Here is a 70,665-nt window from a genome sequence, read left to right as displayed (position 1 = left end):
GCATTTGTGTTTAGTGAGTCCGCCAGATCAGAGACAGTAGGGATCACCAGGGATGTTCTCTTGATAAGTGTGAATTAGACAATTTTCCTGTCCTGCTAAGCATTCAAAATGTAACGAGTACATTTGGGTGTCTGGGAAAATGTAAGAAGTAAAAAGTACATTATTTTCTTTAGGAATGTAGTGGAGTAAAAGTAAAAGTTGTCAAAAAATATAAATAGTAAAGTACAGATACCCCCCAAAATTACTTAAGTAGTACATTAAAGTATTTTTACATAAGTACTTTACACCACTGCAATCATGTGCAATGAGATAGCTGCAGTTTATGGGATTAAGATGATCAAGTAAAAAGGTGGCCATTCACTGACCAATCGAATCACTTGATTGACTGTCCCCTAAAAATAGAACCAAATAGAAACACAGACTTCCTGCAGACTAGTGGTAATGGAGGATTCCGATGGCTGTAGCCTGGGCAACAGGGCGGCCTAGAACAAAAGCCCAATCTGACCCCCCATCACATCCTCTTCCCTCAGCACCATCTGCTGCTGCTGCTGCTCCTGGGGCGTCGTCAGCTCATTGTGCAGAGGGAGGGGGGCATTAGTGTTGAAAAGACACTTGAGAAGAGCCATGTGGCTGGAACAGAGCCTTTATAAAACGGGTTGAGACGGGGGCAACCGGGGTTGTTTGAGGAGGTACAGATAATGAAATATTGTGACACAGGGCAATTAAAGCAGCCTCTGCTGCCCACCTTTGCACATTAGACACTGCACATATCAGAGCAGCTGTGAAGTGCAGAGATAGAGCGATCGAGAGAGCACCAGCCCTTTTGGGATGCACAGCTGCAGAGCACATGCTTTCATATCAGTGCATGAACCTCATGGGGGTATTACTACTAACATTGCATTAGGCTTCAATCTCTCTCTTCGTGCAGATAAGTGAATAAAGCGTCCTACTACTCCTATTACGGGGGGGGGGGGGGGGGGGTGAGTCCTGGCTTGTGCCAGGCACAGTGCTCTCCTCTTTCTCCTCCTCCTCCTCCTCCCTTCCTCCTCCTCTCCTCTGTCTCATTATGCGGGGCAGCAGGGGGAGTCAGTGTTTGTGGGCCAGTTGCCGGGTAGATTTAGGGGGGTTGGTTGTAGGTTTTGGGGGTTTGGTTGGGTCTGCAGGCGCTTGCTGTCTGACGGGGAACAATATCGCCGGCTGCACACCGCCATACACGCTGCACTGCACTGCACTAATTAAACAAACCATTCTTGGGGGCTGATCTGATGGAAGCGTTTGGCAGCTCAGTGCAGGGCCGCAGATCTGGAGGTCAGATAGGACTGCTACTGAGGGGGGAGGAGATGGAGAGGGGGGTATTCAGAGATAGAGTGTCAGAGTTGGGGCATGAGGGCTGGGGCAGCTGTTGAATAGTACATACAGGCACAATGCTTAAGAATGACATGAAGCATACTGGCCCAGAATGACATTGGAGTTTGTTTCCAAAAGCACAAAAGCCCCAGAAAGTTCTGAATTTCCAATGAATGGTGGCTATTCACAAACTGTGTGTTCCAAGAGCAAAAGAGCACAGTGAAAAGCTGGATACATTTCTTCTTTGTTTTGTTCGGCTGTGACATGTGTATGGAATAAGATTGCTTTTTGTTATTCTCTGTCATCTTTAGGTGAAATAATTGCCACAAAATCAATGGTCCACATAACAACCAATGGTAGTTCCTCTATCACACACCACCACTCTAGTAAAAAAGTAGAACCCTGGATCTGAGTGGATTTTAAACAGCCATAAGAGACATTAACAACACCACTATCCTCCATCCACTGCCTCTAAAGCTACCACATGCAATATGCACCCACAGGACTGATTAGAGGCAGTCCTCAGTGCACAACACCTATAAATACACACCTTGAAAATAGAAGTTAGAATCAGGTGCAAACTCAAAGTAACCAAAGAAAACTCTCTCTTAATCCTGCTACAACATGCAATTGGAAGTCGGTGTGCATGATGTGCACAATGGTCATAAACACTATAGGGGCATTTGATCAATGTGTATAGGTGTGCCTAATTACCATACAAGGGAGTAATTACGTCATTCAACCAAATCTCAACTCTTAAGTGACTGAGGACATAAAGTGACAATTAATCATCAATGTATTATTGATCAATCAATCTGGTTACTTGCCAACTGATTAGTGACAGACACAACAATTGTTCTCCTGTACTGCTGTGTGATAAGGCACCGGCTCATTCTCTGTATGTTGTGGGTATGTGTGGAAGAGAGGTATGTTAGGGCTAGCTGATATGGGAGTCAATTCAGTTGAACCTTCATAATATCACAGAATGGTTTGGGGTGCTGTAAAAACACACTACAATCCGCTGTCTTGTAGTCGTAGTATATATTTTTTAATTGATGTCGTTCTGTTCTTGCCTATTACTGTTCTGTATTATGTCATGTTTCACGTTTTGTGTTGACCCCAGGAAGAGTAGCTGCTGCTTTCGCAACAGCTAATGGGGATCCTAATAAAATAGCAATAAAAAAAGAAATACCAAGATAGACCTCTCACAGGTAAATGCTTCCAGTGGTCAGAATAGATATGGACCTGCAAAGGGCAGTAGTTTGTAAACAAAGACACTGCATAAACATGGATATAACAGGCCATGATGATAGGTCAATTCGGATAGAACACAGTACATCAGGCCTATGGGATGTACAAGTGTTGGGTAGTGGTAAGAGCACCAAACACTGTGCAAGTGCCAACGGTTATTTAAGAATTATTGTTGGGAGCTGAGTTGATTTAGTTTTTAGTATGGAGAGCACATTCAAGATCCAAAATTAAATTTGCGCTCAACATTTTATTGATCATTTCATCATACATGTCATTTATAAAGTGAAATCTTTAGAAAATAACAAATATATTCTCTCATTTATCTTCTTTCTTAGTTTGACAATCAGGAATTCAATAGTAAAACATTTCATTGAACAATAAATCTTTTTTTTTTTTTATGTAATCAGGAGTTCAACATTGTAGCATTTTCGATAATAAATGCTCATATTGAATGTCTAAAGTAAAACCTTCAGAGCATTACAGTACATTTCTTGTTTCCTTTCTTTTTTGAGTTTTTGTCATATTCAAATCATCTAAAGTGAAACCTTCAGAGAATTAAGACAATTCTGGAAAGTTGGAAGTATATCGCTGAATGTAACGGTTGTTATTGCCGCTCAGCAAGAAGACATTTTTAAAAAGTCAGTTTTTAAGAATGCTTCTTCTTGGCACCGCTTCTTCTCCTACTGCGCGTGCTTCAACGTGCGACGTTCGCTCTGTGGAACACAGGATGCAGAACTCGCTCCTCCTTTCTCTCCAAACCTCATCCGCACAAAGAATGAGGGCCGTTTTGTCGCTCTTGTGGCATACCTGACCTCATTCACATAAAGAATGGAAGTCATCTTGGCATGGACGGGACAAGAGACGACGAAATCACGGGGGCCCATTCGGGCCGGCCACGCGATGCCTGGATCAGAATCCTCCTCAGGAGTATCCAGGGATGAGAAACAGTGTCATCCTGTGAAAGGATGAATATTTCCTTATGGGATGAAGGTTTACAGCATCTCAAGAGAGGAGATCAGCGTTTAGGGAGGGTGATCTCTGGAACCCAGTCGTTCAGACCGCGGCTCTCCTCACAGAACAGGTGCAGCTTCTCCAAAGCAGGGTCCTCCCAAGAACCATCAGCTGAGTTCTGTTGACAAACAAGAGGGGAAAGAAACATTAGTCACATGGACACAATTAATGGTTTATTAAAGAGTTCAATAAAGTAGGTTTGAGTTGAATTAGTACATACCGTGATGAGACAGCAGTGGGCATCTTCAAGCTGGCCAGCCTTGTCACCAACAATCTCGGCCAGGCGCTGCATGTCATTCACTCTGACAATGCTGATGTCGTTGTCAAAACAGTAAGACTGGATGAGGGTGAAGTGGATCTGGAGAGCAATATTACACTCCCACTCCTCATCGGTTGCCAGGACACAGAAAGACACACTGTCTGGGTCACTGTTGAGATAAAAAAATAAAAAAAATTCATTAGTCAATATTATCATACAATAACACAGTGACAATCTACACAATCTACATATTTAAACAAAAAAAATCTAAATAAGGTACAAATTCAGTACATAAAATACTTACTCATTCATTATTTTGGCACTTTCATAGACACCAACAGTGAGGCAATCCTCACACTGGGCAGACTTGAGAGCTTCCTTCAGAGATTTGCCAATAGTTTCCATTGTAGAGCCTAGTTCGAGGAAATGCTGATAAGGTTTCAACAGAAGTGTGTTTGTGCTAGTTGTAAGAAACAGCTAGTATTTATAGGGAGGACGTGGCACACGCGCGTTTAGTGATTGGCTGCTGGGAGACAATGCACATGCGACCCCTAGCAGGCTCGTGCCTATAGACAAAATTTCAGAAGAAAGGACAGGGCAGTTTCGGTTAGATTGAATGGATGCAAATGCAGAACTCCCTGACTTTAATGAATGAATTAATTCCGATTTGTGCAGGGTCTGTTTGAATGATGAGCTTATTAGCCTACTATAATATCCATAATTACCACCCATATCCAAGTGGCACATTTAAGCCTTCCAAACTACATAAAGATATCGCTATACTATCGAAATCTGGTCAACTTTTCTGGTGCACACTTCATGATTTAAATAGAGTAAACGCATGATATATCAAGTAGATTTAGCATACATTTAGCATACACCTTTATGTATTAAGAAATATTTCTGGAAAAACTCAGTATTATTGTGTTACTTCAATATCCAGATAACTCACAACTTGTAGGCCTATACAATTTAGCTGATTAGGCAAGTATTGGAGAACAGAATTGGCGCAAAGTTCCTATTTGCAAACGATAATGGCACGCGCCGCTGTTTTGCATTTGTAAAACCATGGCGGACTTCAGGCGCGTGGCATCTGGAGATGCCTGTATCTCTCTCCATAGCAACAAGATCCCATCTGTCCGTGGGGGTGGGGGAAGGTGAAGGGGTCAACAAAGAAAACTTCTGCTGCACGATACAAGCAGAGATAAATCGGCACGTGCAGTGCATAATGGCCAATGACTGCCACAGATTTTGCGCATAGCCAACATAAAACGTGTGTCTGTAAATAAGAAATTGTAATAGAGGGCATTAATAGCCTTGACTGGTAAAACGAACAGAGGCAAGCGCAATAGTTTGGACATGACAATATTGTGGAAGTCTCGCAGCTTTTCCTATGTTATTTGATTGCATAATATACCCAAAGTATCCTACACTGTGACCGCACTGTTTCAACTTGCAAGTTGCAAACCCAACTTCATCGTGCATGACCCATTTTATTATTAGGCTGTGAACCAACACGATTGCTACTACTAAATTAATAGAACGTTGCTAATCGAAAGTAGTCTAGTTGAAGTTATCTGGTTGTTTGGCTAATTTGCATATGCACAAAGAACTTTTGAGCCGGGGGTCAATGTGCAGTAGGCTATGTCATTCGCCAGAGCGAGCTATGGCTTGAGCCAGAAACACCTGTCACGCGCTGCTGGGGAGGGGGCCCCGTCTGGCAGATGTGCTTCTTCATGAACAATGCGTCCTATATCGACTTGCACGCGCCTGCCCTGTTGCCAAGCTAGGCTAGGTTGAGCCTTCCAAAAATAGCATAGTCTTTGAGCTGCTATCGGATGAATCAATCCAAGGAACCCTATCTGTTAACTTTGTAAACTGTTGTGCATTAGGCTAATTTACTGTATAAAAAACGATGGGTTGTTGTTGCCTGCAACATGGGCCATTTAAACCTCTCAACTAATGATTGCCTAACAATAAACCAATGATAATTAACTATTCTAATTGCTCTAATCATTTCGTTTGTTATGTTGTGTAGCAAAATAACATGATTTAATCAAAACAGCATATTTATTTATTGGGTGTGTTTATGCCTAAAACATTTCTGAATGATTCATTCTTGGGCTGCAACTCATGCGCGTGGCCTATATTAAAGATAAGACTACGCCTATCAAAGATTCATAGTCGTGAGTTTTGACCATACGCTCGCTTTATTTACATTTAAATTGGATAAAAACTCAGACAACAGACTTTTTCTTCCAGCGAATGTAAAGACTTGCGGACAATAGGAGCGGCGCGCCACCGGGTGGGAGAGGGGGGGGGGGGGGGGGGGGGGGAGCTCTGCCGGGATGAGGGGGTGTCCTCATAGCAATAGTCCACCATCTGCCGCTCTGCTATCCACCAAACAATGGAGCTGAATCAATCACCGCGAACCTGTTATCTCGACCCTCTAATTACGCATGCAGCAGTTCTATTCTAGATTATTTTATGCACCTTAAATGCCACCTAAGTGGATACAATTTGGCCAAACTGCGTAATATTCGAATTTGTGTGTAGGCTATTAGGCTTTACCCTGCAAATATAACTTGGCCTTAATGGTTAACCGTGCCAGCTGCTCAACTTTTATAATTAATTGTATGGTAAAGCATGGCTATAATCTTCATTGGTCCATGTGGCAAAAGTAAATAAATAAATGTTCGGACAGCTGATAGCGATCACGTGGTCAGTATATTGTGCGGCATGCACGGTCTCCTGGCACGCGCTGTTAATTTACATTTGTATTGAGAGGGTGATAATAGGAGTTTCTGCGAGCACAACAGGGGCCGTTTTTGGTCAGGCTCTACAGATGGCCATGCTCCACCTGCCCTCTAATAACGGGGAGATGGTTGCCCTTCTGTGCACTTTACTTTCACTATATTATTGTTTGTGTTTGGACATACTTTCACCTAAAACTGAAACATACAGAATCTTAATCAGAGACCATTTGGGCACTTTTAAGCACTTTACAAAGTTTTATTATCTTTCGATTTTTTGTTTCAGTAGGTTTATAGACTGATTTGATAAATTATCAAATGCATCTCCGAAAGCATATTTTGAGGCTATTGGCATTAATTAGCGTGTCATGTGAAACAATCAAAACTCAAGCAAAATATGACAGCCAAAATCTCAATTTATTGAGTTCAAACTTGGAGAGAACATTATCTAAATCCATCTGAAATAAATATTTTAAAAAATGTTTTCGGTCGGAGCATGCCCGGCACAGAAAAAGACGTGCCATTATGCCTCCTATCAATCTGCCACGAGCGGTGAGACAATACAATTAGCATACTATTGCGCCATTCAGGTCAACCAATCAGGGCGCTGCGTATTCACAGGCGCCACTAGCCAAAAGGTATAAAAGCGCAGCACAGTCTCTTCAAAATCACTAATCTTTTCGGATTTACTCTCCGGCTACACTAACTCCCACTCAGGAAGTTTTGGAATATTCTGCATCATCATGACTCTTGAGGAAGTTCTGATCCAGAAGCCCGTTGAACGTGCCCAGTGCACCGGCAAAGCGCTGGAGGAAGTTCTGCTCTCCGCTAAAGACAACAACTGCCTGACTGTCGGTGTCTATGAGTCTGCTAAAGTTATGAATGTGTAAGTATGAGTTTCTTGAAATGCATATGTAAACTTCTATCTATGTTTGCTTATTTTGAAGTCATTTTGCATGTACTTATGGTTCTTCTTTGTTTTCTTTGCAGTGACCCAGACAATGTGTGTTTCTGTGTCCTGGCAACCGATGAGGAGTGGGAGTGTGACATTGCTCTCCAGATCCACTTCACCCTCATCCAGTCTTACTGTTTTGACAACGACATCAGCATCGTCAGGGTGAACAACATGCAGCGACTGGCCAAAATTGTCCGTGACAAGACTGGCCAGCTTGAAGATGCCCACTGCTGTCTTATCATGGTGTGTACTATTTCAACCCAAGCTGACTTTATTAAAACATGCAATAATATATCATGGTTTTAACTGTTCATTGTGTCCATGTGACTAATGTTTCTTTCCCCTCTTGTTTGTCAACAGAACTCAGCTGATGGTTCTTGGGAGGACCCTGCTTTGGAGAAGCTGCACCTGTTCTGTGAGGAGAGCCGCGGTCTGAACGACTGGGTTCCAGAGATCACCCTCCCTAAACGCTGATCTCCTCTCTTGAGATGCTGTAAACCTTCATCCCATAAGGAAATATTCATCCTTTCACAGGATGACACTGTTTCTCATCCCTGGATACTCCTGAGGAGGATTCTGATCCAGGCATCGCGTGGCCGGCCCGAATGGGCCCCCGTGATTTCGTCGTCTCTTGTCCCGTCCATGCCAAGATGACTTCCATTCTTTATGTGAATGAGGTCAGGTATGCCACAAGAGCGACAAAACGGCCCTCATTCTTTGTGCGGATGAGGTTTGGAGAGAAAGGAGGAGCGAGTTCTGCATCCTGCATTCCACAGAGCGAACGTCGCACGTTGAAGCACGCGCAGTAGGAGAAGAAGCGGTGCCAAGAAGAAGCATTCTTAAAAACTGACTTTTTAAAAATGTCTTCTTGCTGAGCGGCAATAACAACCATTACATTCAGCGACATGTTTCCCACTTTCCAGAATTGTCTTAATTCTCTAAAGGTTTAACTTTAGAAATGTAATAATGACAAAAAATGAACATAAAAAATATAATAAATATTACACTTATAATGCTCTAAAGGTTTCACTTTAGAATGTTTTGCCTAACTTTTCAAAAATATTTATTTTTACTTATGTTATCTATTTTTATACATGTTTATGCTTGATAACATTTCGCTGTTAAACATTAAAAGGGGAAAAATGAATAATTATTTAAATGTTTCTAAAAAACGAATACCCTAATAAATTGAATGAATGTCATCATGTGTTTTCACTCTCCTTATTAAGTTTGGAGAGTAGCCTAGGCCTACTAAAATGGGGAGGTTATTGGGTTGACAAAAAAAATGTGCTCAGCAGGCGCTTAAGGGTGTCAACTGCTCGCTGTTGTCCCACCAGTAAAAGTCTGTTCTGTCCCTTCCTCCCTTCTTGGCTGATCTGCATGTGTATGGGGGCGCACAATAGCAGAATGCGCTCTGTTGTCACATCCAGCAGTCCACACAGAGGGATTATTGTCTGACCGGCAGATGTCTGTGTAGCCACGCTGTGCCATCTGCCGCTTTTTGCAGGTGAGGCCAGACGGGAGGAGTTGAGGGTGTTTTGGGTGCCTAAGGGTCCGAAGTAGACTGGTTTGGGGAGAAGGGTGCAACTGTAGCCCACAATTCGGGGCATTCCTGCCTCTGCAGCAACCCCTCTTTATACTTATATTAGGCGGGGGGCGACACCATGTGTTCGCTAGCTAGCAAGATAGCACACAGTGTCACTAATTAGCTAGCTAGTTAACAGTGTTACCCCAGCCTCCTGCCCGATGTGCTTGCGGGAGCCCCCGCCTGCTGTGTACCTGAGGAAACCATATCGGCAGGCGGGGGCTCCCGCAAGCACATCGGGCAGGAGGCGGGGGTGACACTGTGTGCTAGCAAGCTGGTTAGCACCCAATGTGGCTCCATCCTCCCACCTGCTGTATTAGCGGGAGTTGGGGCGACCGGTCAACAGTGTACTTTGCCCCGCCTTTCGGGCACCGCTTTCCCGCAGTTCTGTTAACAATGGTGAGGGCAGGTGTTCGGCAGGTGGGAGCGAAGGACAGTGTCTAAAGGCAAAAAAACTCATATACTTAGATTTCCCTTTTGACCCACATTCAAAAGTGTGTGTCTGTGTGGGGGGCTGCAGTTGCACACTATTGGGTTTGGGGGTTTAAACAGGGGGCTGACTATCATCTGGTGCTCTGCCAGCTGCTGTGGGCTATTGTTTACATGGTGTCTAGCAGGACACTGGTGAAACTTTTGTAAACACTTAATACAAAGAATAGCAGCCAAAAATTTGCTTTCATGAGGTTTATATTTGACCTCCACCTGCTTCAAATTAAAAAAAAACCTGGATGAATGTCAATTAAGTCTTTATTGCGCTTTATTTAGAGCATCAATAAGTCACAATGGTAAAAGTTCCATTTATTTGGTGGTCGAATATAATACAGAGACAATTACCTGCACAAAATCAGTCTTCTCTAAGGGCAAGAAAAATCACGAAGACAAACAAGCATACTGATTTCAGAGACTATCGATGTTTCATCAAACAACCAAGGAGTTGTCTAAAAGCAATGCTCTTTCAGCACATTCTTCATATTTCATGCGCTCTATTGTGCTATGAATAAAAGTATATAAGTATCACTTTTTTTTTTGTGGAATTTTGACCCCTTTTTCTCCCCAATTTCATGGTATCCAATTGTTTAGTAGCTGCTATCTTGTCTCATCGCTACAACTCCCGTACGGGCTCGGGAGACACGAAGGTTGAAAGTCATGCGTCCTCCGATACACAACCCAACCAAGCCGCACTGCTTCTTAACACAGCGTGCATCCAACCCGGAAGCCAGCCGCACCAATGTGTCTGGAAGCCAGCCGCACCAATGTGTCGGAGGAAACACCGTGCACCTGGCAACCTTGGTTAGCGCACACTGCGCCCGGCCCGCCACAGGAGTCGCTGGTGCGCGATGAGACAAGGATTTCCCTACCGGCCAAACCCTCCCTAACCCGGACGACGCTAGGCCAATTGTGCGTTGCCCCACGGACCTCCCGGTCGCGGCCGGTTACGACAGAGCCTGGGCGCGAACCCAGGGTCTCTGGTGGCACAGCTGGCGCTGCAGTACAGTGCCCTTAACCACTGCATCACCCGGGAGGTGAGTATCACTTCTATACTAAAAAGGGTGCTTCCTAAATTCATTTTGATGGGACTCATTATTTCATCAGGCACTTTTACACCTCTATTTCAGCTTCACAAAAGATTACCAATAACAATCTTACTTTGTTAGAGACATCATGACCAGCAGTCGAATGTTTCAGTATCTGTGTGTTACCACAACTGTTCATCTACAGAGGTTCCTGTGTTACATTCACACAAAACACATTTTCACTTTCATCCCAAAGTGCAATAAAACATTTGTAGCTGTATGACCCTGAGTGAATTTTCAATGGATTAAAGCAGGTTTACAAGGACCCACGTCCAGGCTGGTCACTTACTGAAGGACACATAACCTGGAGGAGTGCATCAGACTTCTGTAAGCTCGGAGGCCCTCTCTTTTAGGGTCCCGGACCAACCCTCCGACCACAGGCACAGTCTCAGCGCCACGCCTTTTCTGGGCACGGTGTAAGAGGATGCGGTAAAGTCCGGTGATGGGGCTGCGGCTGTCCTTGCCCTCATTGTTGCGTATGTGTTCCATGTTGACACCCAGCTCCTCCAGGGAGGCCCTGATCTCCTCCTCCTCATCATCCAGCTCCCCAGGCTCTGCATCCGCCAGGCGCAGAGGGTTGAGGGGGACCGGTGGCACCACAGTCCACGGGTACTCCACAGGAAGCAGCCAGTCACAGCCCAGCATCTGGTCCACCGCATAGCGTTCCGTTGGCACAGGCTTCAGGATGCCCCGAATCAGCCGCTGGCATGGGCCTGGCACCCAGGGCGGAAGGGTGTAGACCCCCTCTATAACAGTGAGCCTCAGCTTGCCCATGGTTTCGGCTCGGAAGGGCATGGTGCCAGTCACCATGAAGAAGAGCAGGACGCCCATGGCCCATACGTCCACTGGCGGCCCCACATAGCACTCGTCCCTGAAGAGTTCAGGCGCAGCATAGGGGGGAGAGCCACAAAAGGTGTCCAGGGTGTCACTGCAGTTGGTGACCCTGGTGCTGAATCCAAAGTCAGCCACCTTCACACAGCCATTACAGGTGTACAGTACATTCTCAGCCTTCAGGTCCCGGTGGATTATGTTTTTGTCGTGCTGCAAATAAAAACAATAAACATACTGTATGAAATAATTTGATGATTGAAATTGACAAAAATAATATCTTTATATCAAGAATCTCTGTATTGGACTGTAATAAGACCTGGGATCACATGGCTGATTCTACAGTAGATGTGTATTCAATTGAATGTTACGGACCATGTGTTTGATGGCGGATAGGATTTGTGCGAAGGTGATCTTGGCCTCGGCTTCTGACAGCTTGCCATCGGAGCAGATGTGTGTGTGGAGGTCCCCTCCACCGGCATACTCCAGCACCAGGTAGAGTCGGCTGTGTGACTCCACCACCTCGTACAGACGCACCACATTGGCATGCTGCAGGGCCTCCATGCAGGAGATCTCCCTGGAGAGCAGCCTCTGGGCCTGAACATCCAGTCGCATCTTATCCAGCACCTTGATGGCCACCTTGTCTGTGGGAGAGAAGGTGAAAGGTGTTGGATCACTTGAGACAGGTGTTTTTCTCAGTTCATTTTCAACATGCTTTACTGTGGTGGTTTCACAGTCACACTAATGAATTGCTATGCTGTTAGCATCATTGCATGGATGATGATACCAGCTGCACTGATTAATTATTGATGACATTTTGCACGGTCAGCAATGTGGCCCTTGCCTTTGGTGAGGGAGTGGAAGGCCATTTTGACGTGGGAGAAGGTTCCAGAGCCGATCTCACCTCGGACCTTGTAGAAGCCAATCCTACGGCCCACGATCAGCTCCTTGATGGTCTGCTCATCCTGACACATTTTGGTGGTGAGCTTCTCCAGAGGGCTGAGGCATGGTGGCGGGGTATCCTCCTCCTCATCCTGCCGACCTAACGAGCTGACTGACAGGCTATAGCGGCTGTGGAGAGTCTTCCTCCTGGTGGACACCTGGTACTGCCCCCCTGGCATCCTTACTACTGCTCAGGTCATGGCAGGTTATGGACTGTGGACAGGAAATAAATTCTAATTATATTATAAATAAATAAACTTTCCGAAGTTTAGCAGTAAAATACCAGAATATTGGTATCATTCAGGGATTTTATATAATCTATCAGACTTCTAGTGGCCCTTTTGGGTACTTCAGATTATCACGGATGTCTGTAATTATCTCTGGCCCTCTTTCTGGGATTATGACATGTAAAATACACTGAACAAAAATATAAACGCAACCATTTCAAAGTTTTTTACTGAGATACAGTTCATATAAGGAAGACAGTCAATTGAAATTAAGAAATTAGGCTCTAATCTATGGATTATCTGTTGGTCACAGATACCTTAAAAAAAGGTAGTGGCTTGGATCTGAAAACCAGTCTGTATCTGGAGTTACCACCATTTGCCTCATGCAGCATGACACATCTCCTTCGCATATAATTGATCAGGCTGTTGATTGTGGCCTGTGGAATGTCCCACTTCTCTTCAATGCCTGTGCAAAGTTGCTGGATATTGGCGGGAACTGGAACACGCTGTCGTACACGTCGATCCAGAGCATCCTAAACATGCTCAATGGGTGACGTCTGGTGAGTATGCAGGCCATGGAAGAACTGAGACATTTTCAGCCTTCAGGAATTGTGTACAGATCCTTACGACATGGGGCATGTATTATCATGCTGAAACATGAGTAGATTGCAGCTGATGAATGGCACAACAATGGGCCTCAGGATCTCATCACAATATCTCTGTGCATGAAAATTGCCATTGATAAAATGCAATTGTGTTCGTTGTCCGTAGCTTATGACTGCCCATACCATAACCCCACCGCCACCATGAACACTCTGTTCACAACATTGACGTCAGAAAAGTGCTTGCCCACACAACGCCATTCATGCTGTCTGCCATCTGCCCGGTACAGTTGAAACCGATATTCCTCTGTGAAGAGCACACTTCTCCAGTGTGCCAGTGGCCATGGAAAGTGAGCATTTGCCCAATGAAGTCGGTTACGATGTCGCACTGCAGTCGGTCAAGACCCTGAGGACGACGAGCTTCCCTGAGATGGTTTCTGACAGTTTGTGCAGAAATTCTTCAGATGTTCAAACCTACAGTTTCATCAGCTGTCCGGGTGGCTGGTCTCAGATGATCCCGCAGGTGAAGAAGCCGGATGTGGAGGCCCTGGGCTGGCGTGGTTACATGTGGTCTGCGTTTGTGAGGCCGGTTGGGCTTACTGCCAAATTCTCTTAAACAACATGGGAAGCGGCTTATGGTATAGAAATGAACATTCGATTCTCTTGTAACAGCTCTGGTAGACATTCCTGCAGACAGCATGACAATTGCACCCTCCGTCAAAACTTGAGACATCTTTGACATTGTGGTGTGTGACAAAACTGCACATTCTATTGTCCCCAGCACAAGTTGCACCTGTGTAATCAGCTTCTTGATATGCCACACCTGTCAGATGGATGGATTATCTTGGCAAAGGATAAATGCTCACTAACAGGGATGTAAACAAATTTGTGCACCACATACTATATGAGAGAAATCAGATTTTTGTGCATATGCTTTTTTCATTAAGTAGGCTATTTGCTCTTGAACCATATGGTCTATCTACTAAAAACTCAAGGACACAGATATGACAATTTTCTAATATATATATATATATATTAATACTTTTTTTTAAAGTACACTACCGGTCAAAGTTTTAGAACACCCACTCATTCAAAGGTTTTTTATTTATTTTTTACTATTTTCAACGTTATAGAATAATAGTGAAGACATCAGAACTATGAAATAACACATATGGGATCACATAGTAACCAAAGAAGTGTTAAACAAATGAAAATATATTTTACATTTGAGATTCTTCAAATAGCCACCCTTTGCCTTGATGACGGCTTTGCACACTCTTGGCATTCTCTTAACCAGATTAATGAGGTAGTCACCTGGAATGCATTTCAATTAACAGCTTCTTAAAAGTTAATTTGTGGAATTTCTTTCCTTCTTAATGCGTTTTAGGCAGTCAGTTGTGTTGTGACAAGGTAGGGGGGTATACAGCAGATAGCCCTATTTGGTAAAAGACCAAGTCCATATTATGGCAAGAACAGCTCAAATAAGCAAAGAGAAATGACAGTCCATCATTACATTAAAACATGATGGTCAGTCAATCTGGAGCATTTCAAGAACTTTGAAAGTTTCTTCAACTGTCCACTAAAGGACACCAATAATAAGAAGAGACTTGCTTTGGCCAAGAAACATGACCAATGGGCATTAGACTGGTGGAAATCTGTCCTTTGGTGTGGAGTCCAAATTGGAGATTTTTGGTTCCAACTGCCATGCCTTTGTGAGACGCAGAGTAGGTGAACGGATGATCTCTGCATGTGTGGTTCCCACTGTAAAGCATGGAGGAGGAGGTATTATGGTGTGGGGGTGCTTTGCTGGTGACACTGTCAGTGATTTATTTAGAATTCAAGGCACACTTAACCAGCAAGGCTATCACAGCATTCTGCAGCGATACACCATCCCATCTGGTTTGGGCTTAGTGGGGCTATCATTTGTTTTTCAACAGGACAATGACCCAACACACCTCCAGGCTGTGAAATGGCTATTTTACCAAGAAGGAGTGTGATGGAGTGCTGCATCAGATGACCTGGCCTCCACAATCCGACCTCGACCAAATTGAGATGGTTTGGGATGAGTCAGACCGCAGAGTGAAGGAATAGCAGCCAACAAGTGCTCAAGACTGTTGGAATAGCATTCCAGGTGAAGCTGGTTGAGAGAATGCCAAGAGTGTGCAAAACTGTCATCAAGGCAAAGGGTGGCTATTTGAAGAATCTCAAATATTTTTTTATTTGTTTAACACTTTTCTGGTTACTACATGATTCCATATTTGTTTTTCCATGGTTTTGATGTCTTCACTATTATTCTACAATGTAGAAAATAGTAAAAATAAAGAAAAACCCTTGAATGAGTGGGGGTTGTAAAACTTTTGACCGGTAGTGTATAAATGACCAAAGTTACGATAGATTGCCCTAGATTTTCTGTTAACTACCAAGATTCCGGTAACAGTGGTGAATTACTGGTAACTTTGCAACCCTAGCCAGGCCCTGTTGTTACATCATGTCCCAGTGATTATGCCTTGCATTTCACCTGGGAAGAAAACTCTTCAATTTGCTCAACTTGCCATTGGCTCAACCATGGCTCCTAAATATTTGGTCAAATTATACATTTTGTGTATGGTTTCTAAAAACAACGGTGGCTAAACTTACTCCTTTGGCTCAACTTAACCCACTCTCCCTTACTATTATATAATATTATAGTAGTTTTACAGGGCATCAAAATTAGATTTTTTTAGAAAGAAAGTTATTGTCAGTGTTTTGCAATGATTTATACAATAATACCAGCTTGAGAAGAGAGAACATCTTTTTGCATATCTCACCTTCAAGTTTGAAAGCTGTCACTCTGCTTTTATCCCATGTCAGACATTTTCATGACTCTCAGCACCTTCGGATACCCAAACAGCAGCTTCAGAAGTCATGGTACAATCCATCAAATCCTTTCTATGGAGCAAGCGGGAGATCTCCAATCCTCCTCAATGTCTTTTAAACTCTGAAATACAAATATCCAACTCCATTTAGCTTTTAGGTTCTGACTTCCACTGACGGTCTCAGAATATGTCTCTAGCTGTTCTCCCAGGTTTCCCCAGCTCTGATCTGTGCGCCTGGTAATGGTCCTGGAGAGCATCAGCCTATTCAAGTTGCAGAGTCAACGTAAAATTAACTCTCCTCACCTCTGACGGTGTCTCCTTCTATCCCCTCCCCTCGCAAATAAGGGATCAAGTTGGTGTCATGCACTCTAATCCCCAAGCTCTATTTAGATGTATCCCAATCTCCTCAAGTTGCTAATGTGAAAGGCTACAGAGCATGCAGAATAAGGGTAGATGGGATCATAACATGTACAGTATTCCCGGCCAACTCAGCTGTTTTGGGGCAGCAGGTACCCTAGTGTTTAGAGCATTGGGCCAGTAACCGAATGGTTGCTAGATCAAATCCCTGAACTGACAAGGTAAAAATGTGGCGTTCTGCCCCTGAACAAGGCAGTTAACCCACTGTTCCCCGGTAGGTTGTCATTGAAAATAAGAATTTGTTCTTAAAACTGACTTGCCTAGTTAAATAAAATAAAAAATATATATACAGCGCTGTGGAAAAGTATTTGCCCACTTTCTGATTTTCTCTATTTTTGATACTGAATGTTAGCAGATCTTCAACCAAACCCTAATATTAGATAAAGGGAACCTGAGTTTACAAATAACAAAAAAAATTGGATGCTTATGTTATTTATTTAATGAACAAAATTATGCAACACCCAATTCACCGGTGTGAAAAAAATATTGCCCCCATACACTCAATAACTGGTTTGGCACCTTTAGCAGCAATGACTGCAACCAAATGCTTCATGTAGTTGTTCGTTTAAAGTCCTGCCACCAAATCTGAATTTGGATTAGGTCTGGACTTTGACGAGGCCATTCCAAAACGTCCGATTTGTTGCTTTTTAACCAGACATAATTGTCACTTCCTGATCTGGTTCACCAGTTCTTGTGATTGTCTCCACACCCTCCAGGTGTCGCTTATTATCCCCAGTGTATATATCCATGTGTTTCCTGTCTCTCTGTGCCAGTTTGTGCCAGTTCTCTGTACCTGCCTTTGCCTACTCCCTTTGTTATAATAAATATCGTAGCTCTACCATCTGCCTCCTGTGTCTGCATTTGGGTCTCGCCTTGTGCCCTTATAATAATGGGATCCATCTCGTCCAAAAAGTTGACTCAAGTTTGCCAAAAAGCACCTTGATGATCATCAAGAGTCTTGGAATAATTTACTATGGACAGATGAGTCAAAAGTATAGACTGGAATATGTTCCGGGATTGTTCCCCATGGCATTGAGGAGTACATCACGTCAGTCATTGGCTTCATCAATAAGTACATATATGATATTGTCCCCACAGTGACCGTACGTAAATACCCCAACCAGAAGCCATGGATTGCAGGCAACATTCGCAATGAGTTAAAGGCTAGAGCTGCTGCTTTCAAGGAGCGGGACTCTAACCCGGAAGCTTATAAGGAATCCTGCTATGCCCTTCAATGAACCATCAAACAGGCAAAGCGTCAATGCAGGACTAAGATCGAATTGTACTATACTCGGATGTGGCAGGGCTTGCAAACCATTACAGACTACAAAGGAAAGCACAGCCGAGAGATGCCCAGTGATACGAGCCTACCAGACGAGCTAAACAACTTCTATGCTCGCTTCGAGGCATATAACACTCAAACATGCATGAGAGCATCAGCTGTTCCGGATGACTGTGTGATCACGCTCTCCGCAGCCGATGTGAGTAAGACCTTTAAACAGTTCAACATTCACAAGGTGGCAGGGCCAGATGGATTACCAGGACGTGTACTGCAAGCATACGCTGACCAACTGGCAAATGTCTTCATTGACATTTTCCACCTCTCCCTGACCGAGTCTGTAATACCAACATGTTTTAAGCAGACCACCATAGTCCCTGTGCCCAAGAACACTAAGGTAACCTGCCTAAATGACTAACAACCCGTAGCACTCACGTCTGTAGCCATGAAGTGCTTTGAAAGGCTGGTCATGACCCACATCAACATCATTATCCCAGAAACCCTAGATCCACTCCCATTTGCATACCGCCCTAACAGATCCACAGATGATGCAATCTCTGTGGCACTCCACACTGCCTTTTTCCACCTGGAGAAAAGGAACACCTATGTGAGAATGCTATTCACTGACTAAAGCTCAGCGTTCAACACCATAGTGCCCTTAAAACTCATCAATAAGCTGAGGACCCTGGGGCTAAACACCTCCCTCTGCAACTGGATCCTGGACTTCCTGAAGGGCCGCCTCCGGGTGGTAAGGGAAGGTAACAACACATCCGCCTCGATGATTCGTAACACAGGGGCCCCTCAGGGGTGCATGCTCAGTCCCCTCCTCAAACTTTCTGCCATCCAGGACCTCTAAACCAGGCTGTGTCAGAGGAAGGCCCTTAAAATTGTAAAATACTCCAGCCACCCTAGTCATAGACTGTTCTCTCTGCTACCACACGACAAGCGGTTCTGGATCGGCAAGTCTAGGTCCAAGAGGCTTCTAAACAGCTTCTACCCCCAAGCCATAAAACTCCTCAACAGCTAATCAAATGGCTACACAGACTATTTGTATTGCCCCCTCCTTCTACGCTGCTACTCTCTGTTATTATCTATGCATAGTCACTTTAATAACTCTAACTCTACCTATATGTACATATTACCTCAATTACCTTGACTAATCGTTGCACCCGCACATTGACTCTGTACTGTACCCCCTGTATATAGTCTCGCTATTGTTATTTTACTGCAGCTGTTTAATTACTTGTTCCTTCTATTTATCATTCAATTTTTTTAAACTGCATTGTTGGTTAGGGGCTTGTAAGTAAGCATTTCCCGGTAAGGTCAACATCTGTTGTATTCGGCGCGTGTGACTAATACAATTTGATTCGATTTTTGATTTGATTACACCTGGCAAAACCAAGCATTGCATTCCACAGTAAGAACCTTATACCATCGGTCAAGCATGGTGGTGGTAGTGTGATGGTTTGGGGATGCTTTGCTGCCTCAGGACCTGGATGACTTGCCTTAATAGAACGAACAATCAATTCTGCTCTGTATCAGATAATTCTACAGGAGAATGTCAGGCCATCAGTCTGTGAGCTGAAGCTGAAGTGCAGCAAGACAAAAGATCCAAAACACACAATCAAGTCTACATAAAAATGGTTAAAAGGTAACATATTTGAAGCTTTGGAATGTTCAGACCTAATTCCAATCGAGATGCTGTGGCAGGACTTGAAATTAGCAATTCGTGCTTGAAAATCCACAAATGTTGCTGAGTTAAAGCGGGTCTGCCTGGAAGAGTTGTCCAAAATTCCTCCACCGCGATGTGAGAGACTGAACAACAACTACAGGAAGCGTTTGGTTGGAGTCATTGCAGCTAATGGTGCCACAACCAGTTATTGAGTGTAAGGGGAATATGACTTTTCACACAGGGTGTTGCATAACTTTGTTTATGAAATGAATTAAATAAGTATGTCATTTTTGTGTTATTTGTTCACTCAGGTTCCCTTTATATAATATTAGGTTTTGGTTGAAGATCTGAAAACATTCAGTATCAAAATTACGCAAAAAGTAGAGAAAATATGAAAATGGCAAATACTTTTTCACAGCACTTTAAGTGCCCTGCATAGGGTTTTAGGAAGGTAAAGGAATGTGCATTTGTGGACCCTTTGGCCTTGACTGTAGAGCACACCTGTGCTATGCAACCAAAGGGCTTCCTGCCGTGCCACACAAGGTTGACCTGTTGATTGCAGTGGGCGACGGTGAGGACCAGACGTTGAGGATCAGACGTCATGTAACACTGTTACTCAATGTTCCCAGAGAGAGATTAGCTTGGCCTATTCCCTTCATAGACACAGCACACCACAGATAAAGAGATTACAGTAAATCTAACAACAACAAGTGGCTCAAATGCAGCCCCTCATTTTCAGGTGTACTGAACTTGCCCCTGTGCGAGAGAGAAATATAATGGGACTCCTACCAGCTGTTCGCAGTCTAGTGATAAGTAATTAAGTGACATCTATACTGTGTCTTCTGGTATACGTTTTATGTGCTAAATGGAAAACAACATGCTTGATGTTCATGGATTTAGCCATTTATTTATTTGACATAAAAGCAACAAGGTTCATAACAGTTCTACTACTTAACCCATCTCAATTTAACCACTACATACAGACAGGTAGATACAAACAGGTAGATGCTACCCAAGGTGCCCTACATGTTATTCAACTCTCTATGAGGGAGACGATTAAGTATTGTTTATGAACCAAATTAATGAGATCAATCAATACACAATCATTTACGTATTGCCTTGGCTAGGGGGGGGGGGGGGGGGGAACAGAGTCTTAATTCCTTGAATGTGGGAGTCTTTCTGGTATCTTACGTAAAGGAACAGTTAGCTTCCTTTCTCTCTCTGGGGATGACTGGTGCGGGGGGGGGGGGGGGGGGGGGGGGGGGGCAGACATCTATCTATTGGATTAAGGGCTTGAATAGACACAGGCTTTGTTTACCTGAGTAGAGGACCCGTGTTAAAACACACATGTCAGTTCCCCATACGTCACCAGAAAGGGCATAAGGTTGTAGGGTGTAGACAGCAGACTCCAGCAATGACAACACTCTTCTGCAGGAAATGACCATTATTTGATTAAAGGATTAGTTCTAAAATAAATGCATGAATTCGTGAGAATTGTTGTGATACTCTTAACCCTCATTCTCTGTGAAATTAAACTCAAATAACAAATGCACTTTCAAATATAGTTAGAAGACAATGATCTTTCATAACTGCCGTCATGAAAATGTTGTGATGGAACATTTTATGTTGGCTTTTCTATTTTATAAATTTCTTCTAATAACCATTTTCTGTGCTCATGCAAGTGACTGATTGAACGAATCCCCACTATCAGGGTCTGGAATTTGGCAGTACACCCAGAACCTTGTTAAGAAAAAGGGATATCTCAGTTTCAAGGTCTCAGCTTAGAGAGAAGAAGCCTTGTGTGTCACGTCCTGACCTTAGAGAGCCTTTTTTATTCTCTATTTGGTTACGTCACCTGGGTGTGACTTGGGTGGGCGTGACTTGGGTGGGCAAATCTATGTTTCTATTTCTTTGTTGGCCTAGTATGGTTTCCAGCTGTTTATCGTTGTCTCTGACTGGGGATCATACTTAGGCAGCCCTTTTTCCCACCTTAGATTGTGGGATCTTGTTTGTGTGTAGTTGATATTTTTTTTTTGTTGTATGCCTACCACGTTGCATCTTGGTCCAATCCATCTCTAAAAGATTGTGACATTGTGAGGTGTTGGTCTGTCACATGCATGACCCAGTCTTGTTCTGTCACATGAATAGTATTGTAAAAAAAAAGTATTGTGACAATGACACATTTCTTGTTGTTTTGGATTTGAAATGATACAATGACTATGAGGTTATAGTGCAGACTGCCAGCTTTAATTTCAGGGTATTTTCATCCATATCGGGCGAACCGTTTAGGAAATATAGCACTTTTTGTACATAGCCCCACCATTTTAAGGGATCAAAAGTATTGGGACAAATTCACTTATGTGTATTAAAGTAGTAAAAAGTGAAGTATTTAGTCCCATATTCCTAGCACGCAATGTATACATCAAGCTTGTGACCCAAGTTTGTTTTGGTTGTTTCAGATTATTTTGTGGCCAATTGAAATTAATAGTATATAATGTATTGTGTCATTTTGGAGTCACTTTTATTGTAAATAAGAATAGAATATGTTTCTAACACGTCTACATTAATGTGAATGCTACCATGATTACAGATAATCCGGAATGAATCGTGAATAATGATGGGTGAGAAAGTTACAGATGCACCAATATCATACCCCCAAAACATCCTAACCTCTCACCATTACAATAACAGGGGAGGTTTCTTTTCTTGGGGGGTATGATATTTATGCCTCTGTAACCTTTCCTTTAAAAAAAAAAGATGTTTTGGGGTAAATTCCTGAGCCCTGGGACTGCTGCTGGATCCTCTGTGTTGTACTTTGCACCCTGGTAAGTTTAGCACCAAACTGACAGCAGAAGAAACAGTGTTAGGATTGATCTGTCCATCAAACTCAGCCATGCATATCTTTACCTAGAGCAGCAAATCAAACCAGATGTACCTTTGCACTATCCTGCCAGTAAAAAAACGAAGTTAATTATTGTGAAAGCTAGCCTACCTACTATACAGTTGAAGTCGGAAGTTTACATACACTTAGGTTGGAGTCATTAAAACTTGTTTTTCAACCACTCCACAAATTTCTTGTTAACAAACTATAGTTTTGGCAAGTCAGTTAGGATCTCTACTTTGTGCATGACACAATAAATTTTTCCAACAATTGTTTACAGACAGATTATTTAACGTATAATCATAATTCCAGTGGGTCAGAAGTTTACATACACTAAGTTGACTGTGCCTTTAAACAGCTTGGAAAATTCCAGAAAATTATGTCATGGCTTTAGAAGCTTCTGATAGGAGGTGTAGCTGTGGATGTGTTTCAAGGCCTACCTTCAAACTCAGTGCCTCTTTGCTTGATTTTCATGGGAAAATCAAAAGAACTCAGACAAGACCTCAGAAAAAAAATTGTAGACCTCCACAAGTCTGGTTCATCCTTGGGAGCAATTTCCATGTTTATCTGTACAAACAATAGCAAGCAAGTATAAAAACCATGGGAACACGCAGCTGTCATACTGCTCAGGAAGGAGATGCGTTCTGTCTCCTAGAGATAAACGTACTTTGGTGCAAAAAGTGCAAATCAATCCCAGAACAACAGCAAAGGACCTTTTGAAGATGCTGGAGGAAACAGGTAGAAAAGTATCTATATCCACAGTAAAACGAGTCATATATCGACATAACCTGAAAGGCCGCTCAGCAAGGAAGAAGCCACTGCTCCAAAACCACCATAAAAAATCCAGACTACGGTTTGCAACTGCACATGGGGACAAAGATCGTACTTTTTGGAGAAATGTCCTCTGGTCTGATGAAACAAAAATAGAACTGTTTGGCCATAATGACCATCATTATTTTTGGAGGAAAAGGGGGGAGGCTTGCAACCCGAAGAACACCATCCCAACCGTGAAGTACGGGGGTGGCAGCATCATGTTGCGGGGGTGCTTTGCTGCAGGAGGGCCTGGTGCACTTCACAAAATAATGTTATGGCATCACGAGGAAGGAAAATTGCGTGGATATATTGAAGCAACATCTCAAGACATCAGTCAAGAAGTTAAAGCTTGGTCGTAAATGGGTCCTCCAAATGGACAATGACCCCAAGCATACTTCCAAAGTCGTGGCAAAATGGCGTAAGGACAACAAAGTCAATGTATTGGAGTTTCCATCACAAGGTCCTGACCTCAATCCTATAGAAAATCTGTTGGCAGAACTAAAAAAGCGTGTGCGAGCAAGGAGGCCTACAAACCTGACTCAGTTACACCAACTCTGACAGGAGGAATGGGACAAAATTCACCCAACTTATTGTGGGAAGCTTGTGGAAGGCTACCCGAAACATTTGACCCAAGTTAAACAATTTAATGACAATGCTACCAAATACTAATTGAGTGTATGTAAACCTCTGACCCACTGGGAATGTGATGAAAGAAATAAAAACTGAAATAAATCATTCTCTCTACTATTATTCTAACATTTCACATTCTTAAAATTATGTGGTGATCCTAACTAACCTAAGGCAGGGAATTTTTACTAGGATTAAATGTCAGGAACTGTGCAAACTGAGTTTAAATGTATTTGGCTAAGGTGTATGTAAACTTCTGACTTCAACTGTATGTGTCAGATGACTAAAATAGCAGTCATCTTTACATGTAGCAGATTTGCCTATTACTATCAAACCAGTTACAAATACAGGTATATTTGCTCCTCTGTCAATCAAAAATCTAATTTATTTAAATCAATCAAATGTATTAATTAAGCCTTTCTTACATCAGCCGATGTCACAAAGTGCTGTACAGAATCCCAGCATTAAATCCTAATCAGCAGGCATCCTAGGTGCAGAAGCTCGTTGGCTAGGAAAAACTCCCTAGAAAGGCCAGAACCTAGGAAGAAACCTAGAGAGGGACCAGGCTGTGAGTGGTGGCCAGTCCTCTTCTAGTTGTGCCAGGTGGAGATTACAACAGCACATGGCCAAGATGTTCAAATGTTCATAGATGACCACCAGGGTCAAATAATAATAATCACAGTGGTTGTAGAGGGTGCAACAGGTCAGCACCTCAGGAGTAACTGTCAGTTGGCTTTTCATAGCCGATCATTCAGAGTATCTCTACCGCTCCTGCTGTCTCCTGCTGTAGCCCCGGACAGGGCCAAACAGGCAGGATATAACCCCACCCACTTTGCCAAAGCACAGCCCCGACACCACTAGAGGGATATCTTCAACCACCATCTTACTATCCTGAGACAAGGCCGAGTATGGCCCGCGAAGATCTCCCCCACGGCACGAACCCAAGGAGGGGAGTCAACCCAGACAGGAAGATCACGTAAGTGACTCAACTCACTCAAGTGGCGCACCCCTCCTAGGGACGGCATGGAAGAGCACCAGTAAGCCAGTGACTTAGCCCCTGTAATAGGGATTGAGGCAGACAATCCCACTGGAGAGAGGGGAACCGGCCAGGCAGAGACAGAAAGGGCTGTTGGTTGCTCCAGTGCCTTTCCGTTCACCTTCACACTCCTGGGCCAGACTACACTCAATCATAGGACCTACTGAAGAGATGAGTCTTCAATAAAGACTTAAAGGTTGAGACCGAGTCTGCCTCTCTCACATGGATAGGCAGACAATTCCATAAAAATGTAGCTCTATAGGAGAAAGCCCTGCCTCCAGCTGTTTTCTCAGAAATTCTAGGGACAGTAAGGAGGCCTGAATCTTGTGACCGTAACGTACGTATGTACGGCAAAAACAAGTTAGACATTATTCCTTAGCTCTGTACTGCCAGTTTATATCCCACCGTTTGTATCTTCAATATTTCAAACTGCCTCTCTCCCTTCTGGTCCCTCTTTCTCTTCTCCTCCATATCGGAATACTTTCTGTTCTGCTCTGCATCTTTAGCCTCAACTGCACACAAAAAACACAATATAAGGCAAACAGGGGACTCTAAATATATATTTTGTTATATGTGTGGCATTTTGTTGTATGAAATTTGGGTTTTAGAGACGGAAAGCTACAGTCCAGTGATTCTCAATGTACCAGAGGCACCATTGACGCCAGTGTCTCTTTTATGAGGGAGTCCTGGATATACAATTTCATAAAATATATTTAAAAGATATATACAATATAAAACAAATAGAATACAACACATTTTGCACAGACAAACATAAATATCCACAAAACACAGTCAACTAAAACCAAAGAGCTGCAACTCTGGACTTGTTCACGTGCTGTATGCTTTGTCTGCTAGGATTGCTCTGCTACCTGCCAACTTTACGGTCTTTACTTTTTAATTGCCGTTTTATATTTACATTTTTTCCCCCTCGCTCAACTATTTTCATTCAACTTTGTCACCCTGGACGCTATATCTGGACATGGTTCTATAAGACCTGCCGAAACCAAGTAGTAACATCATGCCTTCTAATTGCAGTCGCTGTACTCATAATATACAGGAGAACGCAGTATGGTGAGGATAGCCATGCAGCAAGCCCAGCTTCAGATTCAATCATTAGACAAGGGTCATTTAAGTGTATGAAAGGATGAAACAGGGCCTGTGCCACAAATAAGTACATATAGTAATATAAATCCCCTGCCACAGTCCCCGCAGCCGGACAATTTTCTCATGGCTTCTGGAAGGAAATGCTGTAGGAATGCTCAACCGGTTTCACTCATTCAGCCTACAGAAACATTCAACCAGTTCTCCCCATTAAGTCAGAGGCCGAGCCTTCTCTGGTCTCTCCTCTACCCGTTACGTGGTCTGAGATGCCGAAGCATCCCACCATTAGCTCAGACAAATTGAAAACCCTAGTCATTGGCGACTCCATTACCCGCAGTATCAGACTTAAAAATAATCATCCAGCGATCATACACTGTTTACCAGGGGGTAGGGCTACAGACGTTGAGGCTAATCTGAAGATGGTGCTGGCTAAGGTTAAAAATAGCGAGTGTAGAGAGTAAAGGGATATTGTTATCCACGTCGGCACCAACAATGTTAGGATGAAACAATCAGAGATCACCTAGCGCAACATAACCTCAGCGTGTAAATCAGCTAGAAAGATGTCGGCATCGAGTAATTGTCTCTGTTTCCCTCCCAGTTACGGGGAGTGATGAGCTCTACAGCAAAGTCTCACAACTCAATCACTGGTTGAAAACGGTTTTCTGCCCCTCACAAAAGATAGAATTTGTAGATAATTAGCCCTCTTTCTGGGACTCACCCATAAACAGGACCAAGCCTGGCCTGTTGAGGAGTGACGGACTCCATCCTAGCTGGAGAGGTGCTCTCATCTTATCTATGAACATAGAACCCTGTCTAACTCCTCTAGCTCCACAATGAGATAGGGTGCAGGCCAGGCAGCAGGCTGTCAGCCAGCCTGCCATTTTAGTCATTAGCACAGTCAGTGTAGTCAGCTCAGCTATCCCCATTGAGACCGTGTCTGTGCCTCGATCTAGGTTGGGCAAAACTAAACATGGCGGTGTTTGCCTTAGCAATCTCACTGGAATAAAGACCTCCTCCATTCCTGTCATTATTGAAAGAGATTGTGATATCTCACATCTCAAAATAGGGCTACTTAATGTTAGATCCCTCATTTCCTAAGCAGTTATAGTCAATTAACTAATCACTGATCATAATGTTGATGTGATTGGTCTAACTGAAACATGGCTTAAGCCTGATTAATTTACTGTGTTAAATGAGGCCTCTAATCCTAGTTACACTAGTGACAATATCCCCCGCGCATCCTGCAAAGGCGGAGGTGTTGCTAACATTTACGATACCAAATTTCAATTTACCCCCCAAAAATGACTGTGTTTTCTTCTTCTCACTGAGTTCCCTGAATTCCTATCGGACCTTGTAGTCATGGCAGATAATATTACATTTTTGTGACTTTAATATTCACATGGAAAAACTCACTCCAAAAGGCTTTTGGAGCCATCATCGACTCAGTGGGTTTTGTCCAACATGTCTCCGGACCTACTCACTGCCACATACTCAGGACCTCGTTTTGTCCCGTGTAATAAATATTGTGGATCGTAATGTTTTTCCTCCTAATCCTGGACTATTGCACCACTATTTTAATGCATTTTCAATCGCAACAAATAATCTGCTCAGACCACAACCAAGGATCATCAAAAGCCGTGCTATAAATTCTAGGACAACCCAAAGATTCCTAGATGCCCTTCCAGACTCCCTCCACCTATCCAAGGTATGTCAGAGTACAACAATCGTTTAACCACCTAACTGAGGAACTTAATTTAACCTTGCGTAATACCCTAGATGCCGTCGCACCCCTAAAAACAAAAAACATTTGTCATAAGAAACTAGCTCCCTGGTATACAGAAAATACCCGAGCCCTGAAGCAAGCTTCCAGGAAATTGGAAAGGAAATGGCGCTACACGAAATTGGAAGTCTACCGACTAGCTTGGAAAGACAGTACCGTGCACTATCGAAGAGCCCTCACTGCTGCTCGATCATCCTATTTTTCTGAGGAGAATAAGAACAATCCAAAATGTCTTATTGATACTGTTGCAAAGCCAACTAAAAAGCAGCATTCCCCAAGAGGATGTCTTTCACTTCAGCAGTGATAAATACATGAACTTCCTTGATGAAAAGATCATGATCATTAGAAAGCAAATGACAGACTCCTCTTTAAATCAAGGGAGACACACAAGTTTTTAAATATTATATCTCTTGACACATTGATGAAATAGTCATGGCCTCTAAAGCTTCAAGCTACATACTGGACCCTATATCAACTAAACTACTGAAAGAGCTGCTTCCTGTGCTTGGCCCTCCTATGTTGAACATAATAAACAGCTCTCTATCCACTGGATGTGTTCCAAACTCACTAAAAGTGGCAGTAATAAAGCCTCTCTTGAAAAAGCCAAACCTTGACCCAGAAAATATAAAAAACTATTGGCCTATATCAAATCTCCCATTCCTCTCAACAACAAAAAAGGATGTTGTGCAGCGACTCACTGCCTTCCTGAAGACAAACAATGTATACGAAATGCTTCAGTCTGGTTTTAGACCCCATCATAGCACTGAGACTACACTCGTAAAGGTGGTAAATTACCTTTTAATGGTGTCAGACCAAGGCTCTGCATCTGTCCTCGTGCTCCTAGACCATAATGCTGCTTTTGATACCATCAATCACTACATTCTTTTGGCGACATTGGGACCCAAATTGGTCTACACGGACAAGTTATGGCCTGGTTTAGATCTTATCTGTCTGAAAAATATATCAGTTTGTCTCTGCAGATGGTTTGTCTTCTGACAATTAACAGTACATTTCGGTGTTCCCCAAGGTTCCGTTTTAGGACCTCTATTGTTTTCACTATAAATTTGACCTCTGGTGATGTCATACAGAAACATAATGTTAACTTTCACCGCCGACGATACACAGCTGTACATTTTGATGAAACATGGTGAAGCTCCAAAATTGTCCTCACTGGAAGCCTGTGTTTCAGACATAAGGAAGTGGATGGCGGCAAATGTTTTACTTTTAAACTTGGACAAAACAGAAATGCTAGTTCTAGGTCCCAAGAAACAAAGAGATCTTCTGTTGGATCTGACAATTAATCTTGATGGTTGTACAGTTGTCTCAAATAAAACTGTGAAGGACGTTTGTGTCACGTTCTGACCATAGTTCTTTTGTGTTTTCTTTGTTTTAGTGTTGGTCAGGACGTGAGCTGAGTGGGCATTCTATGTTGTATGTCTAGTTTGTCTATTTCTATGTTTGGCCTGATATGGTTCTCAATCAGAGGCAGGTGTTAGTCATTGTCTCTGATTGGGAACCATATTTAGGTAGCCTGTTTTGTGTTGGGTTTTGTGGGTGGTTGTCTTATGTCTATGCACCAGATAGGACTGTTATGGTTGTGGTGCAGTTGTTATTTTGTAGGTTTCACGTTTATTGTCCTTATTAAACATTTTGAACACTAACCACGCTGCATTTTGGTCCTCCTCTCCTTCAACGGAAGAAAACCGTTACACTCTGCGTTACTCTGGACCCTGATCTCTCTGTTGACGAACATGTTAAGACCGTTTCAGGTACATTTTTTTTCCAACTACATAACATTGAAAAAAATCTGAAACCTTCTGTCCAAAAATGAAACAGAAAAATGTATCCTTGCTTTTGTCACTTAGATTAGGCTACCGCAACGCTCTAGATTCCGGCTATCTGGATAAAGCACTAAATAAACTTCAGTTTATAAACTTCACAGCTGCAAGAATCTTGACTAAAAACCCCAAAAAATCTATCATATTACTCCAGTGCTAGCCTCTCTACACTGGCTTCCTGCGTTTTATCTATTTATTATTTCACCTTTACTTAACCAGGTAGGCCAGTTGAGAACAAGTTCTCATTTACAACTGCGACCTGGCCAAGATAAAGCAAAGCAGTGTGACAAAAACAACAGAGTTACACATAAAAAACGTACAGTCAATAACACAATAGAAACATCTATGTACAGTGTGTGCAAATGTAGAAGATAAGGGAGTTAAGGCGATAAATAGGCCATAGAGGCAAAGTAATTACAATTTAGCATTCACACTGGAGTGATAGATATGCAGCTGATAATGTGCAAGTAGAGATAATGGATGCATGGAGGAATGGGCCAAAATACCAGCCACAGTGTGTGAAAACCTTGTGAAGACTTACAGAAAACGTTTGACCTCTGTCATTGCCAACAAAGGGTATATAACAAAGTATTGAGAAACTTTTGTTATTGACCAAATACTTACTTTCCACCATAATTTGCAAGTAAATTCATTAAAAATCCTACAATGTGATTTTCTGGATTTTTTTTTCTCATTTTGAAGTGTACCTATGATGAAAATTACAGGCCTCTCTTCTAAGTGGGAGAACTTGCACAATTGGTGGCTGACTAAATACTTTTTTTGCCCCACTGTATATGCTTAATGTGAGTCTGGAAGGAGAGGTTACAGTCTAACCAGACACCTAGGTAGTTGTCCACATATTCTAGTTCAGAACCGTCCAGAGTAGTGATGCTAGTCGGAACGAGCGGATGCGGGCAGTCATTTGAGAAACCAAGGCTATTGAGTCTGCCGATAAAAATGTGGTGATTGACATTGTAGAAAGCCTTCGCCAGGTCGATGAAGACGGTTGCACAGTACTGTCTTTTATCGATGACGGTTATGATATTGTTTAGAACCTTGAGAGTGGCTGAGGTGCACCCATGACCAGCTCGGAAACCAGATTGCATCGTGGAGAAGGTACGGTGGGATTCAAAATGGTCGGTGATCTGTTAACTTGGCTTTCAAAGATTTTAGAAAGGCAGGGCAGGATGGATATAGGTCTATAACAGTTTGGGTCTAGAGTGTCACCCCTTTTGAAGAGGGTCACCACGGCAGCTTTCCAATCTTTGGGGATCTCAGCCGATATGAAAGATGTTGAATAGGCTAGTAGTAGGGGTTGCAACAATTTCGGTGGATAATTTTAGAAAGAGAGGGTCCAGATTGTCTAGCCCAGCTGATTTGTAGGGATTCAGATTTTGCAGGTCTTTCATAATATCAGCTGTCTATAATTGGGTGAAGGAGAAGTGGGGGGGGGCTTGGGCAAGTTGCTGCAGGGGGTGCAGAGCTGTTGGCCGTGTTGGGGGTAGCCAGGTGGAAAGCATGGCCAGCCATAGAAAAATGCTTATTGAAAAATCAGTTGTGACTGTGTTTCCTAGCCTCAGTGCAGTGGGGAGGGGGTGCACTTAGGTCGATTAGAAAGGCCTGCTCACTGAAGTGTTTTAGGGAGCATTTGACAGTGATGAGGGGTGGTCGTTTGACCACGGACCCATTACGGATGCAGGCGACGAGGCACTGACCGCTGAGATCCTGGTTGAAGACATCAGAGGTGTATTTAGAGGGTAGGCTGGTCAGGACGATATCTAAGAGGGTACCCATGGTTACAACCAATTAGGGTTGTACCTGATAGGTTCCTGTAAAGGCTAGGGCTGATTTCAAGATTTTACTGCTAACCTACAAAGCATTACATGGGCTTGCTCCTTGCTCCAAAACAGCTTATCTATCTTTCCAATTTGGTCCTGCCGTACATACCTACACGTACGCAATGATGAAACACTTGCTTCAGCGTATCAAGGTGTGTTGAGTATAAATTGAATCAGGGGTGGTTGCACTAAGCTGGGATACAAACATGAAACACTGCAGCTCTCCATGAGCAGGAATGAGGATCACTATCAGTCACTCAGTGTGTTTGTGTAATATGTGCTTATGTTTGCTCTGTGAGTGCTTTCCACCTCTCTCCTGTGCTGCTATCACAATCTCGAGCTCCCTCTGGTGTCTCTGTCCCACAGCAACAATCTCTGCCACCAGCCTCTGAACCTCAGCCTCCCGCTCCTGACCACACCCGGCCACAAGGGGGAAGCAGTGGCAACACATTTTGTTTCTCTGTTTTGTCATGTCAATTTTAAATCCAAACTATTTAATTATGCAAGAATATAATTGTTTGATTCAGTTAATTTAAGCCTTCTGCCCTCACCTCTACTGTCCTCTCACGCTGCTTTTTTCACATCTGACACTATCCTACAGAAGATAATTCAAAGCTGAAAAGCAGAGTGTTACCATTTAATTTTATTCCAACCTTTTCAAGACAGCTTAGAATTAGACAATAGATGAAGTACTGTATCTAACAGATGAGACTATTCCCTCAGCTCACACTGCTGCTGTAGTCCCCTCAATTCTAGACCTCGCTCTGCAGGACATATTCAGGTGAACTGATGTTACATTACAGTACCACCAGAGGGAGACACAGACTGTAAATATAGTTTTTAAACTAGTTTTTAAAATAGCGTTTATCATTGAGGCCTATTTACCTTACTTTGAGAAGGACAGCTCCAATACAAGTTCATGTTTGATTGGAACTGGACTTTGGTAAAAGTACTAATGTAAATACCAACATTCCTAGTATTGGTCACTTTGTTGACTATTCACACCAGACCAAAGAGCTAATTCAATTCACGGGGCTTTATTGGCATGGGAAACATATGTTAACATTGCCAAAGCAGGTGAAGTAGATAATAAACAAAAGTTAAATAAACTATAAAAATGAATAGTAAACATTACACTCACAGAAGTTCCAAAAGAATAAAGACATTTCAAATGTCATATTATGTATATATACAGTGTTGTAACAAGGTGCAAATGGTTAAATAAATAAACATAAATATGTGTTGTATTTACAATGGTGTTTGTTCTTCACTGGTTGCCCTTTTCTTGTGGCAACAGGTCACAAATTTTGCTGCTGTGATGGCACACGGTGGCATTTCACCCAGTAGATATGGGAGTTTTTCAAAATTGGGTTTGTTTTCAAATTCTTTGTGGATCTGTGTCATTTGAGGGAAATATGTGTCTCTAATATGGTCATACATTTGCAGGAGGTTAGGAAGTGCAGCTCAGTTTCCACCATTTTGTGGGCAGTGTGCACACAGCCTGTCTTCTCTTGAGAGCCAGGGCTGCCTACGGTGGCCTATCTCAATAGCAAGGCTATGCTCACTGAGTCTGTACATAGTCAAAGCTTTCCTTAAGTTTGGTCAGGTATTCTGCCACTGTGTACTCTCTGTTTAGGGTCAAATAACATTCTAGTTTGCTGTTTTTGATAATTCTTTCCAATGTTTTCCTATGATTTGGTTGTGTCTAATTGTGTTGCTGTCCTGGGGCTTCTGTGGGGTCTGTTCGTGTTTGTGAACAGAGCCCCAGGACCAGTAAGTGATGGCTTTGTTGTGGAAGGTTTAGGAATCACTTTCTTTTAAGTGGTTGTATAATTTAATGGCTCTTTTCTGGATTTTGATAATTAGAGGGTATCGGCCTAATTCTGTTCTGCATGCATTATTTGGTGTTTTACGTTGTACACTGGGGATATTGTTGCAGAATTCTGCATGCAGTCTCAATTTGGTGTTTGTCCCATTTTGTGAATTCTTGGTTGGTGAGCGGACCCCAGACCTCACAATGAAAAAAGGGCAATGGGTTCTATAACTGATTCAAGTATTTTTTAGCCAGATCCTTATTGGTATGTCAAATTGTATGTTCCTTTTGATGGCATAGATGGCCCTTCTTTCCTTGTCTCTCAGATTGATTGTTCGCAGCTTTGTGGAAGGTACTTGTGGCGCTGATCTTTTAGCCGAGGTATGTATAGTTTTTTGTGTGCTCTAGGGCAACGGCGTCTAGATGTCATTTGTATTTGTGGTCCTGGCGACTGGACCTTTTTTTGGAACACCATTATTTTGGTCTTACTGAGATTTACTGTCAGGGCCCAGATCTGGCAGAATCTGTGCAGAAGATCTAGGTGCTGCTGTAGGCCCTAATTGGTTGGTGATAGAAGCACCAGATCATCAGCAAACAGTAGACTTCAGATTCTAGTAGGGGGCTGCAGACTGTTCTAGAGCCCTCGCCAATTAGTTGATATATATGTTGAAGAGGGTGTGGCTTAAGCTGCATCCCTGTCTCATCCCACAGCCCTGTGAAAAGAATATTAACCGCAGACTTGTTTGTGGACATGGATTTTATAATGTCGTATGTTTTTCCCCCAACACCACTTTCCATCAATTTGTATAGCAGACCCGCATGCCAAATTGAGTTGAAGGCTTTTTTGAAATCAACAAAGCATGAGAAGACTTTGCCCTTGTTTTGGTTTGTTTGTTTGTCAATTAGGGTGTGCAGGTGAATGAGGTCTGTCATTCATGTTCATCTGCTCATGACTGGTCTCTCTCCCTCTATCACTAAAGATAACACAATCCTGATGGGTGGCTACTTTAAAATTCATTTAAATTCTACGGATCTTAGATTCATTTGACGCTGTGAAATCAAATGGAGCCTAGTCCAATGGCTACAACTCAAAGCATTAGTACTACATGAAATTAATGGAATCAGTACAGTTTTAATGTGACATATGTTTATTTATAACATTATAGCTGTACAGTGAAGAACCATTACCATTTCCAGTTCCCCAGAAGGATCATCTGACACTCATTTGATAGTCCCCTTTTTGTAAGCGTACATCATGGTAAGCAGAAAAAATATATACTTTTTTATAAAACACATTTGTGTATATATGGAAAAACAACAATGACCTACTCTTATAGACTGGTTGAGAAGCCACAGTCAATCGGCAGAACACAGATGGTGTATTCCCACTTGTTTACCAAATGTTTCCCTTTTGACAATATTCCGATCTGTAAATACTTTTCAGTTGTAAGAACCAATAATTGGGATTATTGTAAACATTATCAACACCACTAAGTTAACTATATGTATCTTGTGCTGGCAATTAAAGTAACTTATAGATAATGTTCTTCAAAAATATTAGTAATATGTTAAGATATTTCATACAGCCAGCTCCTATGAGAGACCATAATCCCTTCTTGTCCTTCTATATCCTTTGTTTTCTCAGTTAAGGTGTTAGCAGACAGGTGTGGCACATCAGTTCAGACCTTGAAGAACAAACCCCTCTCCTGACCTCCCCATCCTTCTTACCAAACCTCAAAATGTCTGTAGCGGTCATGTTGGGAGAAGGAAGGATAAGAGGTGGGGCAGGCAGGGGAACCTCCCTCATTTTTGGAGGTATACCATTTGGCACCCTACTCTTTGATTTATAGTCACTGAATTCCAATGCCACTTCTGATCTGTGTGCAATAGCATCGTCTCTACACCTCTGAGTTACGGTGTAACATTTCCTAGTAGGTCAGGGGTCAGGTACCCCTCTGGTGTAGGTGTAGGAAGGGGCAGCTTGGTTAGGACTGGCTGGGGTGCAGGTGGGGGGCTGGGCTTCAGAAGGAGGCTGTTCTGCCTGTCCACTCCCTCCACCATGGTGTAGACAGAGAGAGGGAGCAGTGAGGAAACGGGCGAGGCAGGTGGGATGGGGGGCATTTCAGCCTCAAAGTACAGGCTCTGGTACTCCCCAAAGGGCTGTCCCTGCACAAGCCTACTATCCTCTGTTGGGGCAGGCTGGCTGCCTCTCCCAGTGGGGAGTTTGGCACTCATCTTCCCAGCGTCTAACTCTGTGGTGTAACCTCCCCCGTCAGCATTCACCACCAGCAGCTGAAACTCCTTCCTCGGCTTCTCTTTCTCCTTTCCCTCCTTAGCCTTCTCCTCTGCATCCTTCTCAACCTTGCTCTGCTCCTCAGGCATCAGCAGCACTTCGCCAGTGGGTCTCACCTCGCTCACCTGGGTATAGAGGTCCTCCCTGCCAGGGACAGCCCAGAGAGTCATCCCTGTGGTGGGGGTCTGGACTGGGGAGCTGGCCTCAGTGCTGGCACCAGAGGGCTCCAGGCTGGGGCTGGTGTTGGAGAGGGGAAAGGCCTCTGGTTCAGGCAGATCAGGGTCACAGCAGCTGGCCCGGCCAGAGTCGTCATCTCCGAAGCCAATGGTGAGAGGGGGACAGTCTGAGGAGGGCGTGCGGTCCATCAAGCACTGTGTGTCCAGCTCAGTCAGCCTGTCGTTGGGCTCCTCCATGTCCAGCTCGATGAACTCCACCCAGGGGTCTTCACAGTACAGCTCTGGCCTCAGGTCAGGGTGGTCGCCCAGGATGGAGGTCAGCTCAGCCAACTTACCTTTCTATATGGACAACAACATAATACCTCAGAGTTAGTTTAAAGGGGAAACATACATCTATTACAACCTCGCTGGTACTTCATATTGTCTCCCTGATTTTTAAAAATTGTGTCAAATTAATACCTTGAAGAGCTCAGGGTCGATTCCTTTGATTTTGGGACCAGGAATTGGAGGCAGGAGAATCATCATCAACCTTGAAGATAGAGGAATAGTTATTAACAGGCACACATGTTGCATAAGACTTCATATTTATCTGAAGAGGTTGAACATATTATGTTAAGACAGTAACAGGCAAAAGTAAATATCTTACTTCTGTTGCTGGGAATAGATGACCAGTATTAGGATGACTGCTAAACCCAAGGCAGCAAAGACAAGCAGGACAGTAACTGGAAATCGGGACTCTGAGCACACATATATAGAACGCAATTAATATGATTCAAAACAGAGACATCATATGTTATAACATGTTACATTCTATTTGACAGTATATAAAAACTATACATGTCAGTACCTTTAGTGGGGATGTGTATGACTATGGGGTCGCTGAATTCCCCAAAATTACGGGATGCCAGCGTCTTGCACCTCACCCTGACCTCGTGATCTGTGTTGGTGCGCAGCCCGTACAGCGACCGCTGCCTCCCCTTCTCAAGGTTCACCTAGGGGGTGCAGTCAAAACAGACAGGTTTCACACCAGTAAGTTGGTGAATAGCACCCACACAGCAGGCGAGACAACTTACACCGGCATGCTTCATCCATATAAGGACCTGAATCAACGAAAGCAGTAGAACCTTGGTATGTCACTTTGGTAGATTACCCGCAAGATTAGACTCATGTTCCCTTGCATGGAGGGAGATAACATGAAAGGGGGAGAATGAGGACAGAGTGGGAAAGAGGCTGTCTGTTCTAAATTACAACGTGGGAGAAGGAGGCATAAGACTTGATTATTAGGTACTTTTAAAATAGTGCAGTAAAACTTGGTCATGTCAAAATTACATGGACAGCAGTCTTAGCAGGTCTGTCCAGATGAAGGTGTATAAGAGCACTGAAAACTACATTTAGGAATCTATTCAATCTGTGTCGCTGAAGCGTTGCAGATTGCGTGATAGAAATGGTAAGGTCATTTAGGATTTAGCTGACAATATACACCGTTTACCGTGAATGCAGTCTCCGCTAACACGGGAATTTAAACCATGCTGTAATGCTGAACTTCCTCGATACGGATTGAATAGAGCCCTATGTAAAGATTCTGAAATGTCACAATGGTGGGATCTGCAACAGTTTCACCAAAAGAGTCAGAGTCCTCATGGAAGGGTAATCAAATCAAAGTTAATTGAATGCATACACAGATTTGCAGGTCTTCTGGCAGGTGCAGTGAAATGCTTGTGTTACTTTATCCATCAGTGCAGTAGAATGTCTTGCTAATTTATCATGCAGAAAAGCCACCACTAGTCAGCTAACTGCTAGGGTGTAGACTCACCATCCTCCACAGTGTTGAATTGACCTCACGGTACTGCACCTCGTATTGTAGCGTCATCCAGCCCATAGACACGTCTGCAGAGTGTGGCGGCTCCCAGCTCACCATGATGTCAAAGTGGCTCCCGGTTAGACCCACATTCAGCAGGGTCCAGTTCAGCGCTATTGGAGGGTCTGGTTCCACTGGAAAACATTAGTTGGTTCATCACTTGAAATGCTGAACGGCACATACAAAATTCAATATATCTACACAACTAGGCAATATACTGTATATACTGTACACACACACTGCATGACCAAAAATATGTGGACACCAGCTCGTCGAACATCTCATTCCAAAATCATGGGCATTAATATGGATTTGGTCCCCGCTTTGCTGCTATAACAGCCTCCACTCTTCTGGGAAGGCTTTCCACTAGATGTTGAAACATTGATGCAGTGACTTGCTTCTATTCAGCCACAAGAGCATTAGTGAGGTTGGGCGATTAGGCCTGGCTCGCAGTCAGCGTTCCAATTCATCCCAAAGGTGTTTGATGGGGTTGAGGTCAGGGCTATGTGCAGGGCAGTAAAGTTATTCCACACCGACCTCGACAAACCATTCCTGTATGGACCTCGCTTTGTGCATGGGGCATTGTCATGCTAAAACAGGAAAGGGCCTACCCCAAACTGTTGCCACAAATTTGGAAGCACAGAATCGTCTAGAATGTCATTGTATGCTGTAGAGTTAAGTTTTTCCTTCACTGGAACTAAGGGGCCTGAACCATGAAAAGCAGCCCATACTATTACTCCTCCTCCACCAAACTTTACAGTTGGCAAAATGCATTCGGGCAGGTTAGCGTTCTTCTGGCATCCGCCAAACCCAGATTCGTCTGTTGGACAGCCAGATGGTGAAGCGTGATTCATCACTCCAGAGAATGCGTTTCCACTGCTCCAGAGTCCAATGGCAGCAAGCTTTACACCACTTCAGCCGACAACTGGGATTGCGCATGGTGATCTTAGGCTTGTGTGCAGCTGCTCGGGCCATGGAAACCCATTTCACGAAGCTCCCAAAGAACAGTTATTGTGCTGACGTTGCTTCCAGAGGCAGTTTGGAACTCCGTAGTGAGTTTTGCAACCGAGGACAGACAATTTTTACACACTATGCACAGCACTCAGCGGTCCTGTTCTGTGAGCTTGTGTGGCCTACCACATCACGGCTGAGCCATTGTTGGCCCTAGATGTTCCACTTCACAATAGCAGCACAGCACTTACGGTTGACTGGGGCAGCTCTAGCAGAGCAGAAATTTGATGAATTTACTTTTTGGAAAGGTGGCATCCTAGGACGGTGCCACGCTGAAAGTCACAAGTTCTTCAGTACGGCCAATTTACTGCCAATGTTTGTCTATGGAGATTGCATGGCTGTGTGCTCGATTTCATACACCTGTCAGCAATGGGTGTGCCTGAAATAGCCAAATCCACTCATTTGAAGGGGTGTCCACATATATATATATATATATATATATTTTACACACACAGAGTATACAAATCATTAAGAACACCTGCTCTTTCCATAACATAGGAAGCCAGGGGAATCCAGGTGAAAGCAATGATCCTTCATTGATGTTACTTGTTAACGTCAAGATCACTTTGAGTCAAAATGCAAGCCAAGATCTTAAGAATGGCGCCGGAGGAGATGGCTGCCGTTTTACGGGCTCCTAACCAACGGTGCTATTTTGTTAATTTTTTTGCGTTGTTTGTAACCTATTTTGTACATAATGTTGCTGCTACCGTCTCTTATGACTGAAAATAACTTCTGGACATCAGAACAGCGATTACTCACCTCGAACTAGACAAAGATTTTTTTCTTTAACGAGTCTGACACAAAGGATATACTGCTTTCAGGGGAACAGGCCCAAATCCCCGTCATTTGCGTGAAGAAAAGATGGAGAAAACTCTAGACCACCTTTTCTCCACACAGAGACGCATACAAAGCTCTCTCTCGCCCTCCATTTGGCACATCTGACCATAATTCTATCCTCGTGATTCCTGTATACAAGCAAAAAGTAAGTGACTCGCTCAATACAGAAGTGGTCAGATGTCGCGGATGCTACGCTACAGGACTGTTTTATTAGCCTGGAATACGTCCCGGGATTCATCCAAGGACATTGAGGAGTATACCACCTCAATCATCGGCTTCATCAATAAGTGCATCGACGACGTTGTCCCCACAGTGACTGTACGTACCCAACCAGGAGCCTTGGATTACAGACGACATCCGCATCAAGCTACAGGTTAGAGCTGCCACTTTCAAGGAGCGGGACACTAATCCAGACGCTTATAAGAAATCCCGCAACGCCTTCAGACGAACCATCAAACATGCAAAGCTTCAATACAGGATTAAGACTGGATCCCACTACACCGGCTCTGACTCTCGTCGGATGTGTCAGGGTTTAAAAACTATTACGGACTACAAAGGGAAATCCAGTCGTGCGCTGCCCAGTGAGCCTGCCAGACGAGCTATATGCATTTTATGCTTGCTTCGAGGCAAGCAACACTGAAGCATGCATTAGAGCATCAGCTGTTTGGACGACTGTGTGATAACGCTCTTCGTAGCCAATGTGAGCAAGACCTTTAAAACAGGTCAACATTCACAAAGCCGTGGGGCCAGGCGGATTACCAGGACGTGTACTCAAAGCATGCGCGGACCAACTGGCAAGTGTCTTAACTAGAGGTCGACTGATTAATCGGAATGGCCAATTTCAAGTATTTTTGGACACCGATTTTTAATTTATTTTTTATTATTATTATTTTTTACACATATATTTATCCTTTATTTAACTAGGCAAGTCAGTTAAAAACACATTCTTATTTTCAATGGCGGCCTAGGAACGGTGGATTAACTGCCTTGTTCAGGGGCAGAATGACAGATGTGTACCTTGTCAGCTCGGGGATTCAATCTTCCAACCTTACAGTTAACTAGTCCAACGCTCTAACCACCTGATTACATTGCACTCCACGAGGAGGCTGCCTGTTACGCAAATGCAGTAAGAAGCCAAGGTAAGTTACGAGCTAGCATTAAACTTATCTTATAAAAAAAATCAAATCAATCATAATCACTAGTTAACTACACATGGTTGATGATATTACTAGTTTATCTAGCGTGTCCTGCGTTGCATATAATCGATGCGGTGCGTATTCGCGAAAAAGGACGGTCCTTGCTCCAATGTGTACCTAACCATAAACATCAATGCCTTAAAATCAATACACAAGTACATATTTTTAAACCTGCATATTTAGTTAATATTGCCTGCTAACCTGGCTCGTTGTGAACTCTGAAGACTATTTCTTCCTAACAAAGACAGCCAACTTCGCCAAACGGGGGATGATTTAACAAAAGCTCATTTGCGAAAAAAGCACAATCGTTGCATAACTGTACCTAACCATAAACACCAATGCCTTTCTTAAAATCAATACACACAAGTATATATTTTTAAACCTGCATATTTTGCTAAAAGAAATCCAGGTTAGCAGGCAATATTAACCAGGTGAAATTGTCTCACTACTTTTGCGTTCATTGCACGGCAGAATTTTACGTAATTATGACATAACATTGAAAGTTGTGCCATGTAACAGGAATATTTACACTTATGGATGCCACCCGTTAGATAAAATACAGAATGGTTCCGTATTTCACTGAAAGAATAAACGTCTTGTTTTCGAGATGATAGTTTCCGGATTCGACCATATTAATGACCTAATGCTTGTATTTCTGTGTGTTATTATGTTATAACTAAGTCTATGATTTGCTAGAGCAGTCTGACTGAGCGATGGTAGGCACCAGCAGGCTCGTAAGCATTCATTCAAACAGCACTTTCGTGCGTTTTGCCAGCAGCTCGTCGCTGTGCTTCAAGCATTGAGCTGTTTATGACTTCAATGCCAAGAGTGTGCAAAGCTGTCACCAAGGCAAAAGGTGGCTATTTGAAGAATCTCATAAGATATTTTGATTAGTTTTTTGGTTACTACATGTTTCCATATGTGTTATTTCATGGTTTTGATGTCTTCACTATTATTCTACAATGTAGAAAATAGTAAAAATAAAGCAAAACCCTTGAACGAGTAGGTGTTCTGAAATATATATCACACACACACAACCAGTCAAGAGTTTTAGAACACCTACTCATTCAAGGGTTTTTCTTTATTTTGTGTAATAGTGATATATAAAATTCAGTATTTCATTTTTTAAATTCAGGCTGTAACGCAACAAAATGTGGAAAAAGTCAAGGGGTTGTGAACACTTTCTGAAAGCACTGTATAGGTAACTATGGTTTAGGGGGTAAGAGGCCAGGCTCACCGATGTCTTCCACAGTGAAGATGACCTCGTCATAGAGATTATCCTGATCGCCAGAGCGGAGTTGGACACTGTAGGTTATCCAGACCTTCGTGTAGCTTTCATTGAAGAAGCACTCGTCTATCCTGTCAGCCATGTAGTTAGGACACTCACTCCACTCTTTGGGAGATATGCTGCAGGCATGGGGAGACAACATGGGGGGTTTAATAGTGTGCTGATTGGAAGAAAGACTAACATCATGCACCTGACATGTAGGTAAGAGGAAGAGACTCACATACGGCTAATAACTACAAATTATTTCACAAGAAAAATGAATTGGCCTATCAGTGAACAAACTCTTCTTTCTCTCACTTCTTGTTATTGATGTAGTAGAACATCCGCAGGTCTCCGGGCTCTGTGAGGTTCTGGAATGTTCCGACATTCCATCTGCAGCGGAACGTGTTCATGTCATGGGAGACACAGCCAGTGATCTGGGGGCGGATCTGGGGCAGGGCTGAGAGGGAGAGCGTGAGAAAGAGAGAGGTGAGCACACACAGTCTATAAGGCTTGCAAACAGTCAAAACTCTAACTTAAACATTAACTTTGCGCCCATTTTTAATTATCCTAAAATGACACACACCCAGTCAAGTTGAACTACGCCCGTTGCTGTATATAGAAACCATTTACGGGGCTGAGCTGCTCTTCATGTGTAATAGCCACAGGGCGGACAGCTGTGTTTTCCTGGAAGTATCCGTAGACCTTCAAATTGTCAGCCAGACTATACTGCCCACGGGACTTTCTGGTAAATCCTCTCCGTTACCGGTTCTCAGAACTACATAGTACAAGGTGTGAAACCTCTACTCACAGTAATGGACACTACTCTTCAGATATCTTCTGTTTCTGCAGGAAATGACAGCGGACAATTAAATTCCTAATTAAACTGCTCAATTGGAATGATTTTCTCAGAAGCCAATTACTACCTCTACACATGAAAACGTTGTAATATTGCTTATCTTGTTACCTTCTGCTCATTGAGATAATAAAGGAACCAATAAATAAGCTGTATAATGATAATTTACCATTCCTATCTTGTTTATAACAGGTAAGTGCTGTCCTGGTCTGTCTGTGCTATATTAAATGATTATACTAATGTGTCCTCGGGGAGAGGGGCGCTTAAGGTAAACACTCTTGTCTGTTCACAGCCCTGAGGAGTGACTTAAGTACCATCTCCCATAATGACACTGGCAAGAGCTGTCAGTCTGCCACATCAACACCGATGAGTGGGACAGCACAACAGCTGATTGAAGGGCCCTGGCGCCTAGGGAGATGGCAGCTTCAACGGTGTATTGCTCTTCTGAGGAGTGATGCATACCACTGGCTTGGTTAGCAGCTCAACAAGGGGGGAAGGGGGCGCAAAGGTTAAAAATAACCTGTTTACCAGATCCTTTCCTCCCAGGAACTCCCTTAGAATTAAGAGGAAAAATCTATCCAACACCTGGCAACGCTTAAGGGTTTCATACTAGGTACATTTCCTGTGACTGATTAGGATTCAGGGACTAGTGGTGTGTGTGTGTGTGTGTGTGTGTGCGTGTGCGTGCTATGCAGAAATTGAGACAGTACTTGTGAATGTTCTTGAATGTGGACGTGAGTGAGTGCTGTTTGATTAGTGTTCGCCAAGTTCAGGTCGCTAGTTTTCACAGAAGCAAAGGTGCGCAGCAGATATCACTGGCTCCAACAAAACGTTGAAGCTCTAACTTCAAAACACACTTTCCAAGAAAACATACACTTTTGAGTTCCAGTTATTCTAGTATTTCCAGTCACTGGAAGGTGAACTCTTTTCCATTACAACCCGTTTCCCCTGACATCCCTGCAGTGCAGAGTACATTTAATTGCCTTTAATAACGTAAAATCTCTCACATTAGGACTGAAATGTCAAAACATTCATCCTGACTAATCAAAGGAAAGAGAGCGTTGTGTTTGATCGGCTGCTGTCAAATAGGAGGTACGGTGGGAGGAAATGTCTATTTTAATCAAGGGGCTTCTAAATGCCTGTAGAGTACACATGCAAGGAGTGCTAGAACTGGATGCTTTATAGAGGCAAATTCCCTATTATCTCTCTACAATGTCACTGACATATCCTATCTATACAGATGAAAGGGATGGTGCTATTGCCTTAAACTCTACAAATGAAAAACCCTTCCGGGTCTGTTTTTTTTACTCCTTCAATGGCTCAAAACCACTTTGTTTAACTCTGTGAAACATGGTTGGGCTGGGCTGTTTTTTTAACAGGGAGCTCGTCCTCCACTTTAGGAACATGACAACTTAACGCAGAAGTTAGTTATCTGAGAAAATGTATGTCATTCTATGTGTTACTTTTGTCCCGGTTCTCCCCTACACACCAGGGGGTATCATTATACTGTAACTGTCTGGCACACAGTTAACTCTCAGAGGACTAGATCACAGATATACAGTATGAATGATTTAATTACACACTCTGGTTTAAATGTTACATAAATAATTGAATATAGCAGTTGTGAAAACGCAACATGTTTTATGATAATGCAATGGCACTGTGTTTAGTGTATTATACAGACTAATACAATATGTTAGAGCATGTTCTTTAAATAAGCATGCACGTATGGGCACATAGTGTTGCACGGGGCACGCTGCACATCGAGTGCTTTCCAGGAACTGGATTCCCAGGAATTCTGAAGGGGCAGTGTGGGAGCAGTGAGTAGTGCACTGTGGGAAACGGTTTAGATATTCAGAGGCCCCCTTCATTCAAGAGTGTTGAATGAACAAAGTTTGAGTGCAGGAAGTTTTATTCCTAGGTGGTTCACCTTTATGGTGAGTGAAGTCACATTTTCATAAGTGTTTCTTCATGTTACGTAACATTATACACTTTATATTAGAGCTCTTTAGCGATGACTGATTGAGCAGAGTCTTTCCCTCTAACGTGAGTCTGTTTTGTCCGATTTGTGTAGGCTTTGCTGCTTCGACAAAGTTCCTCTGTTTCCAGTAAGTGTTACTTCACTCTGTCAGAATAGTTGAAAGAATTTAAGATCCCAGACAAAAATTTAATTGACACTTTTTTTCTGAAAATCATCAGTACTCCAGCCTAAGAGGTTATTGTCTGAGATAAATCGGTGGGAGGTGCAGGAGGTGGGGGCACAAACAGAAAGAAAAGCTTTATAATCCAAGGTTTTACCTCAGTGCTTTAAATCTGTTCAATTGAAGGAGAATACCTTGGTTGCAGCTACTGCTTTAAAGTGCCCACATAAGTACAGTATATATCAGATGTCCTTCACTCAAGCTTTCCTCTACCATAAATGGGGAAATGGCACATTGCACATGTAATTCACTTCATTTCTTGAACAAAACAGAACAGGTAAATGCTTGCTGTATATTTATTTTAGACGCACATTTATTTTTGGAAACTATCATGAATTACTCTCTCCACGTTAGGACTGAAAAGTCCAAACATTCATCATGACTTTAATCAAAGGGAAAGAGAGGGTTGTGTTTGCACAGCTGCTGGGTAATAGTAGGGACGGAGATAGGAAATGGCTGTTTTAATGGGGAGGGGGACGAAGCGTGCTCCCCTGACAGCCAAGGCAGCGGATTGATGAAGCTTGAACACTCTCTAAATAACCACTGGCCTCCATGTTCTTCGGGAGGCCATTTATTAAATACATCACGCCAAATGAGGAAAAACAACATTGAGAGGTTAAGGTTCCAAACATGTCACTTTCTTAAACCATCTAGTGGATAAATGACAGTATAGATTTCAAGTGTCATGCTAGCTAGTCTTGGGTGTTAGCCTGGGAGAAGTTACAGGAGAAAGGGGTGGGACGAAAGTAACAATGTTAACTGATGAACCTGGAATAAAATAGAATAAACTGTTTAAGGACAGTTCATATTGCTTTTATAATGTTAGCAAGATATCAACAAGTGACTGAATGTTTGAACATTATATGACATTATGCTTTAATAAATTGACTGGATGGATCCACTTCTCACAAGCTTTAAATCAACAAGTTAGTGGTTAAAAATATATACATATTTATGATTATGTGGGTCAATTACCTTGTGTCAAGCCATGGAAATGTGATAAGCATGATGAGTTTTGTGAAGAAAATAAAAATGTTTTATTCTATCAAGACACGAGGAGTGCACATGACAAGGACAGCTGGAGCACACCTGATTGGTAGGGCTATGCATGAATAGTCATTTAAAATGGTGAAACATCTCTTTCTACATTCCCATTAAAGTGAGATTAGGAAATGATGATTAATACAGCCATTATGTGATTCCTTTTAGTCTGATTAATATTGTACGTCAAAAATATTATGATTGATTGCAGCAACATTGAGATGTTGTTGCAAGGTTCATTTTCATACACTTCTAACCTTTAACATGGATTATTCAAATCAACACATGAAATGATGTCTGATAGTACATTTGTCGAAAGTAATGAGCATTACAAACCAGAAACATGGGGATAAGACATGTGCATAAGATATTGTGCACTTTTCACAAGCTGTCACTTCCTCCCCAAGGCTGTGTTACTCTCGCCCCACTGGAAGTTACAAAAGTAACATTGCAGTAGTTCTGGTCTTGGTCTATTTCATTTAAACTAATTTACCCTAAAGAAGAAATTATAGTTGCTTATGGTAGAGGACATATATACTGTAAGTTGTTTGTCATGAAATATGGTGTCTCTAGCTTTATCGATCTAAGTAATTAGGGAAAAAACTAAGTTACTTTCATCCTGGTTCTCCCCTATGTACAGTGCCTTGCGAAAGTATTCGGCCCCCTTGAACTTTGCGACCTTTTGCCACATTTCAGGCTTCAAACATAAAGATATAAAACTGTATTTTTTTGTGAAGAATCAATAACAAGTGGGACACAATCATGAAGTGGAACGACATTTATTGGATATTTCAAACTTTTTTAACAAATCAAAAACTGAAAAATTGGGCGTGCAAAATTATTCAGCCCCCTTAAGTTAATACTTTGTAGCGCCACCTTTTGCTGCGATTACAGCTGTAAGTCGCTTGGGGTATGTCTCTATCAGTTTTGCACATCGAGAGACTGGATTTTTTTCCCATTCCTCCTTGCAAAACAGCTCGAGCTCAGTGAGTATGGATGGAGAGCATTTGTGAACAGCAGTTTTCAGTTCTTTCCACAGATTCTCGATTGGATTCAGGTCTGGACTTTGACTTGGCCATTCTAACACCTGGATATGTTTATTTTTGAACCATTCCATTGTAGATTTTGCTTTATGTTTTGGATCATTGTCTTGTTGGAAGACAAATCTCCGTCCCAGTCTCAGGTCTTTTGCAGACGCCATCAGGTTTTCTTCCAGAATGGTCCTGTATTTGGCTCCATCCATCTTCCCATCAATTTGAACCATCTTCCCTGTCCCTGCTGAAGAAAAGCAGGCCCAAACCATGATGCTGCCACCACCATGTTTGACAGTGGGGATGGTGTGTTCAGCTGTGTTGCTTTTACGCCAAACATAACGTTTTGCATTGTTGCCAAAAAGTTCAATTTTGGTTTCATCTGACCAGAGCACCTTCTTCCACATGTTTGGTGTGTCTCCCAGGTGGCTTGTGGCAAACTTTAAACGACACTTTTTATGGATATCTTTAAGAAATGGCTTTCTTCTTGCCACTCTTCCATAAAGGCCAGATTTGTGCAATATACGACTGATTGTTGTCCTATGGACAGAGTCTCCCACCTCAGCTGTAGAACTCTGCAGTTCATCCAGAGTGATCATGGGCCTCTTGGCTGCATCTCTGATCAGTCTTCTCCTTGTATGAGCTGAAAGTTTAGAGGGACGGCCAGGTCTTGGTAGATTTGCAGTGGTCTGATACTCCTTCCATTTCAATATTATCGCTTGCACAGTGCTCCTTGGGATGTTTAAAGCTTGGGAAATCTTTTTGTATCCAAATCCGGCTTTAAACTTCTTCACAACAGTATCTCGGACCTGCCTGGTGTGTTCCTTGTTCTTCATGATGCGCTCTGCGCTTTTGACGGACCTCTGAGACTATCACAGTGCAGGTGCATTTATACGGAGACTTGATTACACACAGGTGGATTGTATTTATCATCATTAGTCATTTAGGTCAACATTGGATCATTCAGAGATCCTCACTGAACTTCTGGAGAGAGTTTGCTGCACTGAAAGTAAAGGGGCTGAATAATTTTGCACGCCCACTTTTTCAGTTTTTGATTTGTTAAAACAGTTTGAAATATCCAATAAATGTCGTTCCACTTCATGATTGTGTCCCACTTGTTGTTGATTCTTAAAAAATGTTTATGTTTGAAGCCTGAAATGTGGCAAAAGGTCGCAAAGTTCAAGGGGGCCAAATACTTTCGCAAGGCACTGTATATAATACTACATAGTGTACATACAAGACTGTCCTTACTACGAATTATACATGCATAGGAAGTACTTATAGGAATCTGATAGGTCTGTATTGATTGTCCAGTGAAAGGAAAGCCCCTCTGGTTTGGTCTGGTTCATCATTAATCAAAAGTACCTTGTTCAGAAGTTGGCGGCTCCTGCGACACAACTGTTAGGATGAGGAGAAGGCAAATGAAGAGAATGTGGGAAGTTGCCATGCTGTTCATCCCTAGAAAAACATGAGAGAAGAGTTAACCCGACTGAACATCACCCTTAAGCTGGCCCGCTGCCATTAAGTAGGGTGTGCTTACAAACCGAAACATACAGTATAAGTCCAGAGTCTGGTACTGTGATCCCCACCATTGCATATGTATTCATAGTAGCTTATCTATTCTTCTAGGTCTCAACATATCATTTGCTGAATTTGAGCCCATTGTCCCGTCTAAATATTATGTTACATTCTTGAAGTTTGAGCTTCCATGAAACAGACTGCTCTCCCACTATACACAGAGTATACAAAGCATTGAGAACACCTGCTCTTTCAATGACATAGACTGACCAGGTGAAAGCTATAATCCCTTATTGATGTCACTTGTTCAATCCACTTCAATCAGTGTAGATGAAGGGGAGGAGACATGCTAAATAAGGATTTGAGACATGAGATTTGAGACATGGGTTGTGTATGTGTGCCATTCAGAGGGTGAATGGGCAAGAAAATACTTAAGTGCCTTTGAACAGGGTATGGTAGTAGATGCCAGCCTGGGTTTTTTCAGTCAACAGTTTCCTGTGTGTATCAAGAATGGTCCACCACCCAAAGGACATCCATCCAACTTGACAGAACTGTGGGAAGCAGCATCCCTGTCGAACGCTTTTGACATCTTGTAGTGTCCATGCCCGTCGAAATGAGGCTGTTCTGAAGGCAAAAGTTGTTCCTACGATTTGGAAAACTCAGTGTATATAGTAACTGGAAACTCCAAGGGAGATCCGAAAAAGAAAAGAAGTTCACATTTTTCCTGTGTATTCTGCCTGATTAGTAAATGTGAATATAAACAGAGGAGTATATCACGCCGAAGAAGTTATACAAACTACACAATAATTAATACAAAATTATACAAACTAGGTTGTTTTTTTTCTTTGTGATATCCAATTGGTAGGTACGATCTTGTCTCATTGCTGCAACTCACCAACGGGCTCGGGAGAGGCTAAGGTTGAGTCATGCGTCCTCTGAAACATGACCCGCCAAGCCGCGGTGCTTCTCAAAACCTGCTCGCTTAACCCGGAAGCCAGACGCATCAATGTGTAGGAGGAAAAACCATTCAACTGATGACTGAAGTTGGGTTTTTTCTTGGCTCAATGTGCTCTAGCAAATCCTCTGGCCAAACCGGGCGAAGCTGGGTCAATTGTGCGCCACCCTACGGGACTCCCGGCCAGCTGTGACACAGTCTGGGATTGAACCCCAGTCTGTAGTGACGGACACCGACATCACGCTTCCAGACAAACTAAACACCTTCTTTGCCCGCTTTGAGGATAATACAGTGCCACCGTCACGGCATTGTTCTTGAACCCAAGAAGGCAAAGATAACTGAACTAAATGACTAGCACTCACTTCTGTCATCATGAAGTGCTTTGAGAGACTAGTCAAGGATCATATCACCTCCATCTTACCGGCCACCCTAGACCCACTTCAGTTTGCATACCGCCCCAACAGGTCCACAGACGATGCAATCGCTGTCACACTGCACACTGCCCGATCCCATCTGGACAAGAGGAATACCTATGTAAGAATGCTGTTCATTGATGACAGCTCAGCATTCAATACCATAGTACCCTTCAAGCTCATCATCAAGCTGGAGGTCCTGGGTCTCAACCCCACCCTGTGCAATTGGGTCCTGAAACAACATCTCCACTTCGCTGACCCTCAACACTGGGGCCCCAACAAGGGTGCGTGTTCAGCCCCCTCCTGTACTCCCTGTTCACACACGACTGCGTGGCCATGCACGACTCCAACTCAATTATCAAGTTTGCAGACGACAACAGTAGTGGGCTTGATTACCAACAACGACGAGACAGCCTACAGGGAGGAGGTGAGGGCACTCTGAGTGTGGTGTCAGGAAAATAACCTCTCACTCAACGTCAACAAAACAAAGGAGAAGATCGTGGACTTCAGGAAACAGCAGAGGGAGCACCCCCCTATCCACATCGAAGGGACAGCTGTGAAGAAGGTGGAAAGTTCCGCGGCGTACACATCACAGACAAACTGAAATGGTCCACCTCCACAGACAGGGTGGTGAAGAAGGCACAACAGCGCATCTTCAACCTTAGGAGGTTGAAGACATTTGTCTCGTCACCCAAAACCCTGACAAACTTCTACAGATGCACAATCGAGAGCATCCTGTTGAGCTGTATCACGGCAACTGCACCGCCCTCAACCGCAAGGCTCTCCAAAGGTTTGTGCGGTCTGCACAACGCATCACCAAGCCCCTCTTGAAAAAGCCAAACCTTGACCCAGAAATCAGCCTATCGAATCTTCCATTCCTCTCAAAAAATTTAGAAAAAGCTGTTGCGCAGCAACTCACTGCCTTCCTGAAGACAAACAATGTATACGAAATGCTTTAGTCTGGTTTTAGACCCCATCATAGCACTGAGACTGCACTTGTGAAGGTGGTAAATGACCTTTTAATGGCATCAGACTGAGGCTCTGCATCTGTCCTCGTGCTCCTAGACCTTAGTGCTGCTTTTGATACCATCGATCACCACATTCTTTTGGAGAGATTGGAAACCCAAATTGGTCTACACGGACAAGTTCTGACCTGGTTTAGATCTTATCTGTCGGAAAGATATCAGTTTGTCTCTGTGAATGGTTTGTCCTCTGACAAATCAACTGTAATTTTCAGTGTTCCTCAAGGTTCCGTTTTAGGACCACTATTGTTTTCACTATATATTTTACCTTTGGGGATGTCATTCGAAAACCTAATGTTAACTTTCACTGCTATGCAGATGACACACAGCTGTACATTTCAATGAAACATGGTGAAGCCCCAAAATTGCCCTCGCTAGAAGCCTGTGTTTCAGACATAAGGAAGTGGATGGCTGCAAACGTTCTACTTTTAAACTCGGACAAAACAGAGATGCTTGATCTAGGTCCCAAGAAACAAAGAGATCTTCTGTTGAATCTGACAATTAATCTTGATGGTTGTAGAGTCGTCTCAAATAAAACTGTGAAGGACCTCGGCGTTACTCTGGACCCTGATCTCTCTTTTGACGAACATATCAAGACTGTTTCAAGGACAACTTTTTTCCATCTATGCAACATTGCAAAAATCTGAAACTTTCTGTCCAAAAATTATGCAGAAAAATGTATCCATTATTTTGTTACTTCTAGGTTAGACTACTGCAATGCTCAACTTTCCGGCTACCTGGATAAAGCACTAAATAAACTTCAGTTAGTGCTAAATACGGCTGCTAGAATCCTGACTAGAACCAAAAAATTGGATCATATTACTCCAGTGCTAGCCTCCCTACATTGGCTTCCTGTTAAGGCAAGGGCTGATTTCAAGGTTTTACTGCTAACCTACAAAGCATTACATGGGCTTGCTCCTACCTATCTTTCTGATTTGGTCCTGCCGTACATACCTACACGTACGATACGGTCACAAGACGCAGGCCTAATAATTGTTCCTAGAATTTCTAAGCAAACAGCTGGAGGCAGGGCTTTCTCCTATAGAGCTCCATTTTTATGGAATAGTCTACCAACCTACTTGAGAGACGCAGACTCTTTACTGAAGACTCATCTCTTCAGTGGGTCATATGATTGAGTGTAGTCTGGCCCAGGAGTGTGAAGGTTAACGGAAAGGCTCTGGAGCAACGAACCGCCCTTGCTGTCTCTGCCTGGCCGGTTCCCCTCTTTCCACTGGGATTCTCTGCCTCTAACCCTATTACAGGGGCTGAGTCACTGGCTTACTGGTGCTCTTTCATGCCGTCCCTAGGAGGGGTGTGTCACTTGAGTGGGTTGAGTCACTGATGTGATCTTCCTGTCTGGGTTGGCGCCCCCCCTTGGGTTGTGCCGTGACGGAGATCTTTGTGGGCTATACTCGGCCTTGTCTCAGGATGGTAAGTTGGTGGTTGAAGATATCCCTCTAATGGTGTGGGGGCTGTGCTTTGGCAAAGTGGGTGTATCATCGGATGGGGCCACAGTGTCTCCTGACCCCTCCTGTCTCAGCCTCCAGTATTTATGCTGCAGTCGTTTATGTGTCGGGAGGATAGGGTCAGTTTGTTATATCTGGAGTACTTCTCTGGTCTTATCTGGTGTGCTGTGTGAATTTAAGTATGCTCTCTCTAATTATCTCTTTATTTCTCTCTCTCGGAGGACCTGAGATCTAGGACCATGTCTCAGGACTACCTGGCATGATGACTCCTTGCTGTCCCCAGTCCACCTGGCCGTGCTGCTGCTCCAGTTTCAACTGTTCTGCCTGCGGCTATGGAATCCTGACCTGTTCACCGGACATGCTACCTGTCCCAGACCTGCTGTTTTCAACTCTCTAGAGACAGCAGGAGTGGTAGAGATACTCTTAATGATCAGCTATGAAAAGCCAACTGACATTTACTCCTGAGTGCTGCCTTGCTGCACCCTCGACAACTACTGTGATTATTATTATTTGACCATGCTGGTCATTTATGAACATTTTAACATCTTGGCCATGTTCTGTTATAATCTCTACCCGGCAGAGCCAGAAGAGGACTGGCCACCCCTCATAGCCTGGTTCCTCTCTAGGTTTCTTCCTAGGTTTTGTCCTTTCTAGGGAGTTTTTCCTAGCCACCGTGCTTCTACACCTGCATTGCTTGCTGTTTGGGGTTTTAGGCTGGGTTTCTGTACAGCACTCTGGAGATATCAGCTGATGTACAAAGGGCTATATAAATACATTTGATTTGATCACCAGGGGCAAACTACCTGCCCTCCATGACGCCTACAGCACCCGATGCCATAGGAAGGCCAACATTTTAATCAAGGACAACAACCACCCGAGCCAGTGCCTGTTCACACCGCTACCATCCGTATGGCGAGGTCAGTACAGGTGCATCAAAGCTGGGACCGAGAGACTGAAAAACAGCCCCTATCTCAAGGCCATCAGACTGCTAAACAGCCATCACTAACTCAGAGAGGCTGCTGCCTACATTGAGACCCAGTCACTGATCACATTAATAAATGGATCACTAGTCACTTTAAACCAGGGCTCTCCAACCCTGTTCCTGGAGAGCTACCTTCCTGTAGGTTTTCGCTCCAACCCCACTTGTAACTAACCTGATTCAGCTTATCAACCAGGTAATTATTAGTATCAAGTGCGCTTGATTAGGGTTAAAGAGAAAACCTACAGTGGATACAAATGGCTTTTTCTATAAAATGTATTTTATGACAAATGTCAAGAAAATGTTGAGCAACGTAATAAAGTAATTACTTTTTAAGTAAATGAAGTTACACGTTATGTTAATTTGTTAGCTACGCCACAGTCGCCAGCCTTACGAACCGCATAGCATTACAGCAGTTGCTTGTATGTACCGGTAAGTTGGCTACTAACACATCAAACTTGCCAGTATATTAACTATATTGTAAAGACCCTGGGTTTATAAGCGTGGAAATCGACCCTGCCGCAGGACCTCGGGCTCGAAGGTCCAGGGTTCGAGACCGGCTCCCTGCTGTTTCATTACAATATGCTATCCAACTAACTACCCAACATTTATTGACTTGATTATTCACGTCATTCTTAGCGGTATATGTGTTGTGCGTTCTCAATGGACATTGTTACTACAATGAAGTCATAAGATGTCTAGCTAGTATTTGTTATGCTAACAAACTAGCAAGAAGTTGCAAAGCAACAGCATAAACTTCCGGTAGACAGGTGAAGCACAAGTACACTCAACTGAAAGAATACTGTTTGTTTATAGTATACTAAAATTAACTAGTTGTATATAGTATGTAGTATACAGTATGTTAGTATATTGGTATTCGAACACAGTCGAGGTATTTTAAATGTACCCTTCGCTAAGCCCAGCCCCCCTTAGTTACTGTTGCAACCTCCGATAACATTTTCCCGGAATGCCCAATTCCATTCAACCGCTGGCGAAATCCCTTCACAATTATCTAAAAAACGGTGTGTCTAATACACATCTAAATTCAACACAACTACCCCTGGCTGATCAAGAAACTCTTGGGTATCTTGTGGTGGACTGTCATTACAATTGCTTCACCGGAACCTGGTTAAAATCTGTAACAGTGTAGCTAGCTGAATGGCTCTGAAGTCAATGTCAGCATGCAGTCAAAGCAAAACTGTTTTATAGCCCTCACTGGCTTTCATGGGATTTAAACATGAACATGTCGGAGGTGTTGAACTCGACGACCGTTGCTATCCATTGGGAGTGCTGCGGTTGGTTGCAGAAACATTTAGACGCCGGGCTTAGCGAAGGGGCAATTGCACACGCCTATCTGATGTCACGGACAACGAGTGACTCAGTAGTGTGAGCGCTGTCCACAATTCCTGGTTTTCCTGGGGGTATTGAGTTTGACCGTTCGGTCGCGTTACGAAACATGACAAAGTCAACAGTCCACTGCTGAACATGACATTCAAGATCTGCAGCCAAAGACTCTGGGCTGGGTTGTGTCCAGCACTTGTTTTGTGAAATAAAACCATCCTACATCCTGGCCCGATTCAAGTTATTTTCCCCGCTCTATGGAAAATATAGGCGTTCTTCTTAAACAACAATCCTCTCATTTTTCTTCAAACACTATTGCTGTATGCCAACCAAAACATATCAGTCTTTAAGAAACTGCCGCAGAGTGGAAGATGTTAATCTTAAACGACAAATAGATTTGTATGTGTTTGTTTTCACTGAAAGACGATCTGGGAAAACAGGGTCCGATCGAGGGGGAGAGGATATGGGAGGGGCGTGGGGAAGGAAAGGAGAATGGGGCACTAACGCCACAATAACACAATGGTCTAAATAACGTACATATTTTAGGTGTGGTGTACTATGACACTGCTTCTTGTTGTCGTCCTGTTTTTATACTAACAATAGAAACTCAAGAAGTCATATGTTTTACTATTGTAAAATGCCTATCCATAAAAATACAAAAAATATGTTTTAGTAATTTAGCATTCACTCTTATCCAGAGGGCCTCACAGTAGTGAGTATATACATTTTTGTACTTCTTCCCATATTGGTCCCACCTGGGAATCAGACCCACAACCCTGACGTTGAACTACATCATCACGCTCAGACTTTTATTCACAACAAGTCAGTTTGGTAGAAACCCCTAATAAAAGGAACTTTTGACGATACAACTTTGACTATACAACAAAGAATATATCACATATGGAAAGTGAAAAATAAAACAGCATTTGTGATTGGTCCCTTCGTCGTGTGAACTAATGGTTAATATAACTCCCTTCATGGTGACCATAAGCACCAAACTTAAATTTGGATGCGTTTATTTTCTGTATTCATCAACAGACAGTGTGAGCCATTGTATGCTGTACTCTCTCTCCTCAATCTAGAATCCCACAGGAGACAGAATGGGTAAACAATAAACACCAGTACAAATCATTAGTAATAACACCAATGAGTGTTTCAATTTCTTTTTAACTGTCTGGCAAAGGGCCAGTTACACTAAAGAGGGTGGCAGACAATAACACGTGTTCAGAAGAGGATAAGACATTTTGATTAGAAAAGTAATTATGTCAATCAGAGTGAATTTGATGATTTTAATGGACACATTCATATTGTATTGATATTTTAGTATGTTTGAGATGGCACATCTTATTTCCTTAATACATACACATGAGGTAAATGATCATTTAGACAGATTGTTGATATCTTACTGCTTCAAACAAGCATTACATTCTTAGTTTTATATGAGGACAGTCATGTGTTTCAGTCTCCATCTGAGGAATTCAAGGTACTACATGCAAAGCTGAATCAGAGCGTTACCATTTATCAATGGATATAAATGAAGACAGTGTAATAGGTGAATACTGTTGTGGAAAAGTCCTAATACTCATTATTTACTTTGGCAGTGTCAACTCTTGAGGCCGCCACATGTGTTATTTTATTTCGTTTGGTGTAGGCTACAATTATGAATACAAAACGTGACTTGTCATTGCCTCGCCTCTTTACTTTTTTGCACACATTTAATACGTAGGTCTACAGGATTTCGACTTTGGAATAATTGAATTGACCAATTCATATGCTAATTACATTGAGAGATTGTTTTGAAATTTAGCCATTTGCCTTTAAATTAAACTAATCTTAACAGTAGGATAGGCCTAGTAGACCAGGGTTTCCCAAACTCGGCCCTGGGGCCCTCCGGGTGCACGTTATGTTCTTTTGCCCTGTAACTACACAGCTGATTCAAATTATAAAAGCTTGAAGACGAGCTGGTTACTTGAATCAGCTGTGTAGTTCTATGGCAGATATGGTTGAGAAATCCATGTACTAGTCCAGTTAGCAAAGAACAATAGTGCGGCTGGTGTCTACTCACTGTATAAGCAAGTTGTAAAACGCTGCTGGTTTCTTCAAGACTTGATCAAGCGGAACACTCGTCTCAACCACGGACTGCAATCTGCTAGACCATCACCAAAAACGGTCACGCCTTGGTGGAAAAAATCCCCAAACTCAACATTTAAACGTTACTATATTCCAAAAATGACATATTGTAGCAAGACGCATAGCTTTCTCTTTCTCGTACACTCTTCCCCTTGATTCAATTCTGTCAATCTGTGGCTGCGCGCTCTGCGAGCATTACTGCTGCCATTAAGGGGATTCGATTAATCTGGCCGGGTAATCGTATGAGGCACCGGTTGAAAGTAAATTGCATTCGTTCGTGAGCCAGGTGTCCAGTTCAAAGCAGGCGAAATCGGTTAAAAACAGAAGGAATGTGGTCCTAAAACATACGTGATATAGGCCTAATTAATCACGTGCCGTAATGAGTAGGATTCTGTGTTTTCACATGCAAAAGTGAATGCTTTTGATAAAAACGTCCCCCAATGAAAACTAGTTTGAAAATTCAAACAGATGTATGTTTCTGGACTATGCACCATGCTGCTTTGTTGACAACACAACCGAGCAGATTAGGCTAGTGTTCGATTTGAGAAGGGAGTGCCTCCCTCAACATGTTTTCCGGTTCAAATCACGAGTCCAAAACCAGATGAAGATATATCAATGACAGCCATTGCAAGTGTACACATTAGTTTAACAGTCAAATTGGCAGGTAAAGAGGTTCCAAAACCCTTCAATGGATTATATGTCTATGGCCACAACAAGCCGTTCTATATTTGGCCCGCATGCTGCCCAAATTGTGGCCCTGCCGACTAGGAATACAGTATCTGCTTGTTTTATACCACAGCTATGTTTTTTTTAAACTATTGATAATCTGTGGGGGGAAAAAATATGCTCTCTGGTGTGTTTTGAACATTGTGAGCAGGCTCCTGTGGTTGGTTGCAGTAAAATAATATATATTTTTACTATAGCTGTACTTTTTTTCAGACTACGGCTCCCTACAAAATCCTGCATTAATCCGGTCCATAAACGGGTGCCCCGCGGCTCAGCATAATTGAATCCACCACTCTGTGGCATCGTGAAAGCGCCACCAGCTGGTAAATATTTAACATAACAGGCAAGACCACAATTTCGGAGAAGTTGTTTACGCATTTTACGCACAAAAATTACATACCCTACAGTTCAGTCGTGAAAAGAAACCTTTGTCATAATTTACACCCGTTGACAATTGTCCTGAATTATTTTACGGAACCGCCTTTCGAGATTGTGCAAGTTGTTTTTCTTGTTCATCTGTAAGTAGTCTATGACCTCTTCAATGTCCGCTCTCACAGACGCACATGTGGTGGCTATGGGGCATGTAAGGCCCATCCATTGATTTAGGACCCTATTTCCATTTATATTTTCCTCGCAGTATGGATTGAAGAGTTCAATGAAGTGGAATACTCACTTTCACCTATTCAATGTTAGGTTATAAGGAGTTGATGAGTCCATATTTTTGAACCTCCAGTCTCACCTACTAGAGTGGACATAGCCGGCACACTGAAGTGCACTCACAACTGCAAGACAAACATTTAGCAGGAAGTGTATACCATGTGTATTTTGTTCATACAACTTGAAATGGTTTCCATGTTTTTCTATGTTGGTTGGTTGGTTGAGGGATTATGTTATTGAAAGTAACATATGGTTTTGACTTTTTTCCCTTCACCAAACAAACACAGCAGCTGTGGTAAGTCTATGTCTAGGTTACTCAAATTACGGTAGATGGAATACATTCTCCTCTCATGGCACTCAGCCCTGGGAGAGGTTCTATTATCTAAAAGATAGGGTCTAAAGATGTATTCCTTTACAAATCTGCCCCCACTGTTCAGAGTCATTATCTCATTGGCTCTAGAGAGAGTGTTTGGCATGTGAGCCCCTGACTCAACTCATTCTCTGAAGTCTGTCAAGTGAGACTCCCTACCCTTGTCACAATGTTCGTAATAATGGTCGGACCAAGGCGCAGCGAATGTAGAGTTCCACATGCTTTAATAATAGTGAAACTTAACAAAACAATAAACAAACCGTGACTACAGAGGTGCAAAGTGCTCCAAACAATATCCCATAACACACAGGTGGAAAAAATGCTACTTAAATATTATCTCCCACTAGAGACAACGATAGCCAGCTGCCTCTAATTGGGAATCATACCAATACACCAACATAGAAAATACAAACTAGAACCCCACATAGAAAATATAAACTAGACTAAACCCCTAGTCATGCCCTGACCTACTCTACCATAGAAAATAAAGGCTTTCTATGGTCAGGACGTGAAAACCCTCCATGCACATGCTCTTATAAATAGACAGTCTCTCTCTCTAACAAAGTTTGGAATTCAAAGCTTGAAATTCTTCTCAAAATGTGGTCTTCCATGTTGATCCTGTGATTATGCTACCTGGTCTCATGCTTTTTTAGGTTTTCACTTGAATGTGGGGGAAACGGGGACTTACCCTTTCACGAGGTGCTTTGAAAGCCTACATTTAAAACTTTTGGTCAGTATGGTACTAATAAGCAGTATCACTTTTAATTGGTCAATTTCTCAGTCACTCCAGGGATGCCCCCACCCCTCCTGGCCTGATTGTTGACTGGGCCCAGGGGGAATGACCTGTACTGCAAACCTCCAACACTCAGTTTTCTGAAAGACTGACAGACCGATTCCGAAAATGGCGTCCTTCAGAATTCTGTCAAAATCAGAGCAATTTCATAGAAATATATCTTCAGTGAGAAGACAAAAAGGAGTACTGTCTATGCAGTATGGCAAGGTAGGAACAACTTTATAATTTTACCACAAATTGTGTTATGTGTATAATAAACCTGAACATTAGGTAAAATGTTGTTTATTAATCCAGTATATCAAGCTAGTATTGTATTGCTCCATATACAATGTAACGATTGTGTGTTAAATTGTGACTATTGATACTGTTTAATGGTATGGAACTGTTAGGAACCTCACAAGGGTATCTGTTCTGAACCTCAAATGTTTTATTCTTGTTACATATGGAAAGATTTCGGACCCCTTCCATTTTTCCACATTTGGTTACCTTACAGCCTTATTCTAAAATTGATTAAATATTGTTTTCCCCGTCATCAATACCCCATAATGACAAAGTGAAAACAGGTTTTTAGAAATTGTTGCACATTAGATTTTTTTCCCAGCTAGCGACTGGAACGAGCTGCAACAAACACTCAAACTGGACAGTTATCTCAATCTCTACATTCAAAGACTCAATCATGGACACTCTTACTGACCGTTGTGGCTGCTTTGTGTGATGTATTGTCTCTACCTTATTGCCCTTTGTGCTGTTGGCTGTGTCCAATAATGTTTGTACCATGTTTTGTGCTGCTACCATGTTGTGTTGCTACCATGTTGTTATGTTGTGTTGCTACCATGCTGTGTTGCTACCATGTTGTGTTGCTACCATGCTGTGTCGTCATGTGTTGCTGCCTTGCTATGTTGTTGTCTTAGTTCTCTCTTCATGTAGTGCTGTGTGGTCTCGTTGTTATGTGTGTTTTGTCCTATATTTATTTGTATTTTTTATTTTTAATCCCAGGCCCCAGTCCCCGCAGGAGGCATTTGCCTTTTGGTAGGCCTTCATTGTAAATAACAATGTGTTCTTAACAGCCTTTTCTAGTTCAATAAAGGTTAAATATTAAATAAAAAAAATACAATTGGAAAGGCACACACCTGTCTATATAAGGTCCCACAGTTGACAGTGTATGTCGGAGGAAAAACCAAGCCATGAGGTCAAAGGAATTGTCCGTAGAGCTCCGAGACAGAATTGTGTCGAGGCACAGATCTGGGGAAGGGTACCAAAACATTTATGCAGCATTGAAGGTCCCCAAGAACACAGTGGCCTACATCATTCTTAATGGAAGAAGTTTGGAACCACCAATACTCTTCCTAGAGCTGGCTGCCCGGCCAACCTGAGCAATCGGGAGAAGGGCCTTGGTCAGGGAGGTGACCAAGAATCCGATGGTCACTCTGACAGAGCTCCAGAGTTCCTCTGTGGAGATGGGAGAACCTTCCAGAAGGACAACCATTTCTCAAGCACTCCATCAATCAGGCCTTTATGGTAGAGTGGCCAGACAAAAAACATTTCTCAGTAAAAAGCTCATGACAGCCCGCTTGGAGTTTTCCTAAAGGCACCTATAGGACTTTAATCCATTTTAGAATAAGGCTGTAACGTAAAAAGTCAAGGGGTCTGAATACTTTCCGAATGCACTGTATGTGGGAGTGTTTTATTTATCTTTTTTTCTTTCTTTACTTTACTTACCTACACACACACACACCTTTTTTTTCTCACTATTGGTTAGAGCCTGTAAGTAAGCATTTCACTGTTTCACCTGTTGTATTCTCCGCACGTGACAAATAAACTTGATTTGAGTGCTATAATACTGTGGATGGGTCACTCAGAGTTCTTATGGATGAGAACTGTCTAAGTGGAGAGCATTAGAATAAATCAAGTAGGAAACCTACAAGATTTTTTACAAGTTTTTATTCTAGAATGAATCCTAGTCCATGAGAGAAACCAGAAACAGTGCTACATGAATCACTTTGAATTAACCATTTTTGACACAACTCTAACATACCTTTCTCCCCTGACAAAATGGAAGCACGAAATAACAACATGCAAATTTGTATCAATTTCATTGAGGTGGATTGAACTCTATTGATTCACTGGTAAAAATCCAGGTTTACTGTGATGTCCTTGTCCAAATTGTCATGTGGCTATTTCAGTGTGTTCCTCACCCTCGGGTGTGTGGCTGTTGCTTCTCCACCTCCTGCCCCAGGGATGCCCGCTTCTTTACCGACCCCACAGAGGCAGTGAAAGACATCCCAGATGACTCCACTCTACTAGTCGGAGGTAGCATACTGTACCTACTCTCAGGCCTTTTTCATCACATAGTTAAGCTTTAGTCAAATTCAAACATTTTGCGTTTCAAACCTCATAAATACCTTCTGCTTCTGGGAAAACAATATGTCATATTTGTTTAAGCGCTAATCATTAACATTCCATGTTTGCGCTTGTACATTAGTTTGGGTAATGTATAGGATAATTCAGAGTTTAATGTTTTCTTCTGAATGTTTTCCAGGGTTTGGTTTGTGTGGAATACCCGAGAATCTGATTGGGAGTTTATTGAAGACTGGAGTGAAAGGTATCACAGCAGTCAGCAACAACGCTGGGTAATTAGGCTACTACAAAATGAGTGTGTGTGCGAGTGCCTTTGAGTATATTTGTTTTTGTGCATGTGTTGTATGTATCTAAGCAAGATAGAAATGTGTTTGTGATTCTCGTGTGGATAAATCTCTCGTGGGTGTGCAGTGTGGATAATTTTGGTCTTGGTCTGCTGCTGAGGACCAAGCAGATCAAGCGGATGATTTCCTCCTACGTTGGGGAGAATGCAGAGTTTGAGAGACAGTACCTTTCAGGGGAACTGGAGGTGGAGCTAACGCCTCAGGTTAGACTCTAATGTATTTTCTCCATCTGGTTTGTAATGAAAAATGGATTTGCCTGTCATTCTCGCTATAACAAGTTTGTTCTAACATTTTTGTATCTTGTTATAGCCTACGTGTTAGATCGTGTTATGACTTTCTTATACCATACATCTACTGAAGGGTACCCTGGCAGAGAGGGTACGTGCCGGCGGTGCTGGGGTCCCTGCCTTCTTCACGCCCACTGGGTATGGCACACTGATCCAGGAGGGAGGCTCACCCATCAAATACAACACAGACGGCAGTGTGGCCATCGCTAGCAAGAAGAGAGAGGTATGCAAAAACACACACATATATTCATATTGAACCTTTATTTACCCAGAATAATTGTTTTTTTTTTTCTTCCAAAAAAGACCCGGTAATATTAGAGAGAGAGAGGTGGACACTATGGGGTCAGCTCAGCTTTTACTCCTGACCCTGACATGTGATGTCATTATCTCACAGGTGAGGGAGTTCAATGGCATCCACTATGTCATGGAGAGAGCCATCACAGGGGACTTTGCTTTGATCAAGGCCTGGAAAGCTGATCGAGCCGGTAACATTGTGTTCAGGTGGGGTTGGCTGATTTTTTTCAACAACAATCATAAGAACGTGTTATATTCAAACTCCACAAGAGGTCAACATTTCCTAGCATGATGTTGCGCCACTGCTAGTGCTAACATTCAAAATCAATTACAACGGACAACGACTGTCACTGTGAATGATTATATAGTTAATGCACTGACTCTACTTAGCATATCAGCATACAATAAACAGTTCATGATACTGTCTTTGTCTTTCTATAGAAAAACAGCACGGAACTTCAACCAGCCCATGTGTAAAGCAGCTAAAGTCACCGTAGTGGAGGTTAGCATGTCAATGAACCAGTTTCAATTAACAGTTTGTTCAACTATAATGTGTGGCCTAAGAGTTTACTGAACCTTACCCCAGACTTTTAAACCCCAACTGGGTCTTCGGTTACTACTGTCTTAGGTAGAAGAGATTGTAGATGTGGGGACCTTTGCTCCAGAAGATATCCATGTCCCCAGCATCTATGTTGACAGGATTGTGAAGGGGGCAGTCTATGAGAAGAGGATAGAGGTAAGCCTGCCTGTCTGTGTCTGTCAGTCTGTTGGTGACAGGTAACGTGGAATCGGTTGTTTTCTCTGTACTATTGATTGGCAATAATCCCTGTTCACTGTGCAGAAGAGAACGGTCCAGAAAGGATCTATGGAGACACTCAAACCCAAGCGGAAGGCAGACCTGCTCCGAGAGAGGATCATCAGGAGGGCAGCACTGGAGTTCCAGGATGGGATGTATGGTATCCTTTACACAGGATCAGGGCCGGAGGGAACAGTGTGGATTGATATTGAAACGTGAGGTACATATAGGGCTATGGCAGTCACAAAATTTCCTCAGACGGTAATTGTCAAGCAAATAAATGGTCGGTCTCACGGTAATTGACAGTTAATTAACAAACACATTTAGCATCTCCTGGCTTGCACACAGCCTACAAGCCACTGATGCAGACCTTTGGAACATCTACATTTGGAAAAAGTCTAATAAAGCCATGTAATATAGCCTATACCTTCACAATAAATCCATTCTTTATTTTAGACAGTTCTAAAGAAACATGATATGAAGAAAATGTGGTCTTTTTCAGAAGAACAGAATAGTATACTCTGAGTTGTCCTTATGGCAGGTCCTGATCTGGCTATTCCATATGGCTGTGGGCTACGCTAGTTCATTTAGCAGACAAGATTGGCTTAGAATTCCATGGCATTATTTTATAGTATGAAGAATACAATTGAACATAGCTGGATTACATTGAAAGGATATTTTCTCCAAATGATTTCCAGGGAGTGTGCACATGCGGCTATTCTGTGTTGAGCGGTTAACAAAGAAATAGCTATCTATATGCTTAATTTAGAAAGACATGAGCTCATGACCTCTGCTCTGTTTATTTGCGCAGGCTGTTCACACTTCAGTCTCTCATTCACAATTTGACGATGCCTTGAATTTCCCGGCGTCATCCCCTTTGTGGCCGTAATGCATCCTAAAAAAATCCATGCCTTTTGTGGCCAGTGGCCGTTGTGCCCTTCTCCCTGAGTGCTGCATGCTCCGAAGCACCTCTCACTCACATGGCTCTCCATCACTGATCGGGTCTTTCATTCAGGCTACAAGTGAAGACAGACACATCGGGGACGCAACTGTGCACGTCCTTATCCAATTCTGAGATTCATATTGGAATAACTGTCCACATTTACTTTTCGGCAGCCAACAAGATGGGTAGGCCTAACTAACAGCAAAAGCACTAGCCTATGTCAATTGACTATCCCCCATAGTACAAATGTTGACCTATTCTGTGTGAGAAATAAATATTCCAAAGATAGTCTGGAACAGTTGTAAAATGCGATAGATCCTAAATTAATTCAACCACTAGCATCAAAAAAGACCAGAGATTTCTGTTGGCTTGGCAATCGAACACAGATTTGTTCCTCAGGGGTTTGCATACTTCTCGAAATTACATGTTCAAAACATCCTGCATTGGCCGGGAATCGAACCCGGGCCTCCCGCGTTGCAGGCGAGAATTCTACCACTGAACAACCAATGCCTTGGAATACTGAGATAAGGCTGGAAATCGTATCATAAAGCTTTATCTCCAAGCATATTTTTCACTTTGTGGGCTCAGCTACATTGTTCACACTAAAAAAAAACAGTCCTTTCTCCCCATTGGGGAATTGAACCCCGGTCTCCCGCGTGACAGGCGGGGATACTCACCACTATACTAACGAGAAGCTGGTGTGTTGGACCTTTGAAAAAACGTGGAGTAAAGTACCAGGCAGTTAGCATGTTTGGTAGTCTACTAATGAAGATGTAATAATATGTAGACGTGGTGGATGTGATTGGTTATTAATAGGTCCCTTGACTACAGCATCTTAAGCAAACCTTGGTATTGGGATCCCCATGCTGGCCAGCAACTTCATCAACTCTGACATCACTGTGCACCTACAGAGTGAGAATGGACTTCTGGGCCTGGTGAGCCATATTAAACTGTTAGATTTACAGATACAAGTAGAAAGTGCATTCAGGAAAGTGGGCACCCTCTCTTTGACAAAGCCCTGTGTGTGTGTCTGTTTCATTTTGTTTGTGTATTATAAAAAGGGTCCTTATCCCACCGAAAGTGAGGTAGACCCAGACCTTATCAATGCAGGTACGTACAGCAAGCACATACGTCAACACTACACCTACAAAGTTGTAGAAAATCTTTGGTTGGACATGCTATCCTCAAATCAAAGCTTTCTTGGAACATCTTTCCTGGCCTTTACCCTCCTACCCAGTCTCTGTTTGTGTTATTTAGGTAAAGAGGTTGTAACTGTGGTTCCTGGAGCCGCGTTTTTCTCCAGTGATGAATCATTTGCTATGATCAGGGGGTGAGTGCTCAAACCACCTACTGTACTCCCCGATCTTTATCTCCACTAACCTTAGTATCACTTTTTCCTTTGGAGTAGCTGAAGGTAACATGAACCACCTCTACTTTCAGTGGCCACATTGACCTGACCATGTTGGGGGCCATGCAGGTGTCTAAGTATGGGGACCTGGCCAACTGGATGATCCCGGTATGATCATGTCTCTCACCCTGACCGATCGTAGGAATACGTGTATATAATGTTTCAACATGTGTATGCTCTCTTCATTGACCTCCAAAGGGAAAGATGGTGAAAGGAATGGGAGGGGCTATGGACCTAGTGGCAAGTGCAGGAACCAAAGTGGTGGTGACCATGGAGCATTCTGCTAAGGTACAAAATGACACTACCTCTGGTGCTTCATACATATGGTTTTAGACCTTACTACACTATAGGAGTGTACCCTGTAGTAAACCTTTTCTCCTTACAAACTTAAGGGGGACAAACACAAAATCCTGGAGAGTTGTACTCTCCCACTGACCGGGAAGCAGTGTGTGGATAGGATCATCACTGAAAAGGTGAGCTTTTTAAATAAAGTTAGGCTTATCAGCTGCAGGCAGTGTCAATCTCCTCTCCCTGTATGCAGTGGCTTACACTCCTCACTCCCTCAGGCAGTTTTTGATGTTGACAAGGCCAGGGGCCTCACTCTCATAGAGATCTGGGAGGGGCTTACTCCTGATGACATCAGAGCTTGCACTGGCACAGACTTGGCTGTGAGTTTGACAAACCCATCATAGCTCAGATGAATCATGGAATAACTACTGACTCATTAACTCAACACTGAATGTTCTGTGCTTCCATTATAATGACTCAACTCTGATCACTGTTTGTGTTTCTTGATAGGTGTCCCCAAATCTAAGACCAATGCAGCAGATCTGAACCCAGTGACTCCAAACCTTTCTGCAGTGCACAGAATCCTTCTTTTAACATTCCACGTGACCATAGTGCTACAAATGCATGTACACAACAACTCTGGGAGAGATGTATAAATAGAACTGCAGACTTGAAGGTATTGACAGTTAAGAGTCAGTCGGCTACAACGTGCCTGTGACTTACAATAGAATCAGCTTGCTGAAGTCTAGGTCTACAATGCAATGACTGGTCATTCCAAGCTGTATATGGTATGATCCATGGCAGATTGTTTTACTCTTAAAATGGCATAACTACATTTGTTTGAGTTTCATAATTTTACAGAGACACTCAAGTGCTAAGTGTTTTTTTTGGTTCAGGATGGGATGATATCAAATCAAATTGATTTGTCACATACACATGGTTAGCAGATGTTAATGCGAGCGTAGCGAAATGCTTGTGCTTCTAGTTCTGACAATGCAGTAATAACCAACGAGTAATCTAACAATTCCAAAACTACTACCTTATACACACAAGTGTAAAGGGAAAAATAATATGTACATAAAGATATGAATGAGTGATGGTACAGAACGGCATGGGCAAGATGCAGTAGATGGTATTGAGTACAGTATATGAGATGAGTAATGTAGGGTATGTAAACAAAGTGGCATAGTTTAAAGTGGCTACAGCAGCAGATGGCACAGGGATGTATTGTCTGCATGATATCATACATTATATACACTTGAGAGCATCTGGGGTAGTCAAACTCATACAATGTGTCTAACTTGGGTAAATTCAGCATTGTGACCTTTGCACTAATGGTACGGCGTAGAGAGGCTCAACCAGGAAAAACAATTGTTACGCAACCTGTTCCCTACTCAGAAAAGGGGGGTGGTGATTTGCTCCTGGGTTCTGTTGGATTGTAAGGCCGGTAGGTAGGATGTGATGGTCTAGGAGGAAGAGAGAAAATACACTGCTCAAAAAAATAAACACTTAAACAACACAATGTAACTCCAAGTCAATCACACTTCTGTGAAATCAAACTGTCCACTTAGGAAGCAACACTGATTGACAATACATTTCACATGCCATTGTCTATTTCATTTGCACAACAGGTGGAAATTATAGGCATTTAGCAAGACACCCTCAATAAAGGAGTGGTTCTGCAGGTGGGACCACAGACCACTTCTCAGTTCCTATGCTTCCTGGCTGATGTTTTGGTCACTTTTGAATGCTGGCGGTGCTTTCACTCTAGTGGTAGTATGAGACGGAGTCTACAACCCACACAACTGGCTCAGGTAGTGCAGCTCATTCAGGATGGCACATCAATGCGAGATGTGGCAAGAAGGTTTGCTGTGTCTGTCAGCGTAGTGTCCAGAGGAGCATGAAGGCGCTACCAGGAGACAGGCCATTACATCAGGAGACGTGGAGGAGGCCGTAGGAGGGCAACAACCCAGCAGCAGGACCGCTACCTCCGCCTTTGTGCAAGTAGGAGCAGGAGGAGCACTGCCAGAGCCCTGCAAAATGACCTCCAGCAGGCCACAAATGTGCATGTGTCTGCTCAAACGGTCAGAAACAGACTCCATGAGGGTGGTATGAGGGCCCGACGTCCACAGGTGGGGGTTGTGCTTACAGCCCAACACCGTGCAGGACGTTTGGCATTTGCCAGAGAACACCAAGATTGGCAAATTTGCCACTGGCGCCCTGTGCTCTTCACAGATGAAAGCAGGTTCACACTGAGCACATGTGACAGTCTGGAGACGCCGTGGAGAACGTTCTGCTGCCTGCAACATCCTCCAGCATGACTGGTTTGGCGGTGGGTCAGTCATGGTGTGGGGTGGCATTTCTTTGGGGGGCCGCACAGCCCTCCATGTGCTTGCCAGAGGTAGCCTGACTGCCATTAGGTACCGAGATGAGATCCTCAGACCCCTTGTGAGACCATATGCTGGTGCGGTTGGCCCTGGGTTCCTCCTAATGCAAGACAATGCTAGACCTCATGTGGCTGGAGTGTGTCAGCAGTTCCTGCAAGAGGAAGGCATTGATGCTATGGACTGGCCCGCCCGTTCCCCAGACCTGAATCCAATTGAGCACATCTGGGACATCATGTCTCGCTCCATCTGCGTTGCACCACAGACTGTCCAGGAGTTGGCGGATGCTTTAGTCCAGGTCTGGGAGGAGATCCCTCAGGAGATCATCCGCCACCTCATCAGGAGCATGCCCAGGCGTTGTAGGGAGGTCATACAGGCACGTGGAGGCCACACACACTACTGAGCCTCATTTTGACTTGTTTTAAGGACATTACATCAAAGTTGGATCAGCCTGCAGTGTGGTTTTCCACTTTAATTTTGAGTGTGACTCCAAATCCAGACCTCCATGGGTTGATAAATTTGATTTCCATTGATAATTTGTGTGATTTTGTTGTCAGCACATTCAACTATGTAAAGAAAAAAGTATTTAATAAGAATATTTCATTCATTCAGATCTAGGATGTGTTATTTTAGTGTTCCCTTTATTTTTTTGAGCAGTGTACATGTCAGTGGCAAAGCAACATCAAAGTGCATGAACCAAGTAGTGCCAGGTGAATAAACAGGAAGTAAATATGTAATCAACTCAGAGCCGACTATCCTTTTGGGGGCTTTTAGCGAGATTTCGTTGCCCCCTTGCAGCAAAACATTAGTTTTAGTGGCCCCCCCTCTTAAAAGTGGGGATAATGTGTTTTAAAAATGAATTTCCTGCAATTCTACACCTTTGCCATGGGGCAGAGAAACCTCACAATTTTATAACAAATGTTATGCTTTTTCCAGACATGATTTATGCCACGTTAATAGAATATCTGAGTGAGAATGATTTTGTTAGTCAATAGGGAAAGTCAGGGCCCCTGGACACGTGCCGTGTGCCCAGTCGCTAGTCGGACATGATTACTTCAAGTTTAGATCAAAATTAAGTGGCTGCCAGTGACAAGAGTATAACTGCTGATGCACAACCAAATTGCGAAATTGAGGAGTGGGGCATATAAGCAGACAATGAAAGCTCTTACAATATTCGATGATTACATTTCTCTAAAACTACATGCGCACCACCAAGTCAGAATAGTAGGTGAAATTAAGAGGGGAAAATAGATCAAATTATCAGGGTTTGGCTACTAACATCTACACAACATACACTTTGTATGACTTAGCTACAGTATACATATCTCCCTGGTAAATTTAATCATTTATACAGCAGCATACAATACAATTTTGCACTCACCTGGTTGTGCTGTGCTCACAGGAAGGTGGCACAGTGGTCCTTCGTGGACAAATTGTCAGTCTGGCATTCTCTGGATTTATGGTGCTTTCAAAACAACTGGTAACTCTGAAAAAAACAAGGTCGAATCATGATGTCATTAATCTTCAGCTCATAGCTCTAGATAGAGGCTGGATTTACAATTCCGAAATAGATGACCATTTTCCCAGTCGGAGCTCGTTTATTCCCAACTTCCCAGTGGTCTTGAACTCACTGAGGTCAAGTTCTCGCAGTTCAGAGTTAAAATTGTTTTGAGCGCGGCACAAATCATGCGTCATTGACAGCATGGCCAATGTTGAATTTTTACCATTTTAACGTCGCCTTAATCCCAAATTTGGGACCACACAGCCACTCCACTGAATAACAGGCTAGTGATTGCTTTGCTTGCAGTTAGCCACCGACACTGATTCCTTCCAAACCACTGTTGAATTTGCGATTTCCAACTTGTGTAATGTTTGCCCAATGGCTGATGAGCACTGATACATTTTAGCTTTAACTTCTCTTCATATGACAAGGATTAAAAAGGATTTGCCAGTAGATTGTCGACTTGATTCATGACTGATAGCTAAGATTTTGAAAGTACAATGTTGACGTGATCAGTCCAAGCAAAGCTACTTTACATATGTGGTTTGATGTCATTTTATCTGTGGCCAATGACCTTGAGCCTTCTTGGATTGGCACTTCTAAATGTAACTATGGCAGCACCCAAATGGGCTAGAATTTTC

General features: G+C 42.9%; 5 protein-coding genes and 1 non-coding gene across 8 annotated transcripts; 2 read left to right on the top strand and 4 right to left on the bottom strand.

Annotated features, from left to right (window-relative positions):
* Positions 1-2,830: 2,830 nt before the first annotated feature.
* LOC110509758 (growth arrest and DNA damage-inducible protein GADD45 gamma-like) lies at positions 2,831-4,321 on the bottom strand. The gene is made up of 3 exons (XM_021590842.2): positions 4,173-4,321; positions 3,830-4,037; positions 2,831-3,727 (listed from the first exon to the last, which is right to left on the bottom strand). Exons 1-3 carry the CDS (start codon positions 4,271-4,273, stop codon positions 3,614-3,616), a joined length of 423 nt encoding a protein of 140 aa, XP_021446517.1. The 5' UTR covers positions 4,274-4,321; the 3' UTR covers positions 2,831-3,613.
* A 2,951-nt stretch (positions 4,322-7,272) lies between these two features.
* LOC110509757 (growth arrest and DNA damage-inducible protein GADD45 gamma) lies at positions 7,273-8,778 on the top strand. The gene is made up of 3 exons (XM_021590841.2): positions 7,273-7,507; positions 7,612-7,819; positions 7,937-8,778. Exons 1-3 carry the CDS (start codon positions 7,365-7,367, stop codon positions 8,048-8,050), a joined length of 465 nt encoding a protein of 154 aa, XP_021446516.1. The 5' UTR covers positions 7,273-7,364; the 3' UTR covers positions 8,051-8,778.
* A 2,176-nt stretch (positions 8,779-10,954) lies between these two features.
* Positions 10,955-12,693, bottom strand: LOC110509338 (serine/threonine-protein kinase NIM1-like). Its single transcript, XM_021590256.2, has 3 exons — positions 12,408-12,693; positions 11,939-12,207; positions 10,955-11,776 (listed from the first exon to the last, which is right to left on the bottom strand). The coding sequence occupies exons 1-3, from the start codon at positions 12,682-12,684 to the stop codon at positions 11,021-11,023; spliced, it is 1,302 nt and encodes a 433-aa protein (XP_021445931.1). The 5' UTR covers positions 12,685-12,693; the 3' UTR covers positions 10,955-11,020.
* A 21,721-nt stretch (positions 12,694-34,414) lies between these two features.
* Positions 34,415-57,278, bottom strand: ghr (growth hormone receptor). 2 transcript variants are annotated; one of them, NM_001124731.1, is given in 9 exon segments: positions 34,415-36,092; positions 36,213-36,282; positions 36,400-36,490; positions 36,601-36,745; positions 37,567-37,745; positions 41,893-42,062; positions 42,241-42,382; positions 48,417-48,509; positions 56,811-57,042. In NM_001124731.1, coding segments are annotated over 8 exon segments (1,785 nt in total). In that variant the 5' UTR covers positions 48,508-48,509; positions 56,811-57,042; the 3' UTR covers positions 34,415-35,195.
* Positions 57,279-59,438: 2,160 nt separating this feature from the next.
* LOC110509755 (succinyl-CoA:3-ketoacid coenzyme A transferase 1, mitochondrial) lies at positions 59,439-66,974 on the top strand. Of its 2 annotated transcripts, none has more exons than XM_021590839.2 (17): positions 59,439-59,628; positions 61,605-61,731; positions 61,961-62,051; positions 62,191-62,326; positions 62,484-62,633; positions 62,805-62,911; positions 63,146-63,206; positions 63,333-63,440; positions 63,546-63,660; positions 65,284-65,378; positions 65,460-65,553; positions 65,701-65,773; positions 65,884-65,959; positions 66,050-66,139; positions 66,244-66,324; positions 66,418-66,519; positions 66,650-66,974. In XM_021590839.2, the coding sequence occupies exons 1-17, from the start codon at positions 59,530-59,532 to the stop codon at positions 66,683-66,685; spliced, it is 1,641 nt and encodes a 546-aa protein (XP_021446514.1). In that variant the 5' UTR covers positions 59,439-59,529; the 3' UTR covers positions 66,686-66,974. The 2 variants fall into 2 exon arrangements, with proteins under 2 accessions (XP_021446514.1, XP_021446515.1); XM_021590840.2 differs by having other exon boundaries at positions 59,441-59,628; positions 65,505-65,553.
* On the bottom strand, positions 64,883-64,953 carry trnac-gca. Its single transcript has one exon. It is a non-coding gene; the product is annotated as a tRNA-Cys (tRNA).
* Positions 66,975-70,665: the final 3,691 nt, after the last annotated feature.

This window comes from Oncorhynchus mykiss, chromosome Y (genome assembly GCF_013265735.2).
Source record: "Oncorhynchus mykiss isolate Arlee chromosome Y, USDA_OmykA_1.1, whole genome shotgun sequence".
In the NCBI taxonomy this organism is placed as follows: domain Eukaryota; kingdom Metazoa; phylum Chordata; class Actinopteri; order Salmoniformes; family Salmonidae; genus Oncorhynchus; species Oncorhynchus mykiss.
This window is presented reverse-complemented; position numbering and strand designations above follow the sequence as displayed.

Bases quoted from the DNA above. Each gene is read 5' to 3' on its own strand.
- LOC110509758 (XM_021590842.2), bottom strand. From the start codon at position 4,273: ATGGAAACTATTGGCAAATCTCTGAAGGAAGCTCTCAAGTCTGCCCAG. The intron at 4,038-4,172 runs GTAAGTATTTTA...TTATCTCAACAG, and splicing joins AGTGCCAAAATAATGAATGA to TGACCCAGACAGTGTGTCTT. The intron at 3,728-3,829 runs GTATGTACTAAT...GTTTGTCAACAG, and splicing joins CCCACTGCTGTCTCATCACG to AACTCAGCTGATGGTTCTTG.
- LOC110509757 (XM_021590841.2), top strand. From the start codon at position 7,365: ATGACTCTTGAGGAAGTTCTGATCCAGAAGCCCGTTGAACGTGCCCAG. The intron at 7,508-7,611 runs GTAAGTATGAGT...TTTTCTTTGCAG, and splicing joins TCTGCTAAAGTTATGAATGT to TGACCCAGACAATGTGTGTT. The intron at 7,820-7,936 runs GTGTGTACTATT...GTTTGTCAACAG, and splicing joins CCCACTGCTGTCTTATCATG to AACTCAGCTGATGGTTCTTG.
- LOC110509338 (XM_021590256.2), bottom strand. From the start codon at position 12,684: ATGCCAGGGGGGCAGTACCAGGTGTCCACCAGGAGGAAGACTCTCCAC. The intron at 12,208-12,407 runs GCAAGGGCCACA...TCTCTCCCACAG, and splicing joins CTTCCACTCCCTCACCAAAG to ACAAGGTGGCCATCAAGGTG. The intron at 11,777-11,938 runs GTCCGTAACATT...TTTTATTTGCAG, and splicing joins TATCCGCCATCAAACACATG to CACGACAAAAACATAATCCA.
- ghr (XM_021590219.2), bottom strand. From the start codon at position 42,335: ATGAACACGTTCCGCTGCAGATGGAATGTCGGAACATTCCAGAACCTC. The intron at 42,063-42,240 runs GTGAGAGAAAGA...CCATGCCTGCAG, and splicing joins TACTACATCAATAACAAGAA to CATATCTCCCAAAGAGTGGA. The intron at 36,491-36,600 runs GTACTGACATGT...ATGTGTGCTCAG, and splicing joins CATACACATCCCCACTAAAG to AGTCCCGATTTCCAGTTACT.
- LOC110509755 (XM_021590839.2), top strand. From the start codon at position 59,530: ATGGCGTCCTTCAGAATTCTGTCAAAATCAGAGCAATTTCATAGAAAT. The intron at 63,207-63,332 runs GTTAGCATGTCA...CTACTGTCTTAG, and splicing joins CTAAAGTCACCGTAGTGGAG to GTAGAAGAGATTGTAGATGT. The intron at 65,960-66,049 runs GTATGATCATGT...TGACCTCCAAAG, and splicing joins TGGCCAACTGGATGATCCCG to GGAAAGATGGTGAAAGGAAT.